The following is a 70,982-nucleotide window of genomic DNA, read 5'->3' as shown; positions in this document are numbered from 1 at the left end:
CGTGGGTTTGGTTTGCTGCTTAAGTTTCTGCCTTCAGTTTCTTTGTAAGGCTATATAAGCCCAGCTTTAGAGCTTTGATAAATAAGACGCACTTTTCCAATTATTGTTTCAATTACTCAAGCTTTAGTTTTCAACAAAATATAGGCCATGCAGAAAGGGCGAAGGGAAGGGAGCACCCGGACACAAAGGCCTTGGAAGGAAAGGAAGGATATGGAGATATGCAGTTATTTAGCACTCTGCCTCACTCATTTTTTATATATGCATTTCTTACCTTCCAGGAACAATTAATGGAGAAAGGATCAGCGCCAAAAAATAAGAAATAAAAATGAAAGGAGAGAAAAATGTAAATGGATCCAAGAGCGGAGAAATAAATTGTTAAGGAGGCGGACTAGCTAATTTTAAGGGTTGATTTGCTAACATGAATTTGAATGACAAATCACTGGAAAATTTTAGGAAAAGATAAATGCGGGAAAACCAATTAGAGCTTTTTCACTGTTGGCAAGCGAAGATGATGTCTTATTTTTAAGAGTAATCAGTCATTTACTAAAGGATTGCCCATAAAATGCGTAGGCCCTAACAACCTAACCCGAACTCAGCCGAAGCTCGAACTTTTAGGGTCGGGCTAGCCCAGTCAAGTCCAGTAATGAATCCTAGACTAGTTTGCAAGTCCAGACTCTTTTTTATTGAGCAAGACTTGTTGCCAACAAATCAACATATCATAACAAAAATGCATAATATTCAAAGTCGAAGGCGCAACGAAATTTCCCGAAAGTTGACGGTAATGAATGCATATATTTGGTAATGCATCTGGCAGCTTGACCAAAAACTCGATCTCCTCTCTCTCTCTCTTAAGCCGTTACGAGTTGCGTAAAGAGTTGAAATATTCAAGTAATAATCAGAATCTATATGGCGGCAAAATAAATCTCTTCCTCTGATTTAGTCTATTTAATGGAATTGATGGTCAACCTAGACTCTTCCTAGTTAGTTGAGAGGGAGAGAGAGAGAGAAAGAGAGAGAGAGAGGTCCTCTTCCTCTATATAATATGCCAGGAAGCCATCCCATGCACAAACCGTAGCTTTTTCTTTTTTCTATTACATTATCAATGGCAATTTGAATTAGGCCAGTGTATTTTGACAATTCGGTTTCCAATAGCGTCGGTTTATCATTATTTGCGCTAATTAAACACATTTTTAGAACCCTTCTCTTCTTCACCACTACCATAATGACATTAGCTACTACTTTTGCGGGAACACGTACTTTTAAATTGACTTGGGACTTGCAGACGTGGGTTAGACTAGTTGGTCAGGACAGTGAGCCCTTCCAAATTTAACTTGGGACTCTTCATTAACGATGTATATGTAGTACCAACATAGTAAGAGCATCTCCAACAGTAGTAGCAAATAAAACTCTTTAAATTGAAGTTTGTTGACCTATGTTGCAATTTGAAAAGCCTTATTTGCTACTTCAATAATTTTTGCTCCAACAAACTTTTCAATTCAATTAATGCAATATCATGGAAACGAATGAAAAATATGAAAACATGTGAAAAATGTCTTTGTATTTTTTATATGAAAAGAAAAAAAAAAGTATGTTTTTAACATTTTCAAGGTAGGTTTTGTTTTTCCCAAGTAAAATTAACTGTTTGAAGAGCCAAAGTCAACTTACCAGTCCTGAAGAGAGAGAAAGAGGTTGTAGCTTTGATGATTGAGGTTGAAGAGGCTGTTGGAGCGAGTTTTTTTGATGTGGCTCACCTATTTTAGAATTTCAAAGCTGTTGAAGAGGCTGTTAGAGATGCTATAAAATTATACCGACATATTATATATATTTTATTCAACAAGGAAAAAATGAAACTTGGGACTCTTGATATTAAAATGTGCAATGGTAAGTATGAAGTCAATTGTTTCTCATCAGTGATTTTGAATGTGTGCAGAAAGCAAGGAAGCGAATGTAGCAGTTATCAGTGAATATGGGTGTAGGAAAATCAAGTGCCATTGGGAAAAGCAGCGATCTTCCCGAATTTTGAGTGCCGGTCGGGATTATGATGATCCAAGAGAAACTCCATCTACTCCTGGAGCACCTTATGGCCAACGTTCCTAGTATCATCAATCATGGATCATCTGTAACCGTTTCAATTTACATATATAAGATGTCATCAGTACTGGCATAATTGAATATAAATAAGGTTCGAGACTTAGTATTATTCTGTTCCTACTGACCTCTCCCATTCTGGAGGAGAATTGATTGTGGGCTGAAATTCCTAGTATTTGTCTTTTCAATGCTAGTAGACATCTCAATGTCGAATTCTCTCGTGATTAATGAATTAAAAAAATATCACATGTAAAATAATCTTAAATCGGATTAAACATCTTCAAGGTACTTTCTCAACCTCCTGATCCAGAGGCAAAGACTGTCAAAACTCATCTAAATGTTAATTAACACTCACTTTTAACTTTCTACCCTCTTTCTTTCTAACCTAAGAAGGCTTAGAATCTGTTCCCCCAAATACATGTTTTGGAAGTAAAGAATCTTTGAGAGAGGATCCTAAACTGAAGTCGCTTCCCAATTGTCCTTTCGCAGTGGCAACTGTACAGACAGTCTGAACGACGGCGAGGTAAAGAGCTAAGCATGCACCAAGGGTTGAGATGCCAACTAACCAGCTACTAAAATGGTGGTGCACCAGGAATGCTCTTACTTTTGCATATCTACTATTATAGTAAGCATCGACATCGCGAACCACCTTCTCGTATAAGTAGGACTGGGACATGTCCGAACCGACTTCCTTGCAAAGGTTGTTGACAAGTTTAGCCACTCTTCTGTTGCTGCCAAGAGAGTGGAAGAGGATGCCGTGGTAGTGCAGAAGCCCGACATCCTTGGCGGAGTTGATGAGGCCGTCAAGAAAAAACAAATATGTTGTAACATCTTGGTGCTGGCAATACCGGTGGCATTTCTCAAATGCAAGCATGTTGCGGAACAAAGTGGCTCTATGATCATTAATATGTATTGCAGGGATTGTAAGTACCTTCCTCCTGATGTCGAAGGTTCCACGGCTGAAACTGATATCTAGTGGCCGACAAGGTTTCTTGTTCCTCTTGAACTTAACTCCAGCCTCTTTCAGCTCCCGTATGGAGAGGATTAGCTGGGTCTGTTTCCCTTGTGGTGGCTTGAGATCTTTGTTCCAAAGGATCTTCTTCCGTTGTGGCTTTAGATCTTTGCGCGAAAGGGGCTGCTTCCTTTGTGGCTTTAGATGTTTGTGCCAAAAGGTTTGCTTCTCTTGTGGCTTTAGATTGTGTTTCACATCTTTGCGTGGGAGAGTATCGACTTCTTTTTCATTATGTTCAGGACAAATATTATGGTGGAAAAGATCAAGAAAGTGCTTGCCTTGTCCCTCATGTTTTGGTGCAAAATGTTGTAAAGGTTTATCAGGATCTACACTGCCTTGTAGTAGCGGCTTGAAGAAGCGAATCGAAAGCGCTTCCAAGTCTGAAGATCTGGGTTTCTGATGATCTGAAGCACTACTAGAGGTTTTTGTGATGATCAGCTTATCGTATAATCTGCGAAGAACAAACAGCGGGAGCTGATTTTCAAGTTTGATCAAATCCTGTCGGATGATTGGCAACATCCACCTTTCAACGGTGGAAGGTGTATGCTCAAAACCCTGCTGCGATGCATCTCTTAGAAACCCTATGATGAAACAGCCATCAATTAGCATCATCTTCACAAATTCCTCGCTACTTAGCTCGGGTTCTTCTGAGTAGCAGCTCCGCGCTTTCTCCTCCAATTCCTGCATTGCCTTCTTCGCATCATCTAGTAATTGCATCATCTCCGCCTTCTCCTTCACCGAAACCACGCTACCATCATCGGTCTTTGGTTTAAAGAGGCGCCGAAAATATATTCGTTTAACCTTTTCCATTTCTTGCAAGCTTGCTACTCCATGGTGATAAGGACCGATGGAGACAATGTTGGGCTCGTACGCCTTGCTCTTCATCTGGCGCATGGCGTTCGGAACCTTGTAAATGCAGATAGACCTACTATCTCGCTCTTTCGGAACATTATTGCCCATCTCCAGTTCTTCTATCAGTGACAGCGAAGCTTTCCTCCCATTTGATGATGAGCCATCGCATACTCCATGGAAACCTCTTGCTCTGCTCACTCTGCAGGTTATCTTCTGCAAAAGAAACCAGCTGCTGGTAAAAAGGCTGCCCTTTCCCATTTGCATTTGGATGAAAAACCAATTACAAGGAGAGATTTACAGCTACAGATACTGCAAGTTTTAGGTAGACGATGAGTACTGGTAAGTTAATCATCAGTGTTTATAGAAGGGAAATCATGAAATCAATGCTTAAATTATTGTTTGAAGTCTTTCTTTATTAGTCTTTTTTTTTTTTTGGACGAAAGTCTTTCTTTATTAGTCAATGCTTCAATAAGAGTAGCGTGTTTCGTGGGTAGCTACTACTACATCTGTCAGTCTTTCAACCCAACCCAAGTCATCACCTGCTTTTAATTTTCTATGTTCACGTGGACTAAAAAAATCAAGCATCGTACGACTACTGACTTTAAAGTTTAAATTATGGTCTTGATCCTTGTAATTAATAATGAATTATAAGTTGCAAGTGGGGTTTAAACCTAGTCCACCACCATAGTTAAGGCTAATTAGGCCATCTCCAGCCATGGCCATAGGCCAAATATAACTCTAAAATAATGTAAAATCCATCTCTAGCCATGGGCTAAAATATTTTTTGGCCAAGGGCTACATTTGGCGCTTTAGCCCTCCAACCAGGCCAATTGTAGACCAGTTTTGGCCAAGGCCAAATTTTTTTGTGGGTCCCATGTATGTGCTTTTCAAAAAGAGAAATTATCAAGTGTCGGCAAAAACACGAATCATCTCGTGCAAATACATATTCTACATCCAATATTAAGGATGTGTTGATGTCATCGATGACGTCAGCTAGCCGTTAGGATATATATATATATATATTTTTTTAAATAGCCTTTTTAAATGTTATCAACGTATACATGTCATATATAGAATATTGTCTCTAAATAATAGTTTAATTAAATTAAACAATATATAGTTGTGGAATGTATGAGTGTTGTACCATAGTTTTTCTCAAAATAATAAATTATGAAGGACCCTAAAATATAACTCTGCATGACTGGAGATGGAAAAATTTAGCCATACACTATTCTTTAAAAACTTAATATTTTGGAGGGATAAATTTATAGCCCTAGACTACATTTAGCCCTATGTGGGAACATGACTTCCACCCTCGTGCAAACTAACTTAATTATTTAATCCTTCTTTTTCCGGAACAATAAGAGGTTAAAGTGGTGAGCAAAAATACTCTCTCTCTCTCTCTAATAAGGACGTGTGTGTTAAGGACTATTAAGATGAGCAATTCATTAGATATATGTGTTATGTTAGTGGATTAAATATATATATATTTTCAAATATATACTATACATGACATTTAATGGCTGAGATTATACATTTTTTCAAATATATATTTTTCCCTCTTTCTCGTATATATAAATAAAATACTTTTTTCCACATCGTAGGTTGTCCTTCTTTTCACACTACACTAATTATTTGGCTGAGATTAGATATTTTTAACCGATCCTTAACATAAAACCATTAATGAAGACTTTCCCTCTTTTTGGCCAAGTATGCCAAAGGAAGGATTTTTTGGTCCTTCTCTTGAGATGCGTAGGCATGCCATCACCAAGCCACTTGATGGCTTGGATGGAAAGATTGTATAAGTGTGTTTGCGCTTCTTATTTCTAATCAAATGATTGATCGACCAAGCCAGGAACCACCTCTTGGCCTCGGTTCTTTCACTTCCTTGAGAGGTCAAAGATGATTGAGCTTTGTAGGACTATTTTTAGGATTTTGGTGATAAGTGCAATGAATGTAAATGCAAGAACGAAATGACAATAATGTAAATGCGATAAAATAGATTAAAGCGATAAAGACTTGAATTAAACTTAAATTTAAAGACAACTGAAAGTAAATTGCAAGAAAGTAAGCTTACACTAGGAAAATGAAGAACTTGGATAATCTAAAGTGCTTGAAAGATAAAATCCTAGACTAGGAATTGAAAGGTGCAGGATAAAAAGATAGGTTTTGTGTGTTGAGTCAGATGTCCTCTTTTCTTCTTCTAACGACCTATTTATAGAACTTTCTTCAGTTGACGGGTTTGACCATTAAATGGCTATAACTAACTGTTTATTTATTTAAAACCTTTTAAAATATTTTAAATTCATTTTGTTTTAAAAATATATATAAATTAAAAAATATTGTCTCTAAATCGCCGTTTAATTAAATTAAACAATACATAGTTGTGAAATATATGAGTGTTGTTCCATAGTTTTTATCAAAATAATAAAATATGAATGGCCATAAAATATAGCCATGCATGGCTGGAGATGGAAAAATTTAGCCCTGCATTATTCTTTAAAAAATTTAGCCATGAACTACATTTAGCTCTATGACTAGAGCTGGCCTAAGGTGCCCCCTCTATAGTCCAATCGTGTGTGGGTCCAGTATAAGAGTCATCTCCATGTGGCGATGTACCAGTGGTCTCTTCGTGTGGTCAATCCCCTATGTCAACAAGGGGTCCTCTAGACTTTCACATCACAAAATTAACACGCCCTACACTTTCGTAGTATATCAAGTTGAATTAATGAGGACTCAAAATATGGAAATACTCTGGCGCCAAAAAAAAAAAAAAAAAAGATGAAGAAAAATCATGACAAAAAGAACAATATCTATCAAATTTTTGAGAAAAAATATTAGATAAATATTTCAAACAAAATTTCAAAATTTCAAAATATTATTTTTACAAAGAAAACATAGTGTTATCTTTTTCTTTCAAATATTGGATTGGCTTTGTAGGTGGGATGGGTAAAGAGGTCGAGAAGGGTTTGCTTGAGAGAGAAAGGAGAGCTTCGACGTGGAACGAAACTAATACTGTTTTCGGGTTTTGTTTTTCTTCTTTTATGGGTACTAGCCTCTCCGCACGCGCTTTTGTGCCTGCGAGAGGCTTTTGTTTAAAAATTTTAAAGAATTAAAAAAGATACTGGGTAATTGTGTTCCATAAAAATAGAATATATTATCTGATTTTCCTTTTAATTTTAATTTTTTTAATACGAAAAAGTGTGAATTTACCATATTATCCTCATTTAATTAATAATTTCAATTCTTAATGTTTGCATTAACCAAGGGCATTTTCTGGTATTTCGAATGTTTTACCATTCTCTGCCTTTTGCTTTATATATATAGATGAATGATAATAAGTTATTAACCCTTGGATGAATCCAATGGATGTGATTAGTTGGTTTCTGGTTTTTTCCCCAAGTCTTTAAAAGTCAGTTTACAAAGGGGTAAATTTGTTTATAAAATTTTGAAAATAAGGTGAGTAGAAAAATAGGACATGAGTGAAAATAGCAGCACTCTTTCTTATTTGTCAAAATCTTGGAGTATATGGATTATAATAATCTAAACAAACAATTTTACTTTATAATATCATCTAAACTCAGAAATTTGGAATCCGTCCTTCCAAATAGAGCCTTATATTACACGGAACATCAAAAAACAAAATTTTCTTTTTGGTCAGTCAAGAAAAAGGCGTGAGTGAATAATCCTCACCCCATTAAAAATGTCCTCGTTTCTTGTCTAGAGAAAAAAAATGGGGAAAGAAAAGAACAACGAACTCCTCTCTCTTTCTCGCCAGCTCAACGGAAGCTACTTTCTTCATAATGTTTGAATATTTTGTGCAAAAGAATCTTGACTTGTTTTTTTTTGGAGTTATTAATTGGTTGACGCAACCTCCTTTTTCTTACTTTCCTTGTAAAACTGTGCAGTTTTGCGAGTCAAGATTTACTTCCTCTGGATATAAAGGATGCATGGAAGTCATCCAATGCATAACTTAAGCCTTTTCATTATTAATGGCAAAGCTCCTTTCTATAGCAGCATCTGCACTATTTATAATCCTATTGCTTGAGCTTGAGATTGTGTTAGCTCACTCTTCAACCGGACCACACAGGCCAATATTGCCAGTAAAGGTAACTTCGGCTGATAAAATCATAAAAATAAAAAACCTCCAAATTGGGAATTACATACTGCTGCATGTCCATATATATAACAAAGGGTATTCATTCAATTGCTTCTGACTTTATCAATAACACTCTATTTTTCCAGAAATTAAGGAAGTACAGAAAACCCATTTCAGATAAGCGGCGTCGATTAGCTCATATTGTTAGGAAAGCTGGAATAGGTGCGCGTCCTTACTCACCCAAGAAAGCCTCCATCACCTCCTACACACTAGTAAAAAAAAACCCTTGCGCGACCAAACTTTGCGCGACGAAACACAATTCGTCGCTCAAAGTCTTACGCGACTACATTTTGCGCAACGAAACACAAATCGTCGCACAAAGTCACTTTGCACGACAAACATTTGCACGACGACAAAGCATCGTCGCGAAAAGTAACTTTGCGCGACGAAACACTTAAATTCGGTGCACAAATTCTTGCGCGACGAAGTGTGGTTCGTCTCATAAAGTCTTTTCAAAAATAAATTAAATAAAAATTTATTTTTAAAAATCTATGCATGACTTTGCGCGACGAAACACTTAAGTTCGGTGCACAAATTCTTGCGCAACGAAGTGTAGTTCGTCTCGTAAAGTATTTTCAAAAATAAATTAAAGAAAAATTTACTTTTAAAAATCTATGCATAACTTTGCGCGACGAAAGACAAAAATTCGGTGCACAAAGTCTTGCGCGACGAATTCTCGTTCGTCTCGCAAAGTGTTTACAAAAATAAATAAAATAAAAATTTATTTTTAAAATTTTTTAGATGCCTTTGCGTGACGAAATAATAATCTTTGTCTCGCAAAGTCTTTACAAAAATAAATTGAAAAATATATTATTGTAGTTCGGATTGGGTTTTTGTTAGAAAATATATATTTTAAATTGACGATCGAATTGGTTCATTGTATTCATATAGGGTCAAGGATTGTAGCTGTAAAAAATCATTAAAATCGAAATTGAAATAACCGTTAAATCGTGATTTTTTGTTTATAACCGTCGAAAAGTTTTGTCCTATTACTTGATCTCTGAATGTTTATTTTTTCCAATTTTTGGCGTATATGATCTCGAAGTATAAACAAACAAGTTTGACGGTTGGATCGTTGAAACTAGTTTCATAGAATGCGTATGCCATCAAAACAATATATTCACTAACAATTAAGAGTTTATTTACACTTTCATTAAATACAACATAAGATTTTGTGGTATCCACTAGTGTAAATATTTTAAATTGAAGATCAAATTAAGTCATTGTATTCATATAGGGTCAAGGAGTGTAGCTGTAAAAAATCATCAAAATCGGAGTTAAAATAACCGTCAAATCATGATTTTTGTTTATAACCATCGAAAGTTTTGTCCCATTACGTGATCTCGGAATGTTTATTTTTTCTTTTTTTTGGGGTATATGATCTCGAAGTATAAACAAACAAATTTGACGGTTGGATCGTTGAAACTAGTTTCATAGAATACATATGCCATCAAAACAATATATTCACTAACAATTAAAAGTTTATTTATACTTTTGTTAAATATAACATAAGATTTTGTGGTATCCACTAGTGTAAATATTTTTAATTGACGATCGAATTGGTTCATTGTATTCATATAGGGTCAAGGAGTGTAGCTGTAAAAAATCATCAAATTCAGAGTTGAAATAACCGTTAAATCATGATTTTTCGTTTATAACCGTCGAAAAGTTTTGTCCTATTACTTGATCTCTGAATGTTTATTTTTCCGATTTTTGGCGTATATGATCTTGAAGTGTAAACAAACAAGTTTGACAGTTGGATTGTTGAAACTAGTTTCGTAGAATGCGTATGCCATGAAAACAATATATTCACTAACAATTAAGAGTTTATTTATACTTTCATTAAATACAACATAAGATTTTGTGGTATCACTAGTGAAAATATTTTAAATTGAAGATCAAATTGAGTCATTGTATTCATATAGGGTCAAGGAGTGTAGCTGTAAAAAATCATCAAAATCGGAGTTAAAATAACCGTTAACTTGTGATTTTTGTTTATAACCATCGAAAAGTTTTGTCCCATAACGTGATCTCTGAATGTTTATTTTTTCTTATTTTTGGGGTATACGATCTCGAAGTATAAACAAACAAATTTGACGGTTAGATCGTTGAAACTAGTTTCATAGAATACATATCCCATCAAAACAATATATTCACTAACAATTAAGAGTTTATTTATACTTTTATTAAATATAACATAAGATTTTGTGGTATCTACTAGTGTAAATATTTTAAATTGACGATCGAATGCAGTCATTGTATTCATATAGGGTCAAGGAGTGTAGCTGTAAAAAATCATCAAAATCAGAGTTGAAATAACCGTTAAATCTTGATTTTTCTTTTATAACCGTCGAAATGTTTTGTCCCATTAATTGATCTCTTAATGTTTATTTTTTCTGAATTTTGGCGTAAATGATCTCGAAGTATAAATAAAGAAGTTTGACGGTTGGATCGTTGAGTAGCTTTAAATTTGTTTATTTTGTATGTATAACACTTAAGAAATTGAATAGTATATATATTTATTAGTAGCGCAAAATTTTTTTAAAGACTTTGCGCGACCAATATATAGTATTTCGTCGCGCAAAGTATACTCTAAAAATTTGGGCGGGTACCAAAAATGGGAATTTTAAAATTAAAAAAATTACGACTTTGTGCGACCAATATATAGTATTTCGTCGCGCAAAGTATAGTCGAAAAATTTGGCGGGTACCAAAAATGGGTATTTTTAAAATAAAAAAAAAAATTTACGACTTTGCGGGACCAATATATAGTACTTCGTCGTGCAAAGTATACTCTAAAAATTTGGGCGAGTACCAAAAATGGGTATTTTTTTTTTTAAAAAAATTTATGACTTTGTGAGACCAATATATAATATTTCGTCGCGCAAAGTATACTCGAAAAATTTGGGCGGGTACCAAAAATGGGAATTTTTTTTAAAAAAAAAAAAATAAAATTTACGACTTTGCGCAACCAATATATATTATTTCGTCGCGCAAAGTGTACTCGAAAAATTTGGCGGGTACCAAAAATGGGACGCGGGAATATTTTGGTCGCGCAAAACTTTGAGTGACCAAAATTTCGTCGCGCAAAACCCTAAAAATTTGGGCGGGCAACAAAAATGGGAAATTTTTAAAATTTTTTTTTTAGAGACTTTGCGCGACCAATATATTATTTCGTCGCGCAAAGTAATCCGGTTTTTAAAACCCACATAACTCCTCCACCATTTCTCAATGTCTTCTACTCTTCTTACCTCTCCTCTCTCTTTCCCTCCCCCCAAATCCTACCCTTTCTCTCACACTCACTCCTCTCACTTTCCCTCTCCCCAAATCCTATCCTTTCTCTCACACTCACTCCTCTCACTTAATCTCTCATCTCTTCCTTCACTATCTCTCACCAAATCCTACCCTTTCTCTCACACTCACTCCTCTCACTTAATCTCTCATCTCTTTCTTCACTATCTCTCACTCTCACTCACTCTCTTATCTCTCTTTTCATCATCTCTCACTCTCACTCACTCTTTCATCTCTCTCTCACTATCTTCTCTAATTCTCTCACACTCACTTCTCCCTCTCATTCTCACTCACTCAAAATCTTGTCAAATAGTATATTCTCTCCAAATGTTAAATTTTTTTCAATAATATGTGTTTTTAGAGTTAGTTTTGAGTTTATGCCAATTTTTTGTTATTATTTGTAGGGGTCTTTTTCTTCCGGCGGCAGGTGGGCTTAGCTGATGAAATTGTCCCCTTTGTCTGAGTTCGAAAATTAAGCCCCAAAATGCTTCGAAAGGGCAGCAGGGCCTTAGGAAGTATTTTGGTTACCTTCACCAACCAAAACAACAGCAACTTACAGATAATTTCTTCATGCTTACAGATAAAATCTTGGGCTTGGCATGAGAGGCATGTGGCATGGAAGCAAAATCAACATGAGTTTAGCACTGAGGGAAAATTAAGTGTTTCTAAGGGAAAGATGGGGTATTAAGGTAAGAGAGGAAATGGTTTTGCAGAGAGGTTTGGTTGAGATTGAGGGAAAGAGAGAAATGGGTGACTTGAGTATCACTTCCGGCAGCTCGTCGGTGACTCTGAGCAGCCTGCCAAAAGAGGAAAAAATGAGGGGAATAAGGGTGATAGACCAGCAAAGCACGAAAATTACTGAGCTTGCAGGTAGGAGAGGAAGCTTGCTCTCCCCAGTGTGTGTTGTGTTGGGTAGAGAGGGGTCCTATTTATAGCTGCTGGGATTTGCTCTTCTCCAAGAAACCCTAATGGTTTCCTCCCAATCTAGCTAAGCTTTCCTCCTTCTTTCTTCTCCTCCCTCTTGACTTACCTTATGGTGGCAACAATTAGCTCTGCCCAATCCCACAAAATCAAAGACTTTTGGGGGCTCAAGGCTCCCTCCCTTGGCTGCTTCAGAGGAGAGCCTCTATTTTCACCCATCTTCTTTATCTTCTTTCTTCCTTTTTCCATGGCCAAATTTGATGAAGGAAAGAAACTGGGTTTGTATGCTGGTTCAAGGGATGGCATCCCTCCTTGCGTGCTAATATCCCTTGGTTCCTTGAAGGATTTTTGTTTGGAACTTGCTCCCCCATGTGCTGGAACCTCCAACAGCTTTACTCAATAAACCTTCAGACCTCCCTCTTCGTGGCTTTTGTTCTCCCAGCCAGCTGGGGTAATTGTATGGGCCAAGATGGCTCATTAAGTAAGTGGGCTTTTTGGTTGAGTCAATAGGCTACTTTTTGATTGGGCTATTTTTGATTGGGCTATTTTCATTAAACGTTTGGGCTTTTGGTAAGGTTCATAGGCTATTTTGACTGGGCTATTTCTTCCTCTTGTGCTCACCCACATGTTTGGGCCTAAGAAATGGGCTTGAGTCCCGAGGCTCCCAAGCGACTCGGGGCTTCCATTTCTCGGCCCATCAATGGGCCTCATGTTGATTTATTACCATCCATACCACAACCCACTCAAGCAAGCCCCGGGCATTTGAGTGGCTTGGGCCCACTTAAGCTTGTAGCGAGACGTGTTGCTTATTTGCTTGGCGTGGCATGTGTGCAAGCGCGTATGACGAACTTTCGCGTGCCCTAATCGGGCTTCTCCTCGGTAAGGTATTGCATTGGGCCGAGAATTTATTTGGGCCGAACCGTGGATTTTTTGGGCCTCAACATTATTTTATGTTTTTTTTATTTATATTTGACAATATTTGTTTTTTTTTTGGTAGAGAATTGTCGAGACTTTGACGGCTAAAGTCGAAAAACATATCCTCTGCCACTACCATCACAATAGGCTTGTAGATTTTATTACTGTACTTTGTTAATTTATGTGTACATTTGAATATTATATATATTGGATAATTTGACCACAATTTTTCATATGTAATTTTATTTTGAATATGTCAATTTAAATTAAAGTAATTAAAAAAATAAAATCATACAATTAAATTAAATTTAAAAAGTAAAAATTTGAAAAAATTAATATAATGAAATTGATATAAGAGAAATAATAAAACAAAATGTCAAAATCCTTGCGCAACAAAATATTTCGTCGCGCAAACTAACTAGTTTATTTTTTATTAAATTTTTTTTTTAAAAATAAATATTTCGTCGCGCAAAGTTTTGCGTGACATTAGGATTCGTCGCGCAAAGTATATTTGCGCGACGTTAAGGTTCATCGCACAAAGTGGTTAAGGTTCGTCGCGCAAAGTAAATAATATTCGTCGCGCAAAGTAGATAATATTCGTCGTGCAAAGTGGTACTATTCGTCGCTCAAGTTGCTATTATTCGTCGCGCAAAGTGGTTACTATTCGTCGCGCAAAGTGTCTTTGAGCGACATTAGTGTTCGTCGCGCAAAGTTATTATCGTTCGTCACGCAAAGATACTTTGCGCGACGAATAGTAATTTTCGTCGCGCAAACTTGCGCGAGACGGGTTTTGCGAGACAGAACTTGCGCGACCAAAAGTTCATCGCGCAAAGTTTGGGCGACGAAATTGTACTTTGCGCAACAAACATATTTCGTCGCGCAAAGTGTTTTTGGTAGTAGTGACAGCACGTCCTGGCGGACACCCCTAAGCCCTAGAATCACGTCTCTTGTTTTAAGATTCATCACAAGTGAACTAAATTCAGACATCATTGGGTTTCACTTCATAATGACAACTGATATAGCCAAGGAGACCATTCTGTAGAATGTTTCTCGGATTTGAGATATGTGTTAGTTGTCACCTCTGTAACAAATAGTATCAAAGGAAAACTGATTTATCACATTCTTTTTTTACTGAATTAGATTTGGATTGGACATCCAAACTTGAAACATACTTCACACGTATCTGGCAAGCAAAGGGGCAGTCTTTCCCCAAGATCGCCAATCAAGGAGCCCTCGTCATGGGCATGGGTTGATTGAATCTTACATAGGAAATGGGATAGATTGCTCACATACTAATTTGTAATGGCTCATCCCCTCCTCAATAATGCTAGCCTGTTAAAGTTAATGCTAAATTGTAATAAGGCAATTTAGTGTTTCCCTTTTGTGTGTGCTTGTGTGTGTCTTTGGGGCTGTTTAGAGCTTTGGGTTTATTGCTAGAGTTTTTGGGGGTTGTGGGAGTGTTTGAGGGTGATTTCTGAATGTATTTGGGGAATGATGTGGAGGATGGAATGGAGGATGGAATGAAGGATGGATGAGTTGTAACATCCCACATCGACCAACGGAGAGGGGGTGATGTACCTTATAGGTACATGCCCACCTCCATCTAGCACGAGGCCTTTTGGGAGCTCACTGGCTTCGGAGTCATGGGAACTCCGAAGTTAAGCGAGTTGGGGCCAGAGCAATCCCAGGATGGGTGACCCACTGGAAAGTTGTCGTGAGCTCCCTGTAGGGGTCTTTTTCTTCCGGCGGCAGGTGGGCTTAGCTGATGAAATTGTCCCCTTTGTCTGAGTTCGAAAATTAAGCCCCAAAATGCTTCGAAAGGGCAGCAGGGCCTTAGGAAGTATTTTGGTTACCTTCACCAACCAAAACAACAGCAACTTATAGATAATTTCTTCATGCTTACAGATAAAATCTTGGGCTTGGCATGAGAGGCATGTGGCATGGAAGCAAAATCAACATGAGTTTAGCACTGAGGGAAAATTAAGTGTTTCTAAGGGAAAGATGGGGTATTAAGGTAAGAGAAGAAAGGGTTTTGCAGGGAGGTTTGGTTGAGATTGAGGGAAAGAAAGAAATGGGTGACTTGAGTATCACTTCCGGCAGCTCGTCAGTGACTCTGAGCAGCCTGCCAGAAGAGGAAAAAAAATGAGGGGAATAAGGGTGATAGACCAGCAAAGCACGAAAATTACTGAGCTTGCAGGTAGGAGAGGAAGCTTGCTCTCCCCAGTGTGTGTTGTATTGGGTAGAGAGGGGTCCTATTTATAGCTGCTGGGATTTGCTCTTCTCCAAGAAACCCTAATGGTTTCCTCCCAATCTAGCTAAGCTTTCCTCCTTCTTTCTTCTCCTCCCTCTTGACTTACCTTATGGTGGCAACAATTAGCTCTGCCCAATCCCACAAAATCAAAGACTTTTGGGGGCTTAAGGCTTCCTCCCTTGGCTGCTTCATAGGAGAGCCTCTATTTTCACCCATCTTCTTTATCTTCTTTCTTCCTTTTTCCATGGCCAAATTTGATGAAGGAAAGAAAATGGGTTTGTATGCTGGTTCAAGGGATGGCATCCCTCCTTGCGTGCTAATATCCCTTGGTTCCTTGAAGGATTTTTGCTTGGAACTTGCTCCCCCATGTGTTGGAACCTCCAGCAGCTTTACTCAATAAACCTTCAGACCTCCCCATTCGTGGCTTTTGTTCTCCCAGCCAGCTGGGGTAATTGTATGGGCCAAGATGGCTCATTAAGTAATTGGGCTTTTTGGTTGAGTCAATAGGCTACTTTTTGATTGGGCTATTTTTGATTGGGCTATTTTCATTAAACGTTTGGGCTTTTGGTAAGGTTCATAGGCTATTTTGACTGGGCTATTTCTTCCTCTTGTGCTCACCCACATGTTTGGGCCTAAGAAATGGGCTTGAGTCCCGAGGCTCCCAAGCGACTCAGGGCTTCCATTTCTCGGCCCATCAATGGGCCTCATGTTAATTTATTACCATCCATACCACAACCCACTCAAGCAAGCCCCGGGCATTTGAGTGGCTTGGGCCCACTTAAGCTTGTAGCGCGACGTTTTGCTTATTTGCTTGGCGTGGCATGTGTGCAAGCGCGTATGACGAACTTTCGCGTGCCCTAATCGGGTTTCTCCTCGGTAAGGTATTGCATTGGGCCGAGAATTTATTTGGGCCGAACCGTGGATTTTTTGGGCCTCAACACTCCCAAAAACAAAACCATGAGGGCAGAGAGGGGGGCTCAAAGCGGACAATATCGTGCTACGGCGGAGCCGATCCCGGGATGTGACAATTTTGTGGCAGTGTGAATCCCAAGATGTGGTTCATTTTGGTGTGGAGTGAAAGTGGTATTTATTGGGAGAAGGAAGTGAGAAATCTGAATTGAGTATGGCTTTCTCCTACAACACCCACTTCACTAACTTTACTCACTACTACAAAAAAACGAAATAGACGACGGGGACCCACCGTCGTTGTAATACTTTGAAAACTGTCGTTAAATCTACCGCCATCTTTTTGGGTGTCAAACTACAACGGCTTTTCACCGTTATTGTTTATCTGTAAAGACTACGGTTTTTAAAGAAAATCGTCGTTGTTTAGAGGTAAAGATCGTTAATTATAGGAGGAAAGACGACGGTTTTATTAAAACCATCATGGATTGTAGGTTAAGATGATGGTTTTTTATGAAAACCGTCATGGATTGTAGGTTAAGACGACGGTTTTTATAAAAAACCGTCGTTAATTATCTATAAAGCCAACGGTTGGTTTATAAAAACCGTCGTTAATTATCTGTAAAGACCATGATTTATTATGAAAACCGTCGTCTAATAAGTTCCCAAACTGCTACATTTTAGTTCTTTTTGATTTCATATGATGCTATACAACGATTTTAACTGGAAAACCAACCATAATGCTTTATTAATGAATATATACACTCAAAAATAGTTTCTTTCATAAAACTTGAAGATTCAATAGTTATTACATAGTTAACCAATCTTTATTCTACAACAAACATAATTCCTACCAATTAAGTAGTACAATCTTTTCCTAACAAGACCTACGCACTCCTAATCCAAGCCTTCTTCATCCAAACATACAAATGATGCACAACTTAAGTCTCCTCCATCATCCCTGTAAAAAAATCAAAATGATAGAGAGAAAAAAAAAGCTAAGATTATAAACATATAAAATTAGGTGGAAGAGAAATTTTACCATATTGGACCATATTTCCATAGAAAACTTGTCAAATGAGCATAAAAAAGACCATCGAGAACCTACAAAAGGAAAAATATATAAATAAAATGATGGTGAAAAGAGAAGGTAACAAATTTTCAACAACAAAAAAACATACGACTCACATAGAAAACCTGCAAAAGAAAAAGTTATAAATCTGCAAGCTTCCTCCTCATCTCCTGAGAACCAAATCAGAAAATCTAAAAAGAAATCAGAAATATAAAAAAAATATATGTAAACAAACCAGACAAATCAAGAGAGACAGAAAATCTGAAATCAGGGAGACAAAGAACATACCAGAAACGCAAAAAGGTTAATCCAGAATTCACTAGCAAGATATAGAAGGGTATTGAGAGATTATGTGACTTTCAAATCAAACCTTTCATGAGGGTGTTTTAGAAAGCTTAGGAGGGTTTCAAGGAGGAAGAGATAAGGTTTTTAGAGATAAGGTTTTTAGAGATGGGGGGAAATCTAAAAATTTGTTGAGCGCGAATTCACTTAAGCGGCATTTTTTTAGCGTGTTTTAAAATACGACGCTTGTTAATGAGAGATAAGGTTTTCAAAGACGGGGGAAATTTTGAAAATTTGTCGAGCACGAATTCACTAAGCGGCCTTTTTTTAACGTGTTTTAAAAGACGACGCTTTAAAAAAAAACAGTCATCTTTACATATAATAGACGACAGTTTTTTCAAAAACCGTCGTCTTTCCATATAATAGACGACAGTTTTTTTTAAAAAAAATACTGTCATCTTTACTTCATAATAGACGACCTTGTTTTAAAAAAACCGTCATCTTTACATATAATAGACGACCATTTTTAAAAAAAACCGTCATCTTTACTTCATAATAGACGACCCTTTTTTTTAAAAAAAACCGTCATCTTTACATATAATAGACGACCCTTTTTAAAAAAAAAACCGTCATCTTTACTTCATAATAGACGACCTTGTTTTAAAAAAAACCGCGTCATCTTTAGATATAATAGATGACCCTTTTTTTAGAAAAAACGGTCATCTTTACTTTATAATAGACGACCCTTTTTAAAAAAAACCCGTCATCTTTACATATAATAGACGACCCTTTTTAAAAAAAAAATCCGTCAACTTTACATATAATAGACGATTGTTCTTTAAAAAAAGGGGTCATCTTTACATATAATAAACGACAGTTCTTTCAAAAAAATCGTGTCTTTACCCAAAAAAGGCCACTTGATTTTTTAAAGACGACGCTTGTCCCTACCAAGCGTCGTCTTTTAAAAATCGAGTGGCCTTTTTTTTGTTCAGCGTGTTTTAAAAGATGACGCTTGTTAGTGACAAGCGTCGTCTTTTAAAAATCAATCTAACGCTAGTAGTGTATAAGATGATATATCATGATGGTTTTTAAAATACCGTCATCTTTTAAAACATAACGACGGTTTTAAGATGCACTGTCGTCTATTTTGTGTCGTGGTTTAACTATTTTGTAGTAGTGACTTAACACACTAATGTAATTGAAAATCAGTTTCTTTTCTTATTTGGCTGTTGCACTTCACCAACCAATCCCACCAGAAACCATAGCTCGTGCATAGCTCATCATGACCAAGCAACAATCAACTCATCTTTAGGTCAGCATGATCAACAACTTCATGGGCTCACAAATTGAGCTTTTCTTAAGCAAATGATGACTTTGAGCCCTCCATCTTGAAGTTTAGAAAGTCATCTTTCCAACCACATGTCATTTGGGCCAATCCAAGGTCGGAGGAAGAAGTTAAGGTTGATACAAATTGCTAACTCAGTTTGCACGTTTTTGCATATTTTCCTATCCAAAGCCACCATTTCTACCTAAAGCTCAATTAACTGAATGACAAAGACAAAAGAGATTAAAAGCACAAGTTTAACTAAAAAACATTACCAAATCATAAATTAGAAGGGTACAAAATGACATATAATTATGCACTGATCAGTGTGTATGTGTTTCAAATTTGTAGTTTTAATTGTTGCACTATTGATCTAGGTCATATTTGGTGACTAGTATTGGATTGGATTGGATACTCCCTCTATTTAAAGTATGTTTAAGGAAGAAATGATTTTTTTTTTACCAAGTTGAAGGTAGAAGATGGACTACTCATGACGAAAACTTATGTCATCTAATCCCCACCAAATGGTAGGATAACAACACCTTATAACTAATCCCTCCTAATCCCCCAACATGGAAAGTCATTCACCCATACCTTCATTTCCTCCTTCAATATTCCTTAGATTTAGTGACTTATCCAATCCAATACTAGTCACTAAACATGGCCCTAATTTACTTAAAAGGGACAACCCCCTTCTCCACTAATCAAAAGAAAAAGAGGAGGAAAGGTAAGCTAGAATAACCAAATGAGACAATTAAAAGACAAAATAAATGAATTTGTTGACTTTTGTATAATAGTTTAGGTAATTCCTTATAATATTAGATTTCATAGTATAGGCTTGTAATTACTCCACTTGATAGTGGGATTAGGATTATAACCTTAGTGTATATATCCCTCTTTGTAAGATGAATAACACACAACAATATTAAACTAAATAGTATTTTTCTTCTTAATTAACCGATTAATGAAATGACAAAGAAAGAGTAAAGGCAGGATGAATGGCAATGAGAAAGATGAATGGTGCTGAAGAAGTTAACCAGAGATGTGATGGAGGAATGATTGATGAAGGTGGCAACTGGATTTACACTTTACATACTCTCTTTTTGAGGGATCTGCGCCAGTTACTATTAGATAATCTTACTTGGCTCAAGTTGGCTAGGCCTCATTTTGTACATGTTAAATTAATTTTTCGCCATTGGACCAAGGGAGAAACGGTGGCTATTTTTCAAGCCAAGGGCGTGTTTCTTTTCTAGTGTATGAAAGAGGACACCAACTAAGGCCAAAATAATAATAATAATAATAATAATAGGAGACCAACTCAAAGGAAGCTGTGCTTTTTCATTGTTTGCTCTTTGCTAGGTAGCTATTTTTTTATTTTTTTTTTATTCTGTGAAAAAAGAACAAATCTTGACTTTTCTCCGCAGCTATTACTTGACCCGCCCATGGTATCCTTTTTCTCTCTTTCATTGTAATAAATTCCTAATATATCCATGACAGAGAGAGAAAGAGAGCATCCCTTATAAAAAGATGCCATAGCAAGATATCCCATATGCATAACTCCAGCTTTTTCATTATCAATGGCGAAGCTCCTTGCAATAGCAGCCACTGCATTACTTGTCATCCTATTGCTTGAGCTTGGGTTGGCTTACTCTTCATCTGAACTACACGAACCATTGCGAATAAAAGGTGAGGTTAATTCTCTTATACCTTGCTCTTAACCCAAATGATGTGGTAGCATTTCGTTTCTTTATATTTGAACCTCGTTTATTTATAATCAATAAGCGACTGTGATGTTAATTATGCGTCACATATGGAACTTTGATGCATGTCCATAACCATAACCAATGAGACAAGTAATGCCTCAAATGACTCCATAAGCAATCATTCCAGAGAAGTTGTCAAAAATTTTGTACAATCTCATTATACTTTTTTGAGTACTCAAAATTAATACCTTCTTGTATGTAACGGTGTTCATTCAATTTGTTTTGAGTTAACCAGTCACTTATATTCAATGTGTACAGAGATTAAGGAAGGAAATGCAGCAGTTGACACCTGTACGGGCTGTGAGGAAAGTACTATCCATTTCCATAAACGGCCATCAGATAGGATTTTGAGGTTCAGGGGTCGTCAACTTTCACCACAAGAAGGCAAGGACCTTGACAAACCAAGGCAACCTCCAACACCTCCTAAAGCACCTTCTAGCGGACGTCCCTAGTGTCACAATCGATCATGTCTTGTTTAATATTCATTTACTAATTAACAGTGAATTACATTCAGATATTATGTATATTCAATTCTATAATGACAACATTATAAAATTGACGTATAATTCCTACCTTTGTAATACGAATAGTCTCGATGAAACCCTCATTTTTTCAATTTTTTAAATCCTAAAATTGGTTAAATGATATACAAAGACCGTTAAACCCCAAGAATTCGGCATTGAAACAAATTTGAAACATATCACAAACGGACGCTAATACAAAGGTGTCCTTCAAATAAGAATTTATTTAAATAGCCTGAATCTTCCTAGAGTAAAACCCTTGTGGGATTCAGGGTATATGCATCTGTTTGCTTTTTGTTTGAGTTCTTGTTTATTTGCTATCTGTCTCCATTATTATTTTCTCTTGTAGTACCTTATCCTTCCAGTCTACCATTTTCTTTATAGGCATCCAGGAAGGTTCTGTGCCAGTATGCTCAATCAGAAACATAAGGCAACAATTGTGAAAATGAATGTAAAGCTTTATATTTGGGAAAATTCATAAAACGAATTACACATGAATTACAACTTTGACACAAGAAAATTATGTGCTTCAGAAAAAGGAAAAAAAACAAACAAAGTGAAGAACTGATTTATCTTTTATTCTAAATCCGAGAATAACATTCTTCTTCCCGCATTAGATGGTGTGCTTGACTGACTCCTTGAGCTATCATATCCTGAATGTGTTAGATTGGTGTCACTTATCACATCCTACAAATAAGACCAAAAACATAAAATCAAAATAAATGTTAAGAAAAATATTAGATGAAGGCAAAACACAACAAAAACCAATAGTATTATGATGCTTCCTGTGGAAGAATGATCCGTGCAGTTAATTCAAGCGCAGTGCAAGTTTTATGTTATGCAACTCACTTGTCTTGTGGAAATCGCGCCTTGTTTTTCTGAGAACACTTGGCTGCCGCCAAACATGAGCCGATTCATGCTATCTTGACCAAATTCTCTTAATCTATTAAGCTCCGGTAGAAGAACCTTCCCGAGATCTGGTCTGTCTTTTCGCCTCATTTCAGCACACTGCAAAGAAAGCTTGGCAAACTTCAAGGCTTCCTCAATAGGCCAGTCAGAAACAGCAGGGTCAAGCACCTCAGCAAAAGCCCCTGTGTCAATAGCTTCCTCAACAAGATGAGTTAAACCCATTGGTGGTTTGGCAGTTATTATTTGTAGAAGCAGGACCCCAAGTGAATAGACATCAGATTTTACTCCAAGCATTCCTGTTTGCTGATACTCTGGGTCGATATAACAGAATGTTCCGGCTGTTGATGTCATGTGATACTGAGTGACAGAATTGGCAACCGATGCAGGGACAAGCCTGGCCAAACCTACATCACTGATCTTGCTCACATAGTTATGGTCTAGCAAAATGTTTCCGGGTTTTAGGTCACGGTGGACAAGGGGTTCTGGCTTGGTCTGATGAAGGAACAAAAGCCCTGTCGCAATTTCTGCAGCAATTCTGAACCTTAACTGCCAAGGAATAACTGGGGTGTTACCTCGCCGGAAGAGACAGTCTTCTAAGCTCCCATTAGCCATGTACTCATAGACCAGACAACCAAATTCTGGACATGCTCCAAGAAGGAGAACCATGTTTGGATGTCTTATGCAACTCAATACTTCAACCTGCATAATAATTATGAGTTATCATAAAAATTGTTTAGAGAGACAAAAGTGCACAAGCGTGGAGAGAGAAATATTAGTACTCCTTGCTTGAACTGAAGAGAGTGGTATTTAGAAGATACTAGTTAAAAGTTTGATTATGTGCAGAGCCACAAACCTCTTTCTTGAACTGCTCCTCTCCATGAGCTGCATCAGGGCGTAGAACTTTTATTGCCACTGGTGTGTGGTCGAGCTCACCTCTATATACAGGCCCATAGCCTCCTTCCCCAATCTTATAACCTGCTGAGAAATCATTTGTTGCTGTTTCAATCTCCTCAATTGTGTATTTCCTGTACCTGAGGTCATATGCGTTTGATTCTAGCACTGTCTTCCTGTGTTCAGCTTCTCTAAGGGCTTTCAGTTCTACATTTCTCCTTTTTTGTGTTTCCAATTCAGCAATCCTTTGAGCTGCTTCTGCTGCCTCCATGGCAGCCCTATACTTTGCTTTCTCCTTCCCAACAAGTGACAATGCAGCTTCCTCAACTATTCGTCCCTCTTCTAATCTCAGTTCTTCTTCCAATTTCCATCGGTTGACTTCCTTTGCCTGTGATGATGATGTCAATAAAATTTGAAAATATATACATATTTCAACAAATAATTGTTCTCACTACTCATAATTCAGTTTACCTAAAATTGAAACTTTGGAGATGATACCAATACTTTTGTATAGTCTATGCTCAAAAAAAATTTCAGATCAATACCTTATGTTTTTCTGTGACTCCCTCCTTGCAGGCTGTATTGTACATATCCCTTGTGTGCTTGAGCTCTAGCCTGAGCCTCCTCATCTCGGCGTCCACATCATCCTGTTATTTTCAGGCAACAGTATAAATACTCTGACCTATTTCTGCATATGTATGTATGCTATAGTAATAAATCTGTGTCTTTATGCACAATGGCATGAAAACCAATCAAATGGAACTGATTTGTGATTTGAGATATATGAGTTATTGAAAGAACATCTAAACTGGCTCCTGGGTCAAAGAATTTGGGGTATATATCAGCTTCTGATGACAAGCTTATAGTAGACATGCTCCAAAGCTTGTAGGTTGGTAGTGCTTCAAGTTTACTACACTGGGAAATTGTCTTACCGCGTTCTGTGACGATGACCACGAGTTTCCACTTTCAAATGAGCATGATGAGAAATCATGTTGCGGTGATGAGAAATCATGATGCGGTGATGAGAAATTACGAAGTGGCGATGAGAAATCATGTTGCGGAGAGCTCATGTCGACAAACTTGGTTCCAGAGTAAGATGCCGAAGAGGTGGAGCTTCTGCTGTCCAAATCGGAGTTGATTGAAAAACGAGAGGTCATTCCCGATGACATGCTGTCATAGAATGAAGGAAACATGTGATCCCTGCCTGGCGTTCCGCTGCTCACATAAGATATATCACTGTCCGGTGGAAGCTCATATGATTTGTTCAGTGCAGAGTTTCCTCTGCTGAAAGGTGACCTGTATCATTTTTATTTGGTTAGTCCTCTTATCAATTGTGACTAAACATCCTATTTTCTAGAATTACTTATATTTGTTGAACATATATATCTAGAATTTTAGAACCCTTAATGGAAACTTCATCTAGGCAGCCTAACAATCCAATGAGGAATAATGGTTAAAATAGGAGATTGAAAAAAGATTACTGGAAACACTCCAGAGTTTGTAGTCTAAAAACATTGATGGTTGTTAGCATCACTTCCATGATTAATTGTTTTTAACATCACTACCTAAACATCTATAAAATCTCCACTCCTAAGTAATCAATGTATCAGAGCTTACATGATTTCGTTTTCGTTTGGATGCCTACGGGCTGAAAACTGTGTCCTTTCTGGTGCTGTGTAAATCAAAGAAACTTGAGTAAGTAGGGACAAAAATTAAGCATTCTTATGAGGTGGGAAATAACACTGCATGACGCTAGAATAAGAGAAACAAACCTCTGGGTTTCTGATTGCTCATCATCATTTGTGGATAAGATTCAGAAGCTTTGCTGGAGTGATGCTCTATTTCATGAGGTGGTGGTGAGGCTCTTTCGGGTACTGAACCGGTAGCGGATCGCACAATTGAGATTTTTCCCCGGCCAATGACATACACCGTGCAAAAGTCGGGTGCCTTTTTCGACACGGTGGTTGGAACGTCCGTGGTCATGAACCTTTTGTGAAACAAGATTGATGTTTAGGACTGCTAAGGTTAGATTAGAATATATGCCTAACAAAAATCTCAAACATATAAGAAATATTTATTATTGTGATTAATCATACCTGAAAAGACCATTCTTTGATGGTGTGCCAAGCACCAAAATCTCAATTAAATTAGTGGTAACATAGTTGACGAGGGCTTTAGATATATCAGTGTCCTCAATTATGATCTCATAGCATTTTATCTGCACATGAAAGATGAAATCATAAGGAGATGAATTCTGGTGTGGAACAAAATTAATGATGTATAAATTAATTAAGAAGCATGCATGCATTTACTCACAGCCTTTTTGGTGCAATAGCAGCGGAATGGAAGAAACAATTCTTTGGCTTGAGCATCAGCTTGGCTCTGGTACACCTTTCCGGCCTCCTCTGCTACACGATTATGTGAGTAAAACAGGGGAAATTAGATAAGAAACAGATAATAGAGAGAGAGAGAGAGAGAGAGAGAGAGAGAGAGAGATTGAATTACTATGATGATGGTGGTGAGATGCAGTTTCTTTGACATGGAGCAATGTGAGATTTTGGCCCCTGCTGAGAAGATTATCAACAGTCCATTTGATAGCATGCTGACTTCCTTTGTCCTTGTCTACTGCCACAGCCACAGACTCTTCCTTCTTCCCAGGTTTCCCTCTAAGTCCCATTTCTCTTTCTCTTTCTCTTTCAATGAATGAATTAAGCAATTGATCTCAAAATTTTCTCCAACAAAGTACTCTAACCAGTAGCCAATGCCAATTACAATAGAATGATATGTCTGAGAATTCACTGAGATTCTAAGCCACAATAAAAGAAACCTGAATATATATTTTTCTTGAAAAGCTTATCTTTGATACATACAATACAACTGGAAATGCCTTGGCACAAATCTGTGCTACAGGTACTTCGATTATTATAGAGGAACTTGGGCAGAGTTTGTTGGCTCTGTTAACAACAGAGAAGAAGACAGTTAGTTTGTTCTGTTAACTTAAGAGTGCCGAATTCCTTTTATTAACCATCTTCTCTTGCCTCTATATTAAGCTAATCTGACTGATGAAGTCTGAATCTCGAATTTAGAGCCTTCTTCCAAAATTAGCTAACTTGCAGGCCCTTTTAGCTATGTAGGCCATAAAGCACAAAATCTAGGAGTTGATAGCTTCAAGTTTCAACGGTTATTTGTTAATTTGAGGCACTTCCATGTTCTCGTTTTCTTGACGCAAAGCCTAGCTAACAAATTTGATCACACGGCTTTTGACTTAAAAAAAAATTAAAAATTAACAATTTGATCACACGGCCCAACAAAAAGGTGTGTTGAACATTTACCTAACTAGAATATTGCATTCTTTTTTTCTATTTTTGGTACAATCGTTATGAAATACAATCTAACCATACACGCAACGCAACAATGCCAACATGGTGTGTTTTGAACCCACCAAATTTTATGGCATGTGTACAAAATTATTTACACCCTAAAAGATCAGCAAGAAAGCCAATGCAAAAGCCGCCATTTAGTGGCGGAGTAAGAAATTTATCACATTGAGAATGTGATAATTAAAAGCTCTCCACCTCAGCCAGGTGTGCCTCACAGCCTCAGCCTTTTCTTTGCACCTCAGAGCTATTTCATCAAATTCCTTAAGGTTAAGATTGAATGTTGGGGTCAAGATTAGTGGAAGAAAAGAAAAAGATATTGGGTTCGTCTCACCCCCATTGATCACATACTGCCGTTGCAACTACCTGCACAGAAGCTAGATAGATTGCTGATCTTCTAGTTGCCCCAATTGGTGGGTCGTTGGCATGAGTAAGTTTTTGGTGTGATCATAAGTTCATCACATCGTCAACAATCGACTCATGTTATAACACGTTCGGTGACAGCTATGAGTTCCTCCTCATCAAGAGGGATTTATATGTAACTCCATATAATCCATGCATAACGATAAACCTCTTAACCAAAGCTGAGTTATAATTGATGAGGACTTTCCAACAGCGATAATGAAAAGTTCAGCAACGATGAAGATGGGATTGGTTTTTCAAACTCATATTCAAGGGCTTGATTTTGGTTTGTAGCTAGTGAAGGTGGCTGCATTTCAAAAGTCAAGAGGAGTGAATTGCTTTTGTGAAAAACACCACTGCCAAATAGATAGTTTGTTTGATGACCATTTTATTTTTAGTTTTTATTTTTATTTTTTATTTTTTTGTGCTAGATAGTATAGAGGAAAATGAGAGTGAGAATGGGAGCGAGGATGAGATTGAGAGAGAGGATGAAAGGGGTGGATAGGAGGGAGGAGCAACAAAAGTGAAAATAAAAACTTGAAAGTGATAACAATTTCAAATCGATTTCTGTTTTTAGTTTTTGTTTTCACTTTTGTTACTCCTCCTTCTCATCATTCCCTCTCATTTTCCCTCTCAAACCCATCTCCACAACTCCACTTTCATTCTCACTTCCATTCTCCCTCTTTTTTCTCTATACAAAAAATGAAAAATGAAAACTAAAAACTAAATTGAAATGATTATCAAACAAATTAACTTGACCTCTCTTGTCTTATCCATAAAAAGGAAAACTAGACCGACCTCTCTTTCCTTGTAATTGTCCTGCTCAACATTTAGACTTATAGGGGTGTATTCAATTAGGATTCTAGAGTGTTTAAAAATATTTTAAAAATTCGGGTGTATTCAATTTGGATTTATACAAACTTTTAAAAAGTCTATAACAATTTGGGTGTATTCAATCTAGACTTGTTTGAACTTTTAAAATGTTCATCTAAATGTGGGTGTATTCAATTAGGACTTGGAAAAAGTCCAAATAAATTTACCTATATTTAAAAGGAGATAGATTTGGAAGGATTTAATTAAGTGTTGGAGTTTGGAGAATTTGTGGGTTTTAGGTATAAATAATAAAGGCCAACATAAATTCAACCTCCACCCCAAAGATTTCATACGACATGTTTTTTTTTTCTCTCCGCGTTAGAAAATTTTCCATCGTATGGCAAACAATGCACTAAGCCATGCACTGGCCTTGGGTGGTTACAAGCGTCTTGTATTAAGCAAAGCTCCTCAATTAGTGATTTCTTCAAGTCAACCAGTTGGAGTTGCTGGACGGAAAGCTTGGCTAGATATTTCTCGATCTCCAATACCTTCCCCTGGAGATCATCTTGGGGTGAAGCCAACGTCAAGGCGGCGGAAGGTTGAGATATATTTCCATCACCAGTGGCGGATCCAGGAATTTTTTAGGGAAGGGGCAAATTTAAAAGGCTAAAAGCTCCATAAAATTATTTAGACAATATCAAATAACCTTGAATTTAAACAATACTAATATCATTCATAATTTATAGAAAGAATAAAATTACAAACAAATCTTCGATGAACTCACTTTTAATATCTAAAGTGGGAGAGAATATCTCCTATTCTCAAATATCTATAGAGATCTCATCAACTTGCTTTTAATTTGTTTTGCTATGTTTGGAGTTTCTTCAATCTAAAGTGACAATATTTTGAAAGACGAAGTATGGAGGGTAGGCGTTTTTGATCCCTTAAAGTGAGGCATAAGCTTTGAGACATTGAGGTGTAAACCTTTTCAACTTGAATTATTTTAAAAAGGAATATATAAAAAAGATATGTTACTCATCTATTTAACACCAAAACATGAAGATGACATGACTATTAAAAAGAAAAAATAGATATGACATTTTTTAAAATAAAAAATTTAGAAAAGAGATGGCCTATTAATAAGTATTATATATGTTATGAAGTGGGCATGAGAAACTATACCTGTTCAATTAATAGTGAATTCCAAATTGCACCTCCTCAGACTCAGACTTTAAGGAATTTTGTGCCTTTGTGGGTCCGCCACTGTCCATCACCCATAACACTACCAGATGATAGGGCCCTTGCTTTTTGGACAAAGAGTTGTTTTTTTTAATTGAATTTTTGGACGAAGAGTTTGCTGCTCATGAACAAAATCAAAGGGAAATTTCCAACTCGTGGAAATTTCAAAGGGAAATTCATTGTTGTGGACGCAAGTAGAGGAAGAATTTGGAGAAAAAAAAAAAAGGGATGGTCAACTAGCGGCTAGGTCAAGATAGTTTAAAGAAAATAGTGTTGGGAAGAAAGAGTGATAAAAGAAAACAGTATTGGGAAGTCTATGCAAATATATCTGAATCTATAACAAAAGTTCATACAAAAGTATGAAAATCTATAATAAAAGCCTATACAAGTTTATTAAAAATCCGGGTAAAACCTATAGGAGTTATACAATTCCAGGAAATCTGTCACTTAAAAAAAAAATTTCAAAATCGTATACAATCCTAATTGAATACACCCCCTTAAATTGTATGAAAAGTTTAAATAAAGAGACTTCCCCAGGAAGACATCTATATTATCAATGGCAAAGTGTGAGAGCTCTCGTTTTGTTGTTCGGCGATTTGCTCGGATTTTGGGAAGAGCAGCTCAACCTCCACCACCCCCTTCAAAACCAACAGATAGCCGATTTGTGAATTTACCTCACAGCAGAGGTAGGGACTTTGATCATCCAAGAAAAAAACCCACTCCAGCACCTAGAGCACCTAAGGGCGGACATCCCTAGTATGAGAATACCATGTTTTAGCAACATCTATACTTTTAATAAAAGGATAGGATTCTTCTTGTCAATCTCAACGATAATATAATAAATAAAAACTTCAAATATGCTCTTTATTCTCCTTTCTGATTCAAATCTTACTTTCTGATTGGTTCCTACTTCCACACTCATTTTTATTTTCCAACCAATTCATTCATTAGGCATGTCTCACTTCCTTTCTTTACACATTCAACAAATTGTAATGAATCAGAGAGATGGGTAGTACTCTTGGTGTTAAATTCGGCCTTATGGACTTTAAATGGGCGGGTCGTTGGCCAGGCTTGAGTTTAAAGCTCTTACCCAAGTATGGCCTACTAAAATATTTAGTCAGGCCAGCCAGGCTATCTAGTTGTCGGTCAAATGATGATCCCTACTATAGTCTATGCTTAATCACTAAATTTAATTGCAAATTAACTAATCAAAGATTAATTGACTCCTAATCCCATGACCATTTTATAATTGATCAATGCTTTCCAACAGGGACAATGACAAGTTCAACAATGGAGGTGGATTTGGATTTCCAATCTCGCAAGCAAGGATTTTTTTTATATTTTATTTTTTGACTAGTTTGCTTTCGCTTTCGTTTTTGTTTCTTTTTTACCCTTAAAAGTCAAGGGTGATTTGATTTGTCAAAACAGCTGTGTGAATGTACCACATCTTAACTTGACCTCTCTTTCCTAGCAATTGCCCTTGTCAACATAGCCTTCAATGTCTGCAAACACTAAATAAGAGACTTAAAGAAGTCATCCCATGCATAACTCAAGCTTTCTTCATTAACAATGGCAAAGCTCCTTCTGGTATCAGCCTCTGCACTAGTCCTTGTCATCCTATTGCTTGAGCTTAGGTTGGCTTACTCTTCAGCCGAACCACAAGGGCCAATAAAGGGTAAGGTTTTTAACTTTACACATTGCTCTTGCTGATATATATATTTTTCATCATTCAATTGATAGCAATAATGCAGCTGCTAACACCTGTAGCTGTTCAGAAAGCAAGGCCAACTTTGATAAGCAGCGATCAGCTCGGATTTTAGGAATGGCAGCTCCACGTCTACGACCCCTTCGGATATTAACAAATGCAGGCAGGGACCGTGATCATCCAAGAAAACCCAGTCAAGCACCTCCTAAAGCACCACCTGGTGGACATCCCTAGTACGAGGATCGGGTCTTGTCTAAAGATTCGTAGTGACAGTAGGACATCATTGGATTTTGCAGTGACAACATAGACAAAACAGAGCAAAACTCTGACCTGTGTATAAATTGCAATGTTTCATTCTTGATTTCCTGCGCATATATGTATGAAACTGTTTGTTTCCCAAGAATAAGTTAACAGTTGGTGTGAACTGCCTGCCACCTTCATGAATACATAAATTGAGAACCAGTTAAAGTGATACTTCAATGGCAATCCTCTATTTTGTGGCAATTTACCTCGATTGCACCTGCTTCTTCTTCGATGCATCTGTTGAAAAAAATTGTTTTAGAAATTGAACTGAAGGAAAAAAGAAAGAAATCTACTTAGTAAAATTCTGATATAGTGATGCACCGACACCGAACTTGAGAACGAACGAATTTTTATTCATCAAAATCTCCAAAATAGTAAATAAAACATAAACATGGGGAGAGCTGATTGGCCAAAAAAATTAGAATACCTAGTTTCTCTCTCAAAAAAATGAGAAACTTTCTACATTATAACTTGTTATGTGAGAGATTTGAGGAAGGAAAAAGCTGATGCTTCTTGGTGCCCTGGTTTCAGGTTCATGATCTGTATATATTCAATGAACAGAAGCCGATATTGATTGCTGATTGTACAACCTAGTTACCCCACTTCTGAGCTGCCGGCTTCTTCTCCTCTACTTGACAACTGTAAATCCTTCGGCATGCCCTTACTTTGTATTTACATCCGTTGTTCTTGCTTGCTCAGAGCCACTGGATTCAGAAGGCAAGTCCTTCTTTCCTTCATTTCCATAGTGAATTTTTATAATTGCACTGTCATTTTCTATGTCATCTGAATGTGAATGGTTTTCCTGCTTACTTTCGGTTACAGGATCCTTATCATGCTGGACAGATTTAATTATGAAGCTGAGCAATATCTGCCTTGCAAGCTCAAAGGATCCTTGTTGTGTGGCGAATTGGTTAAATTTTTGTTTCTTTTATCTTTTGGCCTTATGAATTTTTATTGTTGTTTTTATTTTTTTTGAATTTGTTTGATTAGTTTATTGCTTATGTGGAGTCCACATATGCATGAAATAGCCCACGTGTACAAAACTACTCAAACACCATTTCCACGTCATCAAATTTAACAGAGTTTTGGATTGAGTTGACGGCATTGGGTAAAGTGGGTCACCAAACCATGATCAATGGGGTCAGTGGGCCACTTTAAGTTTGAGGGGGCAATGTGAGATTTGACCGTAGTTTCAGGGGGCATTGGTGTAATTAAGCCTTACAATAATTGAGTGGGTGATGTGGCAAGTGAAGCCTACCTCCACATAGATAAAAACATAATTAAATCTATAAATAAAATAAATTAAAATAAATCAGAAAAATTACATTAAAAAAATTAGAATTAAATATTCTAATAATTAAAAATCCTACCCGGCTGCCCCAATCCTTCCACCCAAAAAATCCTTCACGAACAACTCCACCATCACCATCGGATTCGTAATCACCACCACCTTCCTCTTGCACTTGTCAAACACTGCGAAACTGTTCGGCCTCACGTGTGCCACATAAAACCTAATCAAATTAAAAAATTAAATTTAAAATGTCAAATTAAAATGTAAATGAATTATTTTGGACAAACTACAAAAGACACCCCCCCTTCAAAGAAAATTATAGGGTCATTTTTAATTTCATACTCATTTTTTAGGACATTTAGAGCATCTCCAGTGGGTCATTTTTAAGTTCATACTCATTTTGGGGACATTTAGAGCATCTCCAGTAGTATGAGATTGGGGCTTGCATTTGCCACATTAGCATTTAACAGATTCATTAACAGTTTGCGTAACGATGGGGGCAATTTGTAGGTTTTCTATGACTTTGAGTATGAACTTGTAAATATCCCCAAAAATGATCCCTAAATTTTGGGGAATCTTTTTTAGTTTGTCCAATTAGTTTTTATTTGATTTTCGTGTACCAAGGGAGGGCGGTGTTGGAGGCGAGCTCGATGTCGTAGATGTGGAGGCTGGAGAAGGAGATGAAGATGAGGATTTGGATATGCTGAGGGCTTCAAAGAAGAAGAAGTAGGTGATGATGACGAGGGGGAGGGAGAGGAAGAGGCAACCAGCTTCAATGGGGACGAGCATGAAGTAAGGGTGGGTTCTGGGTGGGAGGATTGGGGAGGCTGGGTAGGGTTTTTTTAATTATTAGAATATTTAGTTCTATTTTTTAAAAGTAATTTTTCTTATTTATTTTAATTTATTTTAATTATGTTATTATCTATGTGGAGGTGGACTCAACTTGCCACGTCACCCACTCAATTGGTATAATGATCTATGTGTATGAAATTACAAAAACATCTCTTTCATGTCATAAATGTTAACAGACTTTTGGATGGAGTTGACGGTAGAGGTAACGTGAAACATCAAACCTTGATTAAGGGAGAAAGTGGGTCGTTTGAAATTTGAGGGGACAAACTGAACTTTGATTGTGTTGTAAAGTCGGTGGAGACCAAACAGTCATAAAGTTAGTAAAGACCAAGCCCACATAATTTAATAGTCAAAAGGGCAATAATTATGTTGGGGTAAATTCTTGAAGATGCTTTCACAGGAGGCCATTCTAATTGCCTATAAATAGGCTTCTCCCTCAGTTGTAAATGAAACAACCAACTTCAGAGAGAAATTTAAGAAAGAGTGAGTAAGAATCCTGAGAGTGTGAGAGCTCTATCAGTAAAGAAAGTTCTATCAGTGTAAAACCACAAGAACTAAATACAATTCTACTCCCAATATTCAGTGGTAATTCCCATACTTTGATTTTTTTATTTTATAACACGTTATCAGCACGACAGTCTCTCCACCTTTAAATTTCCTCAGCTCAACACTATGTGGTTATTTCTCTTTCTCCTCTCCGTCATATGTCTCTTCTCACTTTACTACTACGACGACGTGCAAACTTTCATTTTTGTGCTCTCACAATTTTTGTGTTGTTTCATCCATGTTTGTTTAATTTATTTCTTTGTAATATAATTTGGAATGGCGCGGTTTTATTCCCCATTCTGTTATTTTATGGTGGTGTAATTTTCATTACCCATCGCGTTGTAACACAAGTTATCATAATAAAATGATGGTGTGATCTTAAAACCCATCTATTATATCTTGAATAGTGGTGCAGTTATATTGCCCACAAAATATAATATGTACTTCCTATATTTTTAGTGGTGGTCTTATCCCCACATTTACTATGGACGGTTTTCACCTCTTATATTTTTAGTGGTGGTTTTATCCCCACGCTTATTTTATTTACTGTATGGTGTAGGTTTATTACCCATACGGCAGTATTTATTTAAAGTGTAGTGCGGGTTTATCGTTCACACAACTGCCTTTATTTCCTTTTATTTAAAAGTATGGAGCAGGATTAGTGCCCATACCAGCACGTTTACTTTACCGCACATTTACTTTTATTTAAAGTATGGTGCGGGATTAACGTCCATACAGCAAGCAATTTACTTTGTGAATTTACTTTACCGCACATTTACTTTTATTTAAAGTATGGTGCGGGATTAACATCCATACAGCAAGCAATTTACTTTATGAATTTACTTTATCGCACATTCAATTTCATTTAAAGTATGGTGCGGGTTTATCGTCCATACCAGCAAATTTATAGCACTTTATTTTTGTAATCAATCAAAATGAGGGCTTGGAGTTCCTCAAACAATTACAAGGCCTGAAGTTCCTATTAATAAATGGCTTAATGTCCCAGATCCCGAGCCTGAAATTTTGGATAAAATATACATGATAACTTTGGCCTGAAGTTCAAAAATATATTAAACCTGAAGATTATTGCGAATTCTAATGCATCTCATTTTTCTTTTGAAGATGGCAAATTTGGCAAAATTGGAATTCGCTGCCCTAGACATTTCTGGGGACAACTACCTATCATGGGTCCTGGATGCCAAGATCCATCTGCGTGCTAATGACCTTGGAAAAGCAATTGAAGATGGAAGTGATGCATCACCTGAGGAAAATGCGAAGGCCATTCCTTCGCCGCCACATTCATGAAGCGCTGAAAAGCGAATATGTGGTGGTTGATGAACCATTGGTCCTGTGGAAAGCTTTATGCGAGAGATATAATCATCAGAAAACGGTGACTCTCCCAAGAGCTAGATACGAGTGGACACACTTGAGATTTCAAGATTTCAAGACAGTGTCTGAATACAACTCAGCCATGCACAGGATCACCTCCCTTATGAAATTATGTGGTGAGAATATCTCTGAGGAAGATATGCTCGAAAAAACTCTGAGTACATTCCATGCCTCAAATGTGCTTCTGCAGCAGCAATATAGGCATAGTGCACTACTAGAAATATGGCTACTACTCACTGATGTAATAGATACAAATTCATAAAAGTGCCATGTGAATTATTTTGGAAACCAATTCTACCATAGTGCCTATTAAAAGTATTTGGAATAGACATTGGTGTGTAATGTAAAAAAATGATTTTCATTATTTTCTGTTAATATTTGGGACTTTTTATCAGTCCCAACTTGTCAAAGGAAGCTGCAGCCCATTCGGCTCCACTCACAAATAACCCAAAGAAGCTTGGCTGGCTCCCTTTATTATGATATTAGCGGCTTGGCTTGACCTCCTTTTCAAATACTTGGTTAAATCGCTCATTTCTCACTCTCTCTGCTTTTACAAACCCTAGAAGTACAAAATTTCCTCAAAATTAAAAATCTTCTCTTCTATGTTCTCTCTGTTCTCACCGAAATTTTGGAAAGGAGGAGTTCTTAGCATTCTGTGGAAGCACCAAATTCGCGAAAGCTTCCCCTTTCTCATCTCTCGACGAAGCTGTGAACCCGGAGGTTGATGTCGATGCTTGGATCCAAGCATTCTCTGCTCATCCTCAGATCGGACACTCGTCTTATTCTTCTCACTCCACCTCTGCTCAGTTTAGTTTCTTAACATTATCTTCTTATTTATTTCTTTATTTGTGAGTAATTCACAAATTTTTAATTTAAATATTGAATGAACAAATAAATACTCCTAATCATGTTCTTCCACACATCTCCATAACCTCAGGTGGAACGGCTTCCGAATCGGCAGTGAAGAAGGTCTACCTTCTCTACTTTGCTGAGACCAAGTCGATCGCTTAGAAAGTCACGACTCAATCTGATGACTTTGAGCTCTGTAGCCTCACATGGAGGTGAGCTGTCATTAGGCATTTGCCATGGAAAAATTTACTTTTCATTATAAATGCATAAGTTGTATTGTTTCTGCATTGCTCTTGTATTCAATTTTTGTAAATTTTGTTTCTTTTCGGAAATTTGATAATGGGTTTCCCAAAATATTCATATCCAATGCTCATGGCAATTGAGGACACCATGCAACCTTTCTGCCCTCGTTTAGTTCCCCATCAATGATTTTTAAGCAGTTCTCTGTGATCTATGCATTGCTCATATTGTCATCTCCTCATTCACGCCCGTCCTTCCCTTTTTTCCCATTATGATTTTTGATATCTGCATGTGTATTTATTCTAAAGCTGTATATTGCATCTCTCTAGTTGTAGAATTCATCTATAAGCAAATCCGATTTAAGTAGTTCATTTGTTTTCATTTATTTAAAACTTGAAAAAAAACTTCTTATCTGATTGTTGGTTGCTCATTGTTTTGAAGTTACATGTATCAAGGACTATACACAACACTTAGTTTTTTAATCTATTACATAAAGATTTTTTTTAGATGTCACATCCCAGGTGCTTGATTTAGGAAAAATTAAGGCTCATTTGATATTTAATTTCCCGCATAATGGATGTTGGTGCTTGTTAATATTTTTCATTGCCTTCTTGCTTCGTTCTGTTTGTTGATGGATGATATATCCAAAAGCAGGCAGCATTAAAGTATTCTAGCCATTTGTGTGATATATGCGAGATGAGTTCGAATCAAGGTAATGATTTATGACTCTTCTGATGCAATGCATTGAAATGTTAAGGAAAAGCCTAGGTAGTGTTTGAGGAAAAGTCTAAAAGAAAAAAAATAATTGAAATGTTAAGGGTCAGAGAGGTAGTTTGCGAAAGCTGGATGTGATTTGAGTTAATGCCTGAACATATTTTTCTTTTTCTTTTTTTTTTTAGAGTTGGTTTCAGATGTATCTTAATCATTGTTCATTTATGAAAAATTGGGCATGGTTTGCTGACTCCCTTTTTCCTAAAAATTTCTGGTGGTGCATAGATCTTTTTGCTAAGGTTAGGTTGATGATCTAGTGGTGACAGATTTTCTGGTGTAGCTTGGAACAATTCAGACTTTTGGGTGAGCGATAGTTGTTTTTGTAAAGTTGGGTCAACACTGGTTGTAGTGTATGTTGTGGTTGGCTTATCTACTGGTTTTTATTTTGTTGAAGTGTATAGAAATCTTTCAGTGAAGGGGTACGCAGAAATGGTTGGATTCTTCTTATTACTTGCATATTTATTATATTGGTTTTTGAATTTCATTTTAGATATGTCCAAGTTTCTTTTAAACATAGTTTCTTGAAAATCCAATCTAAGTTGTATGAAATATTTGGTGAAATATCAAGCCAACTTAAATTTTAGATTTCTGCAACATATGAAACTATTATTAATAGTTTGAAACACTTTTTGAACTTGGAATTTAATAAAAAGAATTACACCAATTAGTTCCACATGTCTTCTTTTGAGCTGATGTTGTGTTGGATTTCCTGATTGCTTCTATTTTTGTATCAATTGTTTGGTTTTGAAGCATGTTGTAAATTTAAGTTCTATTATTTCTTGGTTTTGTTCAGCCTCAATGTTTATTTCAGAACTAGCATCAAGGTTTCAAAATTTTGTTTTCTGTTGTTTGTATGCTCTTTTAATTTCCTTGATCTTACACTTGAGTTTTGGGGTGTGACAATGGTTACTTATGAGTTAGTTAGATTTGGGTCTATCGTAGGTGGAAATGATTTATTAATTTTGATTTATGTGAGTACTTTTTCCTTTCAGGTTTGTTTGATATTGGGGGTCTTGTTTATTCATTGGTGAAAAGATGAGGGGAGCTGTGATGGTGGCCATTGCTGCTACAATTGGTAGCATTCTACAAGGATGGGATAATGCTACAATCACAGGTACTTATCAGCTGCCAAATTATATATCAGTTTGTTCTAAAGTTTAAAGTTAGAGATGTTTGAACTAAAATTTCAAGCGGCCTCCATTTTCTACTGATATAAGCATTTTGGGCAGGCTGATTTTAGTAAACGAATTGAAGAAACATAGAAGATTTGGAGCTGGGGTGTCATGGGTTGATGTGCTTGGGATGGGATAGTAACTTAGCAAAGAGGGGTATGAAATGAAGAGAGGTACAGACCATGCGAGGAGCACTTGAGGAGCAAACGGTGCAAAATGAAGAATAGAGGAAGAAAAATGAGCAACCTGAAATGGAGATGCTGAGACTTGGTGAGGAGCAAATATACTGGACTATTTCATCCAAAATTCTTTTATTTATTTATTATTATTATAAATTATTAAATAGAAATCAATATTGAACGTGCACTAATTTCAAATTAGTGCACTTTTTTTTAAAAACTAATATTTGTGAATGGGGACTGATGGCTTTAACTGTATTATATAAATAATTTTATTAATGAGTTAATGATACATTGAGGACTGATACCCAACGTGAATAGTACAAGATGGCTCACTGATGTGATTGATGCGTCCCTATTTTAAAAGAAACCATTCCAATATCAGTAGGCAAACTTGAAGCCATTCAACATGGCTTGGCTTAATTGAATGGCTTGTATCTTAAAAATGTATTTCTTTAAGGGAAAATAGGGAAGGACTGACTCACTAAATGGTGCCCTATAACCAATAGCAACCCCAAACTAGGACACTGATACAACAATGGTGGCTGCATAGTCTCTATTGCTAGTGGAGACAAATAATTGTCTCAAAAATCAACTTAGGGGACAAATCATAATCAGTAGGTAGTGTGAGTTTTTTTAGTAGTGGTGGCTTCACGAAGTACTCAGAACTTGTATCTTGCCTCTTGTTAGTTGAGCAGAACAACGAGCTTTTATTGAAGAATCACCAATCTCGCCCAACGGGCTCAGCACCATTTCCTGAAACAAATGCTGCATCTCGGGAAGTGAATGCCACCTCATCTCGTGGCAGTGTCCACAAACGTGGGTGAGGAGGCAAGCGTGGCCGATGGCAAGGGAGTAGAAAAGATCGTGGTGCTCATCCATATGGCTTGGGGCCAAGGAACAATCCATCCACGAATAGCAAAAATGCATCCAGAAATAAGGGAAAAGCACAAACAAGCCATGTGCCCAGAAATGATGAAAGCACTTGTTACAGATGTGGTGCAAAGGGACATTGGTCGCGTACATGCCGTACGCCGAAGCACTTGGCGGATCTTTATCAAGCTTCACTTAAAAATAGGAAAGTGGAGACAAATTATGTTGTACCAGATCCGCCAGCCATAGACGGCTCATCGGAAATATCACATCAGTTAGACAAGACGCATCTAAATGTTTCCGATTTTGTAGCCGAAAGGGGGAATGAAGTTTGTTTGTACCGTATCTGACCCTCCACTCGTACAACGACACGTGGATCTTAGAAACTCGCCCAAGTACCCAAGGCCTCGGACAATCGGCATCGGCCACCGATGGCATTGTCTCAAAGCTGCGAACAGCCATTACAGGCCCAGCTCGTCTACAATCGGCATCCCTTACCGATTGTAGAGAATCAACCTCGAAGTATCCGCCCAAAGTATCTAAAGACTCGTGTCAACCTCAGAGGGCCCTCCCACGAGTCCCACATCGAAAATGAGTACTAAGAGCATACAAAATGCCCTCTATAAATAGGCCCCTCCACTACAATACAGGGGTAAGACTTTTAAGCTTGACTTCTATACTTTTATATGGTCAACAACAAGAGCTCTTAAAAACAATCTTACTTGAGCATCGGAGGGTCTTAGGCTGGTTCCACACCGGTTCCATAGACCTCACGAACCTCAAACTCTCTTCTATTCAGGATCTGCATCCAAGGACAAGAAGGATCTGCATCTTTCACTCAATCGATCTGCTAGATCGTCCTCATCACTTGTAAGTTGCACTCATCTCTATCTGTTCAGATTTAGCGCCAACAAAGTTTATGGGTCCGAATTGGATTAGATTCCTTCATGTAACATTTATATTATCTGAAGCACTGTTTTTTCTTCCTGTCTTCATTTCAATCCAATAAAAGTGGCAATGTTTGAATGATTGTTTATTGATTCAACTTATTTTATTTATTTGAAGGCATGGATATAAATTATGGATGCCCCCAAAACACGAGCTCTAGTAAAGATATTTGTCTTGCAGATAGTGCGACTACTCATACAATCCTTCGAGATCGAAAGTATTTCTCAAACTTGATGCTTACAAAAGCAAAGGTAACAACCATATCAGGTCCTGCAGATCTGATTGAAGGCTCAGGAATAGCCCAAGTTATGTTACCAAATGGAACAATACTGTCCATTCAAGATGCCTTGTATTCATCTAACTCTAGAAGGAATCTGTTGAGTTTCAAAGATATACGTTTGAATGGCTACCATGTTGAAACAAAGAATGAGGAAAACATGGAATATCTTTGCATTACTTTCATTGATACCCAGAAGCGTATACTAGAGAAGCTTCGTGCGCTCTCATCAGGATTGTACTATACAATCATACGGACAATTGAGGCACATAGTGTCATGGACCAGAAGTCCATTGACTCAAATACTTTTAAGCTTTGGCATGACCAGTTGGGTCATCCTGGATCCACCATGATGCGTAGGATCATCACCAACTCTAAGGGACATCCCTTATTAACAAAACACATTATGGTATCAAGTGGCAGCTTTTGCCAAGTTTGTTCACAAGGGAAGTTGGTGATCAGACCATCACAACCGAAAGTTGATGTTGAGTCCCCATCATTTTTGCAGAGAATCCAAGGGGACATTTGTGGACCTATTCATCCTCCCTGTGGACCATTTCAGTACTTTATGGTCTTGGTGGATGCATCTACCCGATGGTCACATGTTTGCCTTTTGTCCACTCGGAATATGGCATTTGCTAGGCTCTTGGCTCAGATAATTAAATTGCGAGCCCAATTCCCAGATTATCCCATTAAGTCTATTAGACTCGATAATGCTGGTGAATTTACATTTCAAACTTTTGATGATTACTGCATGTCGCTAGGCATTGACATTGAACATCCTATTCCCCATGTTCATACTCAAAATGGCTTGGCAGAAGCTTTGATTAAGCGTCTTCAATTAATAGCACGCACATTGCTAATGAAAACAAAGTTGCCAGTTTCTGCTTGGGGATATGCCATTTTACATGCAGCGTCATTGGTGCGATTGAGGCCCGTCGCCAACAATCAATATTCTCCAATACAACTTGTGTTGGGAAATCAACCAAACATTTCGCATTTAAGAGTTTTTGGTTGTGCGGTGTATGTGCCTATTGCACCACCGCAACGTACTAAGATGGGCCCTCAACGCAGATTGGGAATATATGTTGGCTTTGATTCACCATCTATCATCAGATATCTGGAACCCCCGACGAGTGATATCTTTAGGGCACAATTTGCGGATTGTCATTTTGATGAGATAATTTTCCCACTATTAGGGGAGAAAAATATGTCCCTAAAGAACAAGGCAAACTCGTTCCTGAAGAACGACGTGAATTATCGTAGGATGTACCCACTTTGTGTCATCTCGATCCTCGTACCGCTCAATGCGAAAACGAAGTGAGAAGGATCGTTCACCTCCAAAGTATTGCAAATCAGATGCCAGATGCATTTAATGATGCAACAAAGGTAACGAAATCACATATCCCAGCTGCAAATGCACCTGCAAGGATTGATATTCACAATGGACAAAGCAATGCGCCAGCAAATGGCTCATCTGTTGCACGCCTGAAGCGTGGCAGACCACTAGGCTCAAAGGACTCAGTTCCTCGAAAGAGGAAGTTGATGGCCAAAATGAATCCAAATGAAATAAATGGAGAACCCACAATTCATGGTTCAAATCCCTCTCAAGAAGGACAGGTACTTCCTGAAAAGGAAAATGTCCTTGATGAGACATGTGCTCCTGAAATGGCAGTTGTACCTGAAAGTCAAGAAATCTCCATAAATTATACATCCACTAATGAATTATGGAACAGAGATGAGATAATCATCGATAATATATTTGCATTCTTAGTGGCTACTGAGATCATAAAAGATGATGATATTGAGCCTTGCTCCATTGATGAATGCACACAGAGACAGGATTGGCCTAATTGGAAAGATGCAATCCAGGCAAAATTAGACTCTTTGGAAAAAAGGAGTGTTTTTGGACCCATTGTTCCAACTCCACCCAATGTAAACCTTGTAGGTTACAAGTGGGTATTTACAAGAAAACGCAATGAGAAAAATGAGATCGCGAGGTATAAAGCACGACTTGTTGCGCAAGGTTTTTCACAAAGGCCTGGAATTGATTATGTGGAAACATACTCTCCAATAATGGACGCAATTACGTTCCGTTACTTGATAAGCTTAGCGGTTTCTGAAAAACTTGAAATGAGACTTATGGATGTCATTACCACATACCTGTATGGAGAGTTGGATACAGACATATACATGAAAGTCCTAGAAGGACTTAAGCTGCCTGAAGTAGCCAGGAATAAACCAAGGGCCATGTTCTCAATCAAATTGAGAAGATCATTATATGGGTTAAAACAATCTGGGCGAATGTGGAATAATCGTCTCAGCAAATATTTACTGGAAGGATATACAAATGATCCTATTTGCCCATGTGTGTTTATTAAGAAATCAGAGTCTGGATTTGCGATAGTGGCAGTATATGTCGATGACATGAATCTAATTGGAACTCCTGAAGAACTCTAAAAGACTACTGACTATCTCAAACGCGAGTTTGAGATGAAAGACCTTGGAAAGACAAAATATTGTCTTGGCTTACAGATTGAGCACAGTACTTATGGAATTTTGGTGCATCAATCAAATTATACTGAAAAAGTATTAAAGCGGTTTGGCATGGATAAAGCCCATCCACTTAGCACTCCAATGGTCGTCCGGTCGCTTGACACTAAGAAAGATCCATATCATCCAAAAAGGGATGATGAAATGGTCCTTGGTCCAGAAGTACCATATCTTAGTGCAATAGGTGCTTTAATGTACTTAGCACAATGTACCAGACCTGACATAGCATTTTCGATAAATTTGTTAGCAAGATACAGCTCTGCTCCAACAAGCCGACATTGGACCGGCATTAAACACATTCTACGATATCTTCGTGGAACGACAGACATGGGCTTATTCTATTCCAGTGAATTGACCAATGCCCCAAGTATTGTTGGGTATGCTGATGCAGGATATCTCTCTGATCCACATCAAGGATGCTCACAAACTGGGTATGTGTTTACATGTGGAGGAACTGCAATCTCATGGCGCTCAACAAAGCAAACGTTGGTAGCCACATCTTCCAATCACTCAGAAATACTTGCCCTCCATGAAGCCAGTCGTGAATGCGTTTGGTTAAGGTCAATGATTCATCACATCCGAAGCACCTGTGCCTTGCCCTTAACAACGGACACTCCAACCGTCCTGAATGAGGACAATGCAACTTGTATTGCTCAAATCACAGGAGGGTACATCAAGGGTGACCGGACCAAGCACATATCACCCAAGTTTTTCTACATGCATGAGCTTTAGAAGAGTCAAGAAATCAAAGTCAGACAAATCCGTTCAAGCGATAACTTGGCAGATCTCTTCACCAAGTCTTTACCCAAGTGCACATTCCAGAAGCTAGTGCATGGCATCGGATTGCGACAACTCTGCAAGCAATCAAATTAGAGCATGCAAAATCAGGGGGAGCATTCAAGAGTCCTCTAACACTGGACATAAGCGCGTTGTACTCTTTTTCCTTCGACTAGGGTTTTTCCCACTGGGTTTTTCCTAGCAAGGTTTTAACAAGGCAACATGAGCGCACTTCACATTACCTTAATGTCCTAAATGATGTTGTACTCTTTTTCCTTCGCTTAGGTTTTTTCCCACTGGATTTTCCCAGCAAGGTTTTAATGAGGCAACCAATTAAGGGACTAGTGGTCTCCAAGGGGGAGTGTTGTAAAGTCGGTGGAGACCAAACAGTCATAAAGTTAGTAAAGACCAAGCCCACATAATGTAATAGTCAAAAGGGCAATAATTATGTTGGGGTAAATTCTTGAAGATGCTTTCACGGGAGGCCATTCTAATTGCCTATAAATAGGCTTCTCCCTCAGTTGTAAATGAAACAACCAACTTCAGAGAGAAATTTAAGAAAGAGTGAGTAAGAATCCTGAGAGTGTGAGAGCTCTATCAGTAAAGAAAGTTCTGTCAATGTAAAACCACAAGAACTAAATACAATTCTACTCCCAATATTCGGTGGTAATTCCCATACTTTGATTATTTTATTTTATAACAGATTGTAATTTTAGGGGCATTGTTATAAATCAGCCTATTTTTTTTATTATAATCAAGCACCTCATCAACTTTGTTAAAAATCATATCAACCATAAGTTCTTTGTTTCTTATGGGGCTCATTGTATTTTTCATTTCAATCTCACTATTTGCAATCTTTTTCTTGCCAAACGCTTGAGAGATTGCATTTATAAATTACACCATAAGTGCAGTACAAATACAAAAGCCTCAAGGGCTAGAACAAACGCCGCTGAAGGGCTACACCAAACACGGGGAAATCTAATCACATCATCAAACTTATATGGTACGCCTCCACTTAAAGCCACACAGGCCAACTTAATGCCACACAAAACCATAGACAGTCGGGCTTAATTGCCTCCAATCTATAATAACCAAGTACATCACCCATAACGCAACTTATAAACCCAAATTCTCCTGAAGAGAAACCACAACCACAAATCAATAACTTAACAGAGTGGATGCACTTATTGAACCAAAACAAAAACTGAAAACCAACAACAGCCAACCCCAGCCCATGACTATGACTTGAAAGAAAGCAGACTCGAAAAGAAGACCCATAAATCTGCCACCGTCGATGTCGTTGATGACACCGCTACTGTTGTTGTCACAGCCAAACCAAGTACCTACAACAATAACACACACAAAATAACCCAACAAACCCAATATCCAAACAAATTTGGCCAAAAAAGCCAAGATCCAGGTAGATCTTGGTACATATCTAAACTCCCCATCCCCTAAACTTCACCTTCTTCACAATCCAATCAAGCTTTCCCCACAAGTAGAGCAGCAAGCTAGGACAGGGAGAGATTGAAAGGAAGTGAGAGGAGGAGAAGGAGGAAGAGGAGTTGTGGCCTCCCTCCCCCTCCCCCTATCACGTCGTGCTTAAAGGGAAAAGAGAAGGGTTTTAGAAGAGAGAGAGAGAGACGAAGGGTGTTGGGTTTACTCAATTCATGCTCACTATATGCAATTTCAACTCATCACTTTCTTCACTCATCTCCAAATTTGAAGGATTCTTGAAGATTCTTCCATCCTAAATCATTCAAAATATAAACTTCCTGTAACACATATGCGGTATAATACCAATTAATTTAAGATTGTATATATGTATGTGTGTAATTTAAATTCATTCACCCAAAAAAAAAAATTAATAAGATGAATTATGTATAAATAAGTAAAGGAAAACATAGAAGAAATAAAATGACACATGAATGAGAGGTACAGACAGAGCCCACTTTGATAGAGTCAATCGTATAAGCCAACTTTGGTGGCCACACAAAGATAACTAGCAATTCCAGTCATTAAGGCCTTCCCTTTTTCCCAACCATAAATGCAAAGACAACTAGATATGACCAACTCCTTTTTTCCAATTCAAATTCTTCATTCAAGAGCACCTAATTTCAACTTATATGAAAAGTCCAAATTTGAATCTTGGTTAATAGCTGTCCTAGTATTATAAAATATTTACAAATTATATCATCTATCTTACTTGTCAAATCCCTTATTTTTAGCATTTATATTTAATTTTTAAGCTTAATTTATTAACTTGCTAAGTTGAATATTAATCATTGGGTTCTTCTTTCTTCCTTCTCTTTGCGTCCTCCCCACACCCAAGCCTTGTAACTTTCTTAGAAATGAACCAAATGATTCGGAATATTTGGTTTCTTTTATATTTTTATGCAATTCATTTAATTTAATTTTCCTGTTGGGTTTTGGGTTAAGGTTGGCATTCATAATTCTTTTCATTGATTGCTTGAAGTTGTTTGGGTGCATGAGGCCCTCATCTTATCTGCCCAGAGCTTGATCATATCTTATCTCGATCTATTGCATGGTTAATATCTTATCTTGATCATTTCTTAATATTTAACACTAAACAACAAATGTAAAAAGAGTTTTAATACAAAAACAAGACAATCTCGTAAATTTTGGGGAGAATGCACCAACTCAATTCATCTCAACACTGAAGGTTTCAATCATAACATTTATTTTTTTGCGGTAGGTTTAACACCATTCCTTCACTCCTCCATCACATCTTGTTTCTTTCTTACTCCCACATTTTACTTTTGGACCAGAGGCGGCCTTGGGGTGGTGCAAGTGGCGCCACCGCGCAGGGCCCCTGAAAAAAAAAAATTTATATTATATATTAATATTATAGGAATGGTATATATACTTTTTTTTTTTTTAGGTTAGACCCAAGGGTATCCACCGCCGACAGCAGTGACTAATCCCTTTCGCCGCGAGAGCTCTCCCAATAAAGGTAAACGGCTAGCCACGAAATGCGCTCCATGGTATATATACTTTAGCATGCTACATATTATCACAAAAATGTATGTGACGGAGCTGGCTTTGTAGCGCATATCCCTTAATAGAAGGGCCGTGTTCAAGTATGACGGCTCTGTTTTGGACTCCACCATTTGAAACACGAGTTTGCCTTTGCTTTCGTTTTTGTTTCCTTTTTTCCCCTCAAAAGTCAAGGGTGAGAAAGTACCACATAGGCATAGCTTAACTCGACTTCTCTTTCCTTGCAATTGTCCATTGTCAACATAGACTTCAATGTCTGCACGCTATAAATAAGAAACTTGAAGTCATCCCATACATAACTCAAGCTTTCTTCATTAACAATGGCAAAGCTCCTTCTGGTAGCAGCCTCTGCACTAGTCTTTGTCATCCTATTGCTTGAGCTTAGGTTGGTTTACTCTTCAGCAGAACTACAAAGGCCAATAAAGGGTAAGGTTTTTAACTTTACATATTGCTCTAGCTGATATATATTTTTCATCGTTCAATTGATATTGAGTATATCAGTCATGTGTTTATATTAAATTTTGTGCAGAAACTTGGGAAGCCAATAATGCAGCTGTTAACACCGGTGCCTGCACAACAAAAAGCAAGGCCAACTTTGATAAGCAGCAATCAGATTTAGGCATGGCAGCTCAACCTCCACCACGCCTTCGGAGACGATTGGCTCGAGGTAGGGACGGTGATCATCCAAGACCAGAAACAAGTCCAGCACATGCTATACCTGGCGGACGTCCTTAGTACGAGGATCATGTCTTGCCTAAGACTTGTATTGACAGTAGGGATATCATTAGATTTCACAGCAAAACTCTTACCTGTGTATCCATTGCAATGCCTTCATCCTTGATTTCCTGCCCATATATATGTATGAAATTGTTTCGATAGTTAAATAAAATGTGTAGTGACCTCAAAACGTGTCGGTCAAATAAATTTATTTGAGAATCTCTCAATAGAAGAGAATTTTACATAATTCAGCCCATTGTTCTTTGATCTGGGCTGCCATGTTTGTAGCTATCCCCCGTGTTCCCACTATTAGTATTGTTAGGGCCGATGTGATTCGGATTTCCAACCTCGCAAGCAAAGCTTCTTTTTTTTTTTTTATAAACTAGTTTGCTTTTTTGTTTTGTTTTTTGTTTCTTTGACTACTTGTTTTTGTTTCTTTTTTCCCCTCCAAAGTCTCTTTCCCTGTAATTTTCTTTGTCAACATAGGCCTTCAATGCATGCAAACTCTAAATAAGAGACTTGAAGACGTCATCACATGCATAAATACTCGAGCTTCTTCATTGGCAAAGCTCCTTGTGGTATCAGCCTCTGCACTAATATTTGTCATCCTTTGGCTTCAACTTGGATTGGAATACTCTGTGGCTGTACAAAGACTAAGGCCAATTTTGATAAGCAGCCGTCAGCTCGGATTTTACGCATGACAGCTCAACCTCCGCCCCCTCCGATACCAACAGATAAAGGTAGGGATGGTGATCATCCCAGAACAAAAGCAAGTCCAACACCTCCTCAGGCTCCACCGGGCAGACATCCCTAGTACGAGGATCGTGTCTTGTCTAAGTATCGTAGTGACAGTTGGATATCATTGGATTTCACTGTGACAACATAGACAAAGAAGAGACTGACTCTGACCTGTGTATCCATTGCATGGTCTTCATTCCTGATTTCCTGCCCATATATGTATGAAACTGTTTGTTTCCCAGGAAAAGTTAACAGTGAAGTTAACTGCCACCTTAATGAATAAACAAATTGATAACCAGTTACCGTATGTATCTGTTGAAAACAACTGTTACATAAACTAAACTGAAAGATGAAAAGACAAAAAAAAAAAAAAAAAGGAATCATCACATTGATTATTAGTAAAATTCTGATATAGTGATGCCACAGACACCGAACTCGAGAACGGACAACTATTTATTCATCAAAGTCTCCAAATTAGTAAATAAAACATAAACAAGAGGAGCGCAGATGGACCAAAAAAAAAAAAAAAAAATTCCAAGTTTCTCTCCAAAAAAAAATGAGAAACTTTCTACATTATATCTTGTTATGTGAGAGATTTGAGGAAGAAAAAAACTGATGCTTCTTGGTACCATGGTTTCAGGTTTAAGATCTGTATAAATTCAATGAACAGAAGCTGAAATAGATTGCTGATTGTACAACCCAGTTACCCCACTTCTTAGCCGGCTTCTCCTCCTCTTCGTGACAACTGTAAATCCTTCGGCATCCCCCCCTTCTTTTGTATTTACATCCGTTGTTTTTGGCTGCTCAGAGTCACTGGATTCAGAAAGCAAGTCCTTTCCTTCATTTCCATAGTGAATTTTAATAATCGCACTATCATTTTCTATGGCATCTGAATGGTTTTCCTGCTTACTTTCAGTTACAGGATCCTTATTCTGCTGGACAGATTTTACTATGAAGCTGAGCAATATCTGCCTTGCAAGCTCTGACTTCTCAGTCTCAGAGATGCTCTTTCTCAAAATGCCATCTCCAGCTTTACTATTGGAGTTTACATCCCGTTCCTCCTGTTGAGACCTAGTAACTTCAAATGAAGGATTTGATTCACTTGCAAGTTCTGCATATTCATCTATAGGATCCGCTTGCCAAACTCTCCCAGGAACAAACTCAGGAGCATGTGGATTCATGATTTTTGGAGGACCAGAACCAACACTTTCTGTAATGTGTCTTTGAAATTTCTGAACACCTTGCCGCAAGCGGAATGAATAATTGGTTTTATAATACAAAGGCGACCGTGGCCCACAAGGAACTCTAGCAGCTGCTGGGGGGAGTACAGGTGCTGAAAGCATTACTTGACTGGCTCTCACATCGTATACACTTGTAACAGCAGCCGGATTTAAAGGGTGAGTTGTTGCGAGTGGTCTTGGAGTGTATGGTTCTGCAGCAGCTGAAAGCTTACTTCCATTTCTTTCTCCAGACTTTTCTTCAACAATTTCAGGGGATATAGCTTCCAACTGGGAAGCACTTTCAAGACCTGTTCCATCCAACTTGTCATCTGGAATTTCTTCTACTACAGAATTTCCTATGCTTTCATCTATTTTTAATGTCTCAGGTGGAATTTCGCATGGCTTGGTTTCAGGGTTTTCCACATTTAGGTCTTCAACTTTATCCAGCAGTGCCTTTAGAACTGTACCTGGAGGTGCCAAAGCTACTTCTTTGTAAGAGACAGTTTTTGAAGTCAAGTTCATAGTGACTGGAGTAGTGGGAACTTTAGAAACAGAAGTTTTGGAATTAAGTTTAACTGAATCCTCCCCAGCACTCAAAGTACGAACCTTTGACTGCTTCGGTTGAGATAAATCAGTCAGAAAGCTCTTAGGAGCTGCAGTCTGCGGTGGTGAAATGATGTCCCTCCAGTATTTGCTTTCTCTAAAATTAGAATATTCACTCTCTGGCCTCCTTCGACCAAACCTCCGGCCAGTTGCGGTACTCCCAAACCGGACCTTTGAACTGGCTTCTTGCCAACCTTCATCTGAAGTTGTTTCTTCAACAGTTAAGCTTGTAATTGGCAAACCATTTCCAGAAATTTTTTCTTCCTCTGGTTCCTGATGAACCGATCTATCCTCAACTACTTCAGTATTACCATCTAGCAAAATCTTGCTCCCCAGGTCATCATCAGCTATTACATTTTGATGTTCCTGAGATATATTATCACTCGACTGATGTACCTGAAAATAAGGAGAAATAATGTAAGGATATCAAACGTGAAAAATGAGCTTAAATAGCTATCATATTACAGTAACATCAGCCACTTCCATCGGATCCCAATGTCCAATTCAATGTTCTATGTCCAAATGAATAAAGACTCTAATGGGAAAATAAAAGAAAAAACCTATCCACCTTTGCACGCCGCTGCTTCCTATGAGCATCATTTACTTTCGAATCTTGATCAGGACTAATGAAATCTAGGAGATCCGACACACTGCACAGAGCCGAAAAGGGTTAATTTCCTGGACGTATGATCATATAATTTGGAAGAAAGTAATTTGGGAATACCATATTAGTACCTAAGGTGACCTTTGCTTGCAATTAATGCATCTGGCTTTGGGGATCCATTACGTGCTGCTTCTTGCTGCTCCAGAGATTTAGATTCAAAATATTCAAGCCATGCAGCTGCGTCCTGCTCAGGAATATATAATTCATTAATATGTCGACTATGCAACTTCAAACTATGTCTAATATAAACCATGGCCACTTCATTTCCTTGTAGTGAGTAACAGAGAAGGCCAGTTGCACATAATGTATCAAATAAATCCAATAAATATAGACAATAGCAAAGATTCTGTAGTCAACCTGAGTACGAAGATCCTCCGGCCCAAGTTTGGCCTGAAGTATCTTAAGTGTTGTTTGCTCATGCTGCACACTGAGGGAATATGCTTCCATCAACGAAAGAGCTATGGCTATGGCATGATAGCTTGCAGCAGTCTAAAAGGTGAAAACCATGTAAGAAGTTCAGCTTACCAGAGATTATATATTCTAAGTGTTTACAGAAGAAGGTGGGCCGTACATGCAGGCATGCAGGCTCACGAGCACAACCACAGAGAGAGAGAGAGAGAGAGAGAGAGAGAGAGAGAGAGAGAGAGAGAGACCTGTATATGATCTGCTCCTAATAGTCTCTGATTACATTTGAGTGCTTCATGCAGGTATCTGAGAGCAACATGTACATTTCCCATGCCCTCTTCCATCATAGCCACGTTTATGTACGTTGCAGCAGTATTAGGGTGAGATAGTCCACATGTAAAATGAAGAAGATACAAAGCACGATTTACATACCTAACAAGAACACACAAATCAGAACCGTAAAGAAAAAGTGAAAACACAAAATCTACAGGAAATATGTTAATAAAAATAAGTATGAATCACAGCTGCCAATTTCATTGAAAAGTTATACAATAAAATACTAATTCAACTTACTTTAAAGCCAATTCGATGTATTGAAGACGATAATAGAAAACAGAAAGATCCCCATAGCTTTTCATGGTATCTGGATGGTCAAGCCCAAGCTCCCTTTCATTAATAGCTAAAGCCTTCTGCTGATAAATGGTTGCCTAGACAACGACAGCGAAGTATAAGATATACAGTATATAGAAGAGCAGGATAAAAATATAAACGTGATCCATTACAGTTAAAAGAAAGTAATACCTGATTAAAATCACCAGTGTGGTAAAGAACTACTGCTAGAAGGCTGTAAGCACTTGCTGTAACTCGATGATAGGGGCCACAAACAGCTATCATCTTTGCTAGTGCCTTAAAATGGAAGGGGGAAAATCAGTATCAGAAAAGAGCTGGCATAATTTCCAATTAATATAGAGGTGGTACCTTTGTTCCAAAATTAACAGCATCCTCCAGCTTCCCTTTATCAAGAGCAATTTTGGATGACTCCAACAAATTCCGTCCATCTGCTGAAGAGCATGCTACATGCTGTCAAAGAAGAATTAAAGAAATATTAGACATTTAGAATCTGCCAAAGCTGGGTTACTAAGAGAGGACTACTGAACAGAATAACACCTTACACACTGGAACCATGCTAATAATGTCGTATTTGCTGAAAGGATTTCTGAACTCCATGTCATAATCTTTTGGGGCCAACTCCAGACCAACCTGGAAAGAGAGACATGTGAAAATCATGACTGTGCTTTAATTACATATCAGTGAGGCTCACAGTCAAAATTAAAATACCTTATGGCAAAGTCCTCGGAGAATTGATAACTTCCTCAAGTGCTGAAATTCATCTTTCAGTGTCCAACCAAATCTTCCGGCCAGGAATAATCGTAACCATTGCAATTTGAGGACATCATCTTCCATCCCCGAAGCACCAAGTAGAAAATTTAGGGTTGAAGCAATTGCCGCAGGTAAGTCGGTTATGTTGTCAACACAAGCAATGACGGCTTCAAGCATGTGCTTGAAAGCTCGAGTAACCATCTCATGAATACAAAGTGACTGTATATGAGGAAGCTTCTCCGACAGTTCAACCTAAGTTGTTAAGACAACATTAGGAACAGAAAAAAAAACAAAAAAACAAAAAAAAAGAAAACTCAAATTCACTCCAGGACAGAGACCAGTGTAAAAAGGAATGGTAGCAGTAGCAGAAAGAGACAGAGAGCTGACATACCACACGACCCAAAGAGCGCATCTTTAGTCCCCTCAAATGCATGAAGTCTGTTAGTGTACGGCCATCAACTGGTGAAAGTTCAAGGGACCCAAAGTCTGTTACCTAATGAAGTGACAGAGTTATATCATAAGCTCTGTAGAAGACACTTCTTATATGATAAGAGTAAAGTCACTGTAAACTGAACATTACCAGCTTTGGCAGGGAAATTTCATCATAATATTTGTGTGCCATCTTGATAAGCTCCTCTGCTGACTGCCAGTGTCACAACAAGCAAGCTTAAACTGTTAATATCAATGACACAAAAAGAGTACTACACATTGGAAAAATGTGGCAGTAAAAAGCTTTTTTTTTCTTTTAAATCAATGTCACATAGTTTGCAAATAATTGCAGATTCAAACAGTTGTATTTGAAAATAAGTCTAGTAAACCTTCAGATGAAGATTAGTTCCAGTTTCTTTCAGACGCAAAAAGGCTTCTTCTGAAAGTAATTGTTTCAAGTCAGAATCATCGCTGATATCTCCACTGTGTAGCTCTAATGTTCTGCTGTTGCTACTTCTGCTTTCACTTGCATCAATTTCTTCATCATATGTTCTTTTGCCACTTGTTTTCTTTTCCCTCTTCTTCAATAGTTTAAATTGCTTTCCTAGACCTTTCACAATTGCTTCAGCTTCATTATTGTCTTCAAGACTATCAGAGTCGCCAACTACAGAGGATTCCTGCTTTTGTAAATGCTGCACCCAGCAGGAACCAAGTTCCCATCTGATAGATCTTTCAGAATTGGCAGGTTCATTCTCAAGTTTTGTCAAGCTCTCTTTTATTACTCTTCGAACCAGACACCTAGAATTTTCTAAGCTATCCAAATCTGAGGAAGCCAATGATTCAGTTTTGAACTTTTGAAGCAGAACCCTCAAGCTGTACAAAAATTTGCAATGACTCAGTGAGTATAAAGAAATAACATGCATGATACTATATAGCATGTTCCTGAGAGAGGAAGAACAGCTTCCTATGAAGCTTCAACGATATACACTACTTCCAAAACAAAATTGTTAAAAAGAAAACGGTTTGAACCTGTTGACATTAAGAGAATTAGCTCCTCCATCTGGTTGATCTTCAACATCAATATCTTTAGCCTCACGGTTCCCCTTCTTTATATTACCAACAACTTTAACTGTTGCAGTGTATCCACAGTGCCTTACATTGACTACACCCAAGGAGGAAGTATCCTGCAAAAGTACTATTTTGTTTCATCTCTTCACTCTAACAACTTATATTGTACAAAAAATACAGTCCTCAACAATACCAAAAAAAAAATTGAACTTGACCTAAACAATGACAGTATGTAGTAAGAAATTAGATCAGGAATAATAGAAATTCTAACACAATGGAAAAAATAACATTCAAGGATGCTCAGTGGAGTTGCATTTCTTATTTATTGAACAGGCATAGATACAGATACATATATACCTACGGTTATAAATATACTTACATGAACAACCACACTCTCATCAGAAGTTAAACCCTTAAGTAAACACCTCTGAGCAACTTCCTTGGCGGACATACTGCATAAATGGTCACCATTAACTTTCACTTCGGACTTCGACCATGCTTCTGTTGTATCACGTTTTACAACTATGGACAAGTCCCCAACACGATCCTCAAAAAGAACACAGCCTTGAGAACAATTCACTGTCTCCCTTGCATTCATACTGGAACCTATTAAAGCACGTATTGCTGAAGCAGCTTTAAAGACTGAGACATCAATAAATTTGCTATGAAGCAAAAATGCCTTCCGGTCTCGGACTACCCTCTCCTCCTCAGTTTTGCAAGGAAGGCAAGCTAGTATTGCGAAATCTGTAGCCCAGGGTCGAAGATCATATTCACCATTTCTTCCCTGGCCTCCACCGTTTCCACCCCAATTTTCATCTTCAGTTGGTAGGGGTGGAAAATCTGATGGAGACTCAGCAATTGATGGAGGCACAAGCCAAGTATTTGCTCGAAAACCATATGGAAGATCACCAAACTAAATAAAAGAGGAAAAAGGGAAACAAAACACACATTAAAGGAGGAAATAACTCAAATAGTACTCGTTTCAATTAAAGTACATAGACATTAAAATTATTTCTAACCTTGTTATGATCAACAAAAGCTTTTGTCAAGGATTCATATGCCTGCAATTACCAGACCATATCTAGTTAAACAGATAAGTTTGTAACACAGTAAAAGGTCAGCTAAGAGAAATCAAAGCATACATAAATACTGATGGAAATAATTCCAAAGATCTTCTAAGAAATAAAAAAAAATCAAGAACAGAAAATTAACATTAGGAAGTTTCAGAAATGCACGCAAGAAGTGTCCATCTGAACTATTGCATGCACCTTGGAAGTAGATTTACTGATTCAAACGTGAGGAAGGAGAAGAAAATCATATCTAGCTTCCTGAATCTCACTATATTTTTTGTGTGACAGGATTAGATTGAGCAAAATCCAAAATCACCAGAAGTATATATGTAACATATGTTGCTAGCCGTTATAATCATTTATTCTTGGGCTGATGCTATGGATTAAGGTATAACAGAGGTACAAGTGCTCACATTCGCAAAAGCTCTGCTGAGCTGTTGCAGAAGATCCACCAATGAGTGGCTTTGTAAAAACTGTTTCCCCACAGTGTAGAACCCTTTGACAGATGCAACCACTTGTATTTGCTTCCCGTTGCAAATCTTAATCTGCATGGATTGACCACATTTTCAGAGAGGGCAAAGGTTGTCAAAACAATATCGTATGAACAAGAAAATGATAAAAGAAAAACAACAGCTATAGTAATATAAAACTACTCAAACATAAAGATAGATGTAGATCCCGAGCCTCTACATTTACAAATTATGCATTTACCCGCATTTTGCAACATCTAGACCATTCTTAATGGATGATGTTTAGGTAAGAAAAAATTCATGCATGTAACAAATTTCTTTTTCTTATCAATTGTCACAGAGAAAATGATAAATAGATCCTCATTATTTTAAAATAATTTTCTTCCGACTAATCTTCTGTCACACGTACCTCAAATTGTCTTTTTCCTACTGTAATCTCATAACATTTTACACATGTTTTTGGGACCCTACCAAGTTAATGTCGTTGACCAAAAAAAAATACCAAGTTAATGTCATTGATGCCTAACTTTTCAAGTTCCTTTTTTTCATAGTTTTGTCACAAGAATACTTGTTCCACTCACTCATCTATCACTACAACGTGAAAGGCATTATACCCAAATAAGTTGGACCGCCGCCCATATTTAGTATAAAATACGTACAACTTTCACGTGCCTAATCTTTTATTTATGTTACATTATAGTGAAGGTCGTACAATTTTTTTCTCTTTTTTTTAACTTTTAACGAAATAGAAAAAATTTAAAAAAAAATACCTGAATTTGAAAATAATCACCGTCGCGCCTCTCGAGTGCATCGTCAGCGTCCAATCTCCTCAAATCTACAAAACATTAGATTAGAGAAAAAGAAAAAAGAAAAAAACGAAAGGTGAACATTTTTCCACGTCTTCTCGGGAACCAAACAGAGAACTCAGCAAATGAGTTGAAAAAAGAGGACTCACGGAGGATGGGAGGGGAGAGGTGAGAGAAAGAGAAGAACTCGTAGAAGTCGGAGAGCTTCGGCGTCGGATGAATGGCGACCATGCCAAGGCTCTCCGAGATCGCCGAAACGGACGGTTCGGATCGCGCTGAAGTCGCACGTGCATTTCCCCCATCGGACGGCGAAGGTGGCCCGGAGCTCCTGGTGTCAAGCCTACTGCCGTTCTTCTTGGACTTCGAGTCCGGGTTAGAGGCAGACCGTTTGGGCTTGGCGAATCGGGTCGTGCATGCTACCAGGTCCAGCAGCCGCCGCACGTGGGCCTCGGCTTGGGCTTTGTCGGTGTAGTCCTCTGAAAAAGTTTAAACACTTTTATCATATGATGAAATTTGGTGAAAATGTACCTATCTACTTATTTGGAAATAAAACAAAAGGCCTTCATATTCTTTGCCTTTTCCTTCTTTTTGTTGTCTTGTTGATACAAAGAAATTGAATCATAACAAAAATATATAAAGTAAAATTTTAAATTACTAAATTATACAGAGAATGATTCAAACTCGGATGCAAAAGATTAAAGCAACTAATCAGACTATGAATTAGAACAAAAACGTATAAAGTATCGAACTCGAGTGCAAAAGAGCATAGACCAACTAGACTAACCTAAATCTGCAAGAGTTAAAACTCTTTTCTTAAATTTTTTTACCAGTGAGATTATAATAATCTAGCATGCAAAGGTTCCAAAATCTATAGACTTAATAAATAAAAAAATGTGGTCCTTTTTGTATTATTTTAGTAGGGAGGGAGGATCATGCTAAACTATCGTACACGTTGTCTTTGTGTGACAATTAACTTTTTGGCTTTTCCCAAAATAGTAATTGACTTGAAATAATAGAAAGCCAAAACGGCACCAAGATGGTGGTTGCCAGTCTGGTTGATGCCGAATTACAAGGATGCCGATTTCACCTACCTTCAACCATTTTCAGAAGACAGGGTTTCAGACTAACAACCTCAACCTTATCATTCAATCTCTGCCCCTTGACCTGAAAATGCCAAGAACAAAAAGGACAAAATAAACCAAAAAAAAAAATCACTTTTGAGTTTTCAAATTGGATTAAAATAAACTCAGTGCCATAAACAAAGTTCTTGGAAAGGGAAATTAAATAATCAAAATTGAGAAGGGCTTACTTCATGAGACAAAGAAAAGTTTGTGAGATGGCATGTCTCTACATTCACAGCCAGTAGCCTTCTTACATCAAGTATCTTGTCAGTGGAGATACCCTTCATAAAAACAAGGTCATCAATTCAGCCAATGAAATCTTTTGCCAAAAAAAAAAATGAAATTTTGAAAGAAAGGAAAAATCAGCACCTTCAGAATGACTTGTGTATCATAAGGGGTAGTGACAGTGATGTCAAGAACACTGGGAACTGCCAAATACAAAAGATGAGAGCACAAGTTCAAAACCAGATTTTTAATTTAGTGGGGAAATTTCAGAAAACTGGGGAAATAAATTTTACCCTTCTCTTCTTTCTTCTTCTTGTCAGACTTGGCCTTGTTGTTCTTGCCCCTACCTGACTTTGGGGCCATTGGATTGGATTGGATTGGATTGGATTGGAGTGGATTCTCCTCTTGCTTCAGTGAATGCTATATGTATTTGAAAACAGTTTGAGAAACCCAGTTGAGAAATTACTTAAACACCACTCAGAATTAGTGGAACACTGAACAAAATACCGATGAACATGCAGAAACAGAAGAGGAAGAGGAGCATGAAAAAAGAAAAGGGTCCAAGAGACTTTAGAAAGAGAGTGAGGGGAAGTAAACAAAACCTTTTTTTTGTGAAAAGTCTATCAGAAAAGATAGGATAGGGCTTTACCTCCTTTTGGATTTGTGAGCAATTGTGGCCTCTCCTTCTGGCTAAAAAACCTGATATTGCACTCTCTCTCTCTCTCTCTCTCTCTCTCTCTCTCTATCTGTGAGAGAGATGAATGGGTTTGCCTTATGAAGAGCGGAAGAGGCCCATGGCATGCACCATGACAAAAACAGAACTGGTGGAGTGAGAGTGACCGTTGAGTCCGTGCCACGTGGCAGACGATGGTGAGGCCGTTCAAATTTTGTTTTATCACGTGTTGGGGCCTCAGATTTTCCCACCGGTTAGGGGGTAATTATGGGCTGTTGATTGTTGGCAGTTTAGCAAATTCAGAGAATCTCTTGGTCTGTTTCGTTACACGACCAAATTGTGTCACATTTTAATGGTTATTAGTGCTTGTATTTAGTCACAGCTACAGTGTAGAGCAAGGTTGTTGTTTTTTTAAAATCTCACATTCCTTTTCGGTAGGGATTCTCTTTTTTGTCCATCTTCTTTTGGTAGGATCAAGCTCTGAATTTCAATGATTTTCAATTACACGTTTAAAATGGGAATATACACGTACCTCTCGTTTAATCGTCGTCTGCTTTGATTTTTTCTGCTAAGTTGACTTCAATTCTAAATACGTCGCCTCATTTAATTATCATTTAATGGCTAAAATACTCATAATATACATTATTCCAAAAAATAAAAATAAAAAGCAAAGTAAATGTTCTTTTTATATCCGTTGATGTTCCCTCTTTTAAATTACGTTTTTTATATTTCTGGATAAGGTGATTATTTGTCTCTCTTTTTTAAATTGTTTTTTTATCTAGTCAATGGCTTATGCAAGGATATCTGAGTTTTCTGTGAAAGATTCATATACGAAGATGCCCATCAGAACCAATATAAAATGCCAGTTATTAATAATAAAAAATTGTGGTTAAGTTGTAATTCTGTGAAATTTTAATGAAGTTTTTGGTTGTAGCTAGTTTGGTCAATTATGAAACGTATTTGACAATTGAATGACTTAATCTCTTTTATTTCTTTCTATTTTTAATTTATTAGAATACGGAATCGCATAGCCTTAAAACATAACAAAAAAAGAAAGGAATTGATTTGGGAAGATAGTTTCCAACTTTTAAGGCTTCTTTTAACAAAAAATGTGGGGAGTTAGTTCTCTTGGATGATATTTACACCTATGCAATAGGCAATAAGACTACATCATATGATAATATATTTACAAGAGTATATAATAAAATCTCGTAATTATTGTCCTATAAATTAATTTTCACACGATTTATACTTCAGGGGCATAATAGAAACAATTAATAATAGATCTACATCAGAAAATACAAAAATGGAATATAATTCTATTTGGCATAAAGTCATATATGGTGTTGTTTCTTCGACACATGGACTTGTTAAGTCAGATAAATTCTCTCGTTCAACATTAGTCTGTCATTTCTGAAAAGGAAAATCTACGGTGTTAGGCTCGGTCAGTTATAGTACAATACAAACATATATTAATAATCCATATAAGTAAATGTGGGACGGTTTCATTAAGGTTCATATATACTCTTTCTTTTCTTTTTTTCCTAATGCAATTAGGTTGCTAGAAATGTCTGTAAATCTAGAAAGAGAAAGATGGGTATCATCTTTTGTTGTATGGAGCATCTATTTGTACCTATACAATTGCGCAACACACGGTACGCACCTCCTCACTCAAAAAGTATTTTTATTATTTCCCATTATTTTACCCTCACTTTATATCCATCCCTGTTTTTCCAAATAACAATAATAATGATTGAGAAAAGTTTAATAATGGATGGACCCGTGACAGAGTCAGCGACGGTAATTGAGAAAAGTTTAGTCATGGTTGGACCCATGACAGAGTCAGCGACGGTAATTGAGTAATATTGGGATGTGCTGCTGATGGCAATGCCATGCATGGTTGGTGGGGGGGTGGCCAGGGAGGGAGAGGGGGATGATTGGAAAGATAGAAAGTGAAATGCGCAGCTAGCATTTCTCTTTCTTACAAAATTCCTTTTTTTATGAGTAAAAGTTCATAAAATGCTATTACAAGTTGTCGAAAATATGAAAAAACACATATATACCTACATCGTATGATAATATATCTCCAAGAGTATATAATATACATTTACCATAGGACGAACAAAAATAAAAAAATTATTTTGTTGTATCTCCAAAATAATAAATTGTCCTAAAATTATGACCTATGTATATTCCTATATTAAAATCATAATAAAATCTTGCAATTATTGTCCTATAAATTAATTTCAACTTGATTTATACTTCAGGGACATAATAGGAACGACTAGATAATTTACAAATAATAATAGATCTACATCAAAAAATACAAAAAAGGAAAGTAATCCTATTTGGCATAAAATTTAAAGGACTTATATCAATGGCAACAAATGCGAAGATTAAACTCAAATTTTCTAAACAAAATATATGAGGAAGTTTTCATGGTCCTGGTTGGCGCCTGGATGAAATACCAAATGTGACGATATTTTGTGCTTCGTCACATTTGGTATTTTGTGAGGAATACATGACTTAAAACTATAAGATAGGGAAATTGTTCGCCATATGAGTGAGTTCCCTATTTATAGAGAAAGGGGGTGGGACTCTTATCAATATTTCGACATGGGACATGCGACAAAAGGTGGCGACACTTATCAATGAATCGCGAGTCCTTTGCTTGGGACATACATGGGCCTCAGAGGCAATCAATATAAATTAGGGGTGGGCATCTAAAACCGAAATACCGAACCGTATCCTAACTGAACCGTACCATACCGATTTCATACCGTTTCATTTGGGATGGGGAGATATTCGGTACCGTACCAATAGAGTATGGTATGGTAGCGGTATCAAGTATTTGGTACCGGTCAATACCGTACCGTACCGAATAGTACTGAAATATAATTTATTTATTTTCATTCTCTCGCTGTCTCTCACTTGCCTCTTAATTTATTCATAACTTTCTGTTTTTGTCATTTATGTTTGGATTGTGTTTGTAATTTTGTAAGCCATAAGGCATAATTTTAACTATTTTGGTTTGTAAGCCATAAGGCATGAGTTTTAACCATTTGGATTTGATGAATCTGTTGATGGATAAATATTGATTTGGTTGATTTGGATATTGAATATGTTGATTAGGATTTGGATATTGAATATGTTGATTAGGATTAGGATTTTGAATATGTTGAATCTTTGAATTTGTAACTTAGGCATCACTTATTTTGGTGAATGAATATGTTGAATATTGCATTGGTTCATTTTTTAGTTGTGTCATTTTGGTACCGAAATGTTACCGATACCGTACTGATACCGATTTGGCACGGTACGGTACGGTACGAATTTTGACAAACGATAATCCCATACTGTATCATACCGATTTAAATTTCCGGTATCAGTAGCGGTACGGGCTCAATACCGTACCATACCGTACCGTGCCCACCCCTAATATAAATATCATTCGATCTAAGTGGGCGTTGAGGGGCTCTACGCTCCTCCTTGGGTTGCCGTTCGGCAATATGAACGTGGGGTCCATATATGGTGTTGTTTCTTCGACACATGGAGTTGTTCAGTCAGATAGATTCTCTCGTTAAACACTAATCTGTCATTTCCGAAAAAGAAAATCTATTGTGTTAGGCTCGATCAGTCATAATACAATACACACATGTATTAATAATCCATATAAGTAAATGTAGGTCGGTTTCATTAATATCACAGGTTCATATATACTCTCTCTTTTCCTTTTTTTTCCTAATGCAATTAGGTTGCTAGAATTGTCGGTAAATCTAGAAAGAGAAAGATGGGTCTCATCTTTTGTTGTGGGGAGGAGCATCTATTTTTGTACCTATATAATTGCGCAACACACGGTGCACACCTCCTCACTCAAAAGTTTCTTTATTATTTCCCATTATTTTACCCTCGCTTTATATCCATCCTTGTTTTTTCCAAATAACAATAATAATAATTGAGAAAAGTTTAGTCATGGTTGGACCCATGAAAGAGTCAGCGACGGTAAGATTGGGATGTGCTGATGGCAACGCCATGCATGGTTGGTAGGAGGTCGCCCGGGAGAGAGAGAGAGAGAGAGAGGGATGATTGGAAAGATAGAAAGTGAAATGCGCAACTAGCATTTCTCTTTCTTACAAAATTCCTTTTTCATGAGTTCATAATCTCTTTACCCAAAACAGAAAGTTTATGATTTATATCATTTTAATGCACTCATCCAAAAAAACTCTATGGCACCTTCGCCCTTGTTTTAGTTACTTGTACTTGTAACAGCATCTTATAGGCTCCTACTTCAACCATGCTCTTTGTTTATTTATTTAATTTTACTAATCTACCCTCGTAAGGGTATTTGCTAGTATTTTGAAATTTTCACAATTCTCGTTCTTCCTTATATATTTATATAAGTTTTGTCTATATTTTTTCTATCTCCACAAAACTCAAAGTGTGCTTGTAAACATTAGATATGTTAAGAGTAAAATAGCTGTTGTTGGTACAACTTTTCTTGATATGGGTCAATATTTTCCAGGCCACTGGAGAGCAGAAAACCTACCTCTTGACTCAAATCTCCATTTGTAGGTATGTCTTGGGAAAATAACTATTAAGAGCATCCACAATGAGCTCTCTAAACCATATCCTTAGCTAAAATTTATGGAGGAATTGAAAAAACCCACCTCCAACCATGCTCCCTATCCAGCTTCTAAAATAAGGAGACCTCTAGGAGTTCCTAAATCTCAGGAGAGAGAAAGGACTCCTAGTGACTCTCTATAATTAAATGCTATTATATTTTATTATTATTTTAAGCATTTATTTAATGATGTCTTCAATTTTATAATTTTTTCAATTCTTTTCACGGTAGGATGCTTTGCAAAGCACAATCACTTTTTTTTTTCTATATAAAATTCTTTTCGTTGTAGATATTTTGCAACACACAAACACTTTTTTATAAAAAAAAAAATTATTTCCCCTGTAGGTATTTTGCAAAACATAAACACTTATTTATTTATAATTCTTTTCATATGATTTCTTGTTTTGACAGCCAATTCTTTCAAAGCAGAAAACCATAGAATATCAAAATTGAATAACAATTAAACTTACAATTATTTGGCAATATTCATTATTTGAATATGAAAATTTTATTGTAAAATCAGGAATTAAATTAAAAAATAAGTAAAGCATTTATGACAATTAGAAGTAAAGCATTTATGACTCTCCAAATTAGGGAGTATGGTTGGAGTTGAATTTTTTTAGAGAGCTCCTAAATTTTATTTTTTAAATTTTGTTGTTGTTGTGTTTTTAGCTAAATTTTAGCTAAGAAATAGGGAGCATGATTGTGGATGCTATTGAAAAATACAACTCTAACCATACTCCCTATCCATCTCCTCCTAAAATAGGGAAACCTCTAGGAGCTCCTAAATCTAAGGAGAGAGAAAAGACTCTTAGAGCATCCACAATCATGCTATCTATTTTTTTATTAAATTTTAGCTAAAAACATATAAAAGTTATTTTAGGAGCTCTCTATAAAATTTAAACTTCAATCATATTCTCTAGTTTAGAGAGTCATAAATGCTATAACTCTTTTTTAATTGGTCAATCTCTATTAAAAAAATAATATAAAAAATAGTTATCATTAATTAAAGGTTTGAAATACTCATTAAATAAAGCAGCATTAAATTATAGGGAGCAGTTAGGAGTCTTTTCTCTCTCCTCAGATTTAGGAGCTCTTAGAGGTCTCCCTATTTTAGGAGGTGGATATGGAGCATGGTTGAAGTTGTATTTTTCCAATTCCTCTCTAAAATTTGTCTACGGAGGTGGTTTAGGGAGCTCATTGTGGATGCTCTTAATGGCTCACTATAATTTAATAATGTTTTGTTTTGTGTATATTTTAAATTTTAAATTAATACTAATTTATTTTTTATATTATTTTTTTATAGAGATGTTTGGGCGTGGTGAAAATTCACTCAACCCGGGCACTTTTTGGAAACACGAGCGGCTGGGCTACAGTCTATTTACGCCGAAATAGTTCGAGATTTGGAGAATAGGCGGCCGGGTATTGAATTGCTAATATGCGGCCGGGATACGTGGCTAGGAGAATGGGCAAGGCTGCGTGGCTGAAAGAATGGGCCGGGCTGTGTTCGAGCTTGGCTGGAGAGTGCGGCCGGACCACGCAGCTAGAAGACGTGGCCGAGTTTTGGTGGAGATATGGTCGGGCTCTCAATTGTAGAGCTGGGCAAAGAAATGCGGCTGGGCACGACCGAAAGAACTGGGGCCGGATCAAGTTGGGCAACTTCCAAAAATGCAAGCAACCGGATTAATGCGAAGAATTCCTAGGCGGCCGAGAATTCATGGCGACCGAAGAATACCTAGGCGGCCGAGAAGTCATGGCGGCTGAGAATTCCTAGGCGGCCGAGAATTCATGGCGGCCGAGGATTCCTAGCGGCCAAAGAATTCCTAGCGGCGGGATTTCTAGTGGCCGAAGAATTCCTAGCGGCGGACTTCCTAACGGCCGAGGTGCTTTCTCAAAAAGGTGGCCGAGGTGTTTTCTTCAAAGGCCATGGTGCCATCTCAAACATTTGGTCGGGCGCTTCCCTTTGCAAAAAGGATTGGGCGTATCCTTGCAAAAGCGGCCGAGCATATCCTTCTCAAAAAGTTGGGCCGGGCACTCCTTAAATACCTTGGTCAGCCACTCCTCTTACAAAAAGTTGGGCAGGGGCGGATTTTCTTCTTGCTCACCCAGGCGCCCTTCTCGCAACACTTGGGCAAGCAAAGTTGGGCCGAGAGAGTTTAAGTTCGGCGGGAGGTATTTCCACCGAGGGAGTTTAAGTTCGGCGGGAGGTATGTCTGCCGAGTTCCCAATATTAGTCCAACGTGGGGCCAAGCCCAACATCCAAATCTTTGGAGTTCCCATACCACCCACTTTGGCGGATGGTCGGCCAACTCTAGAATTCTAAAAACTCAAAGGGCACGAGATGAAATCTCGGAGGTCCAAGCCAAAGCCACAGATTCACGCCCAAGATTTTCGGAGGATTATGTGCACATGACGAAGGCCTCACAAGGGAAGAAATCAAGGACGTTGATGACAATTCGGAATTTTCCAAAACGAGAGAAAATCAAGCAATCATAATATCTCCGCCGACGTGATCCACGGATTTAGGGGGCCTCGAAAGGAAAGAATTTTAAAAGAGTTGACCTTTGGCCATTCAATGGCCAGCCCATGGGCTGACGAATGCCCTATATAAACCTCACCAAGTGAAGGCAGAAGACACACAACATCAGACAGACAAACCTATCTTTCGTCTCGCACTTTTCTTTTCCTAGACTTAGGATTTTACTTTTCATGCACCTAGTGTAGCGAGTTCTTCCTTTTCTTAGTGTAAGTTTAAATTCTTGCAATTTACATTAACTTGTCATTTAAATTCAAGTTTATTTCAATTGCTTTACTTTTCATTGTTATCGCACTTCAATTAAGTTTAATTTCAAGTTCATTTTACTTTATCGTTCTTATCGCTTTCATTTCGTTCTTGCTTTATTTATTGCTTTGATTCATTTTATCGCACTTTAATTCTCGTATTTACGTTATTTATCTTTCGCACTTTACTTTACGCATTTGTCTTTAAATTATATTTAAGTTTAAGCACCTTTACTTTACGCACTTATTCTTCGTTTCATTACGTTTCACCTTCAATCTTCATCTCCACCCGCTCCACATCATTTGGTCGCTCACATAAAGCCTTGACCCCGAGGTAGTGAAAGAACCTAGGCCGTGAGGAGGTTCCTTGCTCGGCCGAACAATCGTTTGATTAAAGTCAAATCTCGGACGCAACACATCCATCTACTCACATTCCATTCAAGCCCAAATTCGGGGCTTGGTGGTGGCACGCCCCGCACTCAAAAAAGAAGAAGGACCAAAAAACTCCTTCAATCGGCCTACCCGGCCGAAAAGAGGGAAACAAGAGATGAACCAATTATATTGAATTATAAAATAATTATAGTATTTATGACTCCCTAAACTAGGGAGTATGATTGGAGCTCAAATTTTATAGACAGTTCCTAAAATAATTTTTGTGTGTTTTTAGCTAAATTTTAACCAACAAATAGAAAATATGATTGCAAATAGATTAGTTTAATGATGAAATATTTTAATATTAATTTACTTCAAAAGCTGTCGGTGCAGCTAAAAAATAAGTTTTGAATCAAAATGTTTGAATTCAAAAAGTAAAATTAATGGCTAGCATGCATGATTGGAGTAGCCACCCCTCAACCATGCATATGTGGAGTGGTATATTTATTTTTCTGGGGTGATTCAAATTTGGGATTTCTAATACCACGGTTAATATGAACATCCAACAAAAACGGATTGGCAACAACTAGGAAGGCCCAAAATAATTTATATTATTAAACAAAATTTTAATTCTTCTTCACACTCTCAACATTTAGTTGGTTACTTAAAAATGCTTAATAAGTGTGAAAGTCACTGCCTTTCCTCCCCTCTCCTTCCTTCGCCTTCTCTATCTTCTTTCCTCCCCTTTCTCACTCTTTTCTCTTGCATTCCGGTTGATTTTTTGGTTGAACTTGTGGTCATTTCTGACCCTTGGAGGGTTTGATTGTGCTCTCTCTACCCTACTTTCTTATTGCCCCGGATCTCCTTAAATCCCTCTCACCTTGTGATGCCCCTTTATTTTGCAGCTTTATCTTGATGTTGTTTGGGGGTTCTTTTTGCAAATCTGTGGGGTTTGTGTGTTTTTTTTTCTAGGTTCTTGTATGGCTGCGGTTTTCCCCTCAACCTAGGCTTCGACGGTAGTGTTCTTGTTTTCGTGGTGGCGATGACGGCGACTCTACTTTCTGTCATCTCGGTTGGTTTTGCTGTTTTTTTTGGGTTGTAATAATTACATCAACTCTTTTGTGAGTTGGGTGTTTTGTTTGTAGTTGAGTCTCTACTTGTATTTTTACTTGTGAGAGTTTAAAAGTTGTAGTTGTATTGGTATTTTTACTTATGAACCAAAATGGTTCGAATGATCAAAATGGCTTTGGTGGCCAAACAAATCAAGGTGGCTATAACGGCCAACACGATTCTACATATCAATATAGCTCTGGTAGCCAATTCAATGGCCAACATGGCGGAAACAACAATCATGGCCAAAATAATATGATATATCAAAAATATGCGAATGGCCAACATGGCTACAATGGCCAGTACAATCAGGTGGCCGAAGGGCAATACACTTACCCAGATGGCCAAAACAATCCAGCCAATATTTATGATCAGCCTAGTTATGGCTCCCACCAAACAAATCATCCTAATGGCTATAATGGCCAAAATGTTCTTAGCATAGGTGAGAGGCCATATGTTGACCGCACGGACAAAGAACATCAAAATTTCATAAAGGAAATATCTGAAGTGAAAGATATATTTATGGAGATGGCAGTTTCCAACGAACTTTTGATCCAACAGTTGCGTGAAATCTCCTTGCGACTTGCGATCGAAGAGCAAGTTCTTAGCCAACAAGCTGAGGGGCAAACTCTCAACCCCAACCTTGATTCTCAGTCACAAGATGAAAATTCTCATGTGGTTGCAAGTTGGCCACCCATTCCACCTACTCCTCTAGAGGAAAGTGAGGTTAGTAGGGAATATGAGAGTAAGAAAGAGATGGGCGAGACGACCTTAGGATCAAATGTTCAAGTTGACCGTCCTATTGAGAGCATGACATTGGTTGAGGAAAAGGAGTCCACCCAAGGGGATGAGACCCAAAAGATGGTCACCGATGAAAATTGCAATATCGTCCAACCCAAGGCCACTATCCTAGGATGTAATAGCTTACCACCTAGTGAAGAAGGAGGTCGAAGCACAACCCAAGGTGGAATCATAATAGACATGATTGTAGGAGAAAAACTTGACATTGCGAGACCACAATTGCAAGTGGTCAAGTTTATTGAGCCCCATCCAAAGGCCAAGATTGGCCGAACAAGTGGACTTGGGGGGCATGAAGGGTCGGCCAAAGTGATGGCCAAAAGGCATTCGAGTAATACTAGTCATCCTAGTATTTCAACCCATCGCCAACAAAATGGCAAGATCCAAGTCGAGAATAAGAAGGGCTCCAAGCTTGGAGTAAAACATGGTTGGCCACCGCCATGGTCTCCATGAAAATTTTGTTCAACACGGCCACCTACTAGGTAGGCCATTGAGATTCTAATAAAGGTCATGGTTCATTCTTAAACAAATTGGCCACTTAGTTTTAAAAAATTAAAATAAAATTAAAATATGAAGTTGGCCTCTTCATATGACATATTATACTTTGCTTGGTGGAAGGCTCAAGATTGAGTTTCGTTGGCGGAAGATGAATGATTCCTTTATTTCGGCCCCGGAAGTGGAAGTTTGTGATTTGTGGGCAAAAATGACTTGGGGGCATGTCCACCACCTGAGTAATCCGTCGAAGGGATTCACATGACTTCAATCATAATTAAATGGTTGGTTCACTCCCCATGTATACTTAGCGACAAAATATTCTGATCGCTCAACCGGGCCAAAATAGTCTCGACCGAACCACGGCCATCGCCAAAATAATTTAGACCGAGATCCAGTCATCGGTCCCGACCATGTGTTGGTTGAAGATGTTACGAAAGTCGCTGGACGACCATTGTTCAGGCCAAATCATGCCACTTCGTTGGAAATCCAACAACTCATCCATACAATGGAGATGGCGAACTTCAAGCATCAACGAATGCAAGAGGCGACTCAAACCATGGCCACTCGACCAAAGAGTGGTTGGATCGATATCTAGGCTAACAAAATGGCCAAAGTGGAATCTAGTGATGCCTAATAGAGTGCTAGCGATGGGGCCTCAGCCGGAGGCCCAACCAAATATTTTTGGGGTGAATTCGCCCCAACCTAATCCACCAGCTGGGGGCAATCCTGCCCCGGCGGTTAATGTTCCGTCGATGGGCAACAACCCATTTGTGGGGGCCAACCAATTCCAAGTGTTCCTGCCCTATAATTAATTCTGCCCACAAGGTCACCAAGGGGCCGGAGCCAATTTTGTTGGGGCTCATATCAACCAATTAGCCGGAATCGGTGGTTGGAGTAATCTCGGCGGAAATGCGAACAACCCGTTGTTAGGAAACCAAGCAATTGACCGAGGTGCGGTCGAACAAATGATTCAAGATATGGTGCCTCATGATAGGAGGATTGGTAGGTCAGTCTACCGAAGGCCATATCCGGAGCACTTTGATCATGAGGAACTTTCGAGGGGTTTCAAGGTTCCGAATTTTGCACTATTTTCGGGAGATGGGCTCCAGTCGACCGTTGAATATATTGGTCGATTCACGACCCAATGTGTAGAGATTGGGCATCGTGAGGCCTTGAAACTAAGGTTATTCCCAAGTACACTCACGGGGGCAACTTTCTCATGGTATGTCAAACTTACACAAAACTCCGTCCCAAATTGGCAAGTCATGGAGCAAATCTTCCATGAGCAATTTAGTCGGCCGAAGTCAGAAGTCTCAATGGTTAACTTGGCGAAAATAAGCCCAAAACCAAATGAGTCGGTCCAAGAATACTTGGGGCGATTTAGAGAAGTAAGGGCTAGGTGCACAATTAATATGCTAGAGCATGAGTTTTCGAAATTGGCCCAAGAGGGATTGTTGCTTGACCTTCGAAAGAAATTGGAAGGAATTGAGTTCCGTGACATTTATGATCTCCTACTTCGGGTGGACCGATATGAAGCCTTTCTAAAGGAGGAACAATAAAAGGGGCAGCCGGCATCTCGACCAACCTTTTATAAGAATTCGGCCAAACCCTCCGGGCCTAGAACTATGGCGGTCGAAAGAGATCATGGCCAAAGGGCCATATATGTGCAAGGCTTTGTCTAAAGAGGAAGAAGAGTCGGCCGGGGTAAACTTGGCCGAGATTATGGCCAAATGGCCATATATGTGCAAGGCTTTGTCTAAAGCCTTCAAGGATCAAAGGGCAACGAGGGTCCAAATTTCCAAGTTTAGTGGAACCTCCCAAAAGACTTCATCGATCGGAAGATCTTGAAGTTTCCAAAGAAAGTTATCATGGGCATCGACCAGAAACCTTTTCCAAATGCCCAAGTCAATATGGTGAATGTCAATTTCTCGAGGCCAGACCAACCTAGGCAAAGGTTGGACTTGTGTGGCTCAGCAAAGGCTGAGTTAGAAATAAGGGCAAGGGAGATTCCGACGGACCCTAAGGCAAGAGGAAAGGGCAAAATGTACCCTGAGGTGGCCAATGTTCTCGAGACAAAAGTTTCGACCAAGGAAGAACCTCCAAAGCCCATTGTGCTATGCAGTCGATGCCAATGCGAGGTAACTCTCGAAGTGGTTCCGTCAAAGCCCAAGAAGCTAACCAAGGAACCTACCAAGGGGCTGATTAATAAGCAACCCAAGGATCAAGTCCAAGTGGGCAGACCTAGGAGTTTTGAAAGGATTATGATAACAAACCCGGCCGAGAATTACGGCCCACATAGCCCAAGAGGCAAAATGAAAGTAAGGCCAAACAAACGGCCATTGCATGAAAATTAAGATAGGTACGAGAGGCCACGATATCAGTCTAAGAGGAGAAATCAACATGCCCCTCTAAGGTGTGAAGACATTGATTCGCTAGACTCATGCCAAAACAGAAGCATGTGGATTTCAGTGGGCGAAGGCAAAAACTAA

At 37.9% G+C, this 70,982-nt stretch overlaps 4 protein-coding genes, 2 long non-coding RNA genes and 2 pseudogenes across 10 annotated transcripts; 5 read left to right on the top strand and 3 right to left on the bottom strand.

Annotated features, from left to right (window-relative positions):
• Window positions 1–2,196: 2,196 nt before the first annotated feature.
• Window positions 2,197–4,314, bottom strand: LOC110767462 (UPF0481 protein At3g47200-like). Its single transcript, XM_021971006.2, has one exon. The coding sequence runs from the start codon at window positions 4,214–4,216 to the stop codon at window positions 2,474–2,476; it is 1,743 nt and encodes a 580-aa protein (XP_021826698.1). The 5' UTR covers window positions 4,217–4,314; the 3' UTR covers window positions 2,197–2,473.
• A 17,511-nt stretch (window positions 4,315–21,825) lies between these two features.
• On the bottom strand, window positions 21,826–26,268 carry LOC110767453 (U-box domain-containing protein 52-like). The gene is made up of 10 exons (XM_021970998.2): window positions 25,659–26,268; window positions 25,470–25,561; window positions 25,250–25,371; window positions 24,926–25,140; window positions 24,771–24,825; window positions 24,086–24,449; window positions 23,699–23,800; window positions 23,116–23,541; window positions 22,203–22,961; window positions 21,826–22,040 (listed from the first exon to the last, which is right to left on the bottom strand). The coding sequence occupies exons 1-10, from the start codon at window positions 25,828–25,830 to the stop codon at window positions 21,930–21,932; spliced, it is 2,418 nt and encodes an 805-aa protein (XP_021826690.2). The 5' UTR covers window positions 25,831–26,268; the 3' UTR covers window positions 21,826–21,929.
• Window positions 26,269–30,404: 4,136 nt separating this feature from the next.
• On the top strand, window positions 30,405–31,141 carry LOC110767461 (uncharacterized). Its single transcript, XR_002528326.2, has 2 exons — window positions 30,405–30,659; window positions 30,760–31,141. It is a non-coding gene; the product is annotated as an uncharacterized LOC110767461 (long non-coding RNA).
• A 3,662-nt stretch (window positions 31,142–34,803) lies between these two features.
• Window positions 34,804–39,504, top strand: LOC148295547 (uncharacterized; annotated as a pseudogene).
• On the top strand, window positions 35,279–38,481 carry LOC148295548 (uncharacterized). Of its 3 annotated transcripts, XR_015834364.1 has the most exons (5): window positions 35,279–35,876; window positions 36,008–36,131; window positions 37,156–37,233; window positions 37,923–38,044; window positions 38,160–38,481. It is a non-coding gene; the product is annotated as an uncharacterized LOC148295548 (long non-coding RNA). The 3 variants fall into 3 exon arrangements; XR_015834365.1 differs by lacking the exon at window positions 37,156–37,233 and having other exon boundaries at window positions 35,282–35,876; window positions 38,160–38,479; XR_015834366.1 differs by lacking the exon at window positions 37,156–37,233 and having other exon boundaries at window positions 35,283–35,876; window positions 37,966–38,044; window positions 38,160–38,479.
• A 3,512-nt stretch (window positions 39,505–43,016) lies between the features above and the next one.
• On the top strand, window positions 43,017–43,664 carry LOC148295546 (secreted RxLR effector protein 161 pseudogene; annotated as a pseudogene).
• A 3,349-nt stretch (window positions 43,665–47,013) lies between these two features.
• Window positions 47,014–47,840, top strand: LOC110767430 (uncharacterized). The gene is made up of 2 exons (XM_021970967.2): window positions 47,014–47,153; window positions 47,257–47,840. Exons 1-2 carry the CDS (start codon window positions 47,048–47,050, stop codon window positions 47,460–47,462), a joined length of 312 nt encoding a protein of 103 aa, XP_021826659.2. The 5' UTR covers window positions 47,014–47,047; the 3' UTR covers window positions 47,463–47,840.
• A 777-nt stretch (window positions 47,841–48,617) lies between these two features.
• LOC110767434 (Tetratricopeptide repeat (TPR)-like superfamily protein) lies at window positions 48,618–58,438 on the bottom strand. Of its 3 annotated transcripts, none has more exons than XM_021970971.2 (24): window positions 58,293–58,438; window positions 57,937–58,063; window positions 57,788–57,846; window positions 57,607–57,699; window positions 57,389–57,461; window positions 56,447–56,773; window positions 56,262–56,326; window positions 55,435–55,566; window positions 54,971–55,012; window positions 54,331–54,864; window positions 53,913–54,067; window positions 53,273–53,756; window positions 53,035–53,097; window positions 52,846–52,947; window positions 52,413–52,706; window positions 52,242–52,334; window positions 52,053–52,154; window positions 51,876–51,980; window positions 51,648–51,781; window positions 51,323–51,506; window positions 51,027–51,158; window positions 50,741–50,853; window positions 50,574–50,655; window positions 48,618–50,401 (listed from the first exon to the last, which is right to left on the bottom strand). In XM_021970971.2, the coding sequence occupies exons 2-24, from the start codon at window positions 58,004–58,006 to the stop codon at window positions 48,842–48,844; spliced, it is 4,998 nt and encodes a 1,665-aa protein (XP_021826663.2). In that variant the 5' UTR covers window positions 58,007–58,063; window positions 58,293–58,438; the 3' UTR covers window positions 48,618–48,841. The 3 variants fall into 3 exon arrangements, with proteins under 3 accessions (XP_021826663.2, XP_088106370.1, XP_021826664.2); XM_088250244.1 differs by having other exon boundaries at window positions 58,246–58,348; XM_021970972.2 differs by lacking the exon at window positions 58,293–58,438 and having other exon boundaries at window positions 57,937–58,238.
• Window positions 58,439–70,982: the final 12,544 nt, after the last annotated feature.

The sequence above is a fragment of the Prunus avium genome, chromosome 3 (assembly GCF_965620075.1).
Source record: "Prunus avium chromosome 3, drPruAviu1.hap1.1, whole genome shotgun sequence".
Lineage (NCBI taxonomy): Eukaryota > Viridiplantae > Streptophyta > Magnoliopsida > Rosales > Rosaceae > Prunus > Prunus avium.
Note: the sequence above shows the minus strand (reverse complement) of the source record. Positions and strands in the feature narration are given on the sequence as shown.

What these genes read in the sequence shown, in the direction of transcription:
- LOC110767453 (XM_021970998.2), bottom strand. Translation starts at nt 25,830, where the DNA reads ATGGGACTTAGAGGGAAACCTGGGAAGAAGGAAGAGTCTGTGGCTGTG. An exon ending in GCTATTGCACCAAAAAGGCT is followed by an intron (nt 25,372 to 25,469) that starts GTGAGTAAATGC and finishes TTTCATGTGCAG; the next exon opens with ATAAAATGCTATGAGATCAT. An exon ending in GGTCATCGTCACAGAACGCG is followed by an intron (nt 23,801 to 24,085) that starts GTAAGACAATTT and finishes TGAAAATAACAG; the next exon opens with GATGATGTGGACGCCGAGAT.
- LOC110767430 (XM_021970967.2), top strand. Translation starts at nt 47,048, where the DNA reads ATGGCAAAGCTCCTTCTGGTAGCAGCCTCTGCACTAGTCTTTGTCATC. An exon ending in ACTACAAAGGCCAATAAAGG is followed by an intron (nt 47,154 to 47,256) that starts GTAAGGTTTTTA and finishes AATTTTGTGCAG; the next exon opens with AAACTTGGGAAGCCAATAAT.
- LOC110767434 (XM_021970971.2), bottom strand. Translation starts at nt 58,006, where the DNA reads ATGGCCCCAAAGTCAGGTAGGGGCAAGAACAACAAGGCCAAGTCTGAC. An exon ending in ATACACAAGTCATTCTGAAG is followed by an intron (nt 57,700 to 57,787) that starts GTGCTGATTTTT and finishes GTTTTTATGAAG; the next exon opens with GGTATCTCCACTGACAAGAT. An exon ending in GCAAGCAAAGGTCACCTTAG is followed by an intron (nt 50,656 to 50,740) that starts GTACTAATATGG and finishes GGCTCTGTGCAG; the next exon opens with TGTGTCGGATCTCCTAGATT.
- LOC110767462 (XM_021971006.2), bottom strand. Translation starts at nt 4,216, where the DNA reads ATGCAAATGGGAAAGGGCAGCCTTTTTACCAGCAGCTGGTTTCTTTTG.